Here is a 60,939-nt window from a genome sequence, read left to right as displayed (position 1 = left end):
AACCCACCCTACCATCGGTGGCCGGGTTTTCAGCCTCTCTGCCCCCACTTTTTGAAACTTGATCGCACAATCCTGCATACAGCGCCTCACATTTTCGAGACATCTCAAAGCATTTCACAGAATATATTGCAAAGTGAATTGACTGTATATTTTGTGGGTGAAACGCAGCAGCTAACTGCATACAGCAGTGTCCCACAAACAGTTGTGGATTGAGTGACCAATTTTTTTAAAAAAGTAATTATTAACCCCAGAAAAGTGATCAGCCAATCGACTAACAACCATGGATCCTACTTAGTGCTAGATAAACAGAGGGATGTGGAGTAAGGAAACTTGCCCAACATTTCACCGTGCTGGGAATCAAACCCAGGTCTCTCACTTGCGAGGCGAGTGCTCTAACTCAGAGCGCTTAACAGTGGCGGAGCCTGACCCCGAGCCGGGGGGAGGGAGGAGGTGGAAGAGGAAGGTCTTCAGTTGTGATCTAACAGAGAGGGGGCAAGGCCAAGGGGTTGAAGGAGAAAGTTTGAAAGCTTCGGGGGGTAGTAGCTGAAAGCATGGTCGTTGATGGCGAAGGCGGCATGTGGTGGAGTGGGGACAATGCAGGTCAGAAAGGTAGGGAGGTGTCAGGGCATGAAGGGATTTGTAGATGAGTGAGAGGATCTTGAATTCAAAACATTGCTGCAGGACATCAAACCCTGAATTAGAGTATTACAGAATGCTGCTCTTGCACTGTGGATGACACTGATTTATGTTTCTAGTCACAGACTCCGTAAACTCAGCATTCGTCCCTCACACTGAGCTCCAGGGAATCCCATTTATTCTGATAATTGCCTGAACTTGACCTCTTTTTTTATTTCTCAGCTTTATCGCTTTTGCTCATCATTTCTGAGCCTTCTATCAGCAATAAGGTGTTCAAAGCATCATCAATAACGTATCATCGCTAATCTTATTCAATGTCTTACTATAGATTGCTATCTGTATGCTCCTCCCTCTCCAGTATTTTTAATGTTGAACCAGTACACCATGCAGCCATTGTAGCTGGTTGACACTGTAATTCAGGTACTCTGGCTAATAAGAGTTTATCTCTCTCTCCCGTCAAGGGCAAGAGAGAGAGAAACTTTTGCTAGCCAGAGTATCTAGACACAACTGCTGGGCTTTGAACTGGTTCATCCATTACTAATCAAGATATTGCTTCCAGTCCTTACATACACCCTGTGTATCAAACAATGATTTTAACCATAATCTTACAGTCCTGCATACCTGTTCGGGTAGGTCAATGGGGTCCGGTGAAGAATGAGTTAACCTGGGAGTAAGGATTCAATGCCTTGGGACATCCTTAACACCTTAATACCGAATCTGTTTTAAATATGCAGCCGGTATTTGGAGTTCGACCTGGAGACAAAGACTCTTCTAGGCTGATAAACTGTCACAAATTTGGCACTGATATTAATAATAATCCTTACATTTGATATAGCACCTTATCACATGTTCGAGATGTCTCAAAGCGCTTCACAGAGTATACTATAAAGTTAATTGACTGTGCATTTTGTGGGTGAAACACGCAGACGATTGCTCATAGCAGTATCTTACAAACAGTCATTACTGAGTGACCAAATTATTATTTTTATTTATTTGTTTTATAGGGATTATTACTCCGGAAAGCAATCCACCAATCGACTAACAACAGGGATCCTACTTACTGCTAGGTAAACAGAGGCATGTGGAGTAAGGAAACTTGTTTAAGGTTTCACCCTGCCTGGGAATTGAGCCCAGGTCTTCTCGCTTGCGAGGCAAGTGTTCTAACCGCTACACTACAGGACTCCACATTATACAGACAAAGATCGCTTCCCGGCTGAGAAAGACAGAGGTGTGATGGATGTGGGGCTTTGATATCCAGTCTTTCTGTCTGAGCTACAAAGCTGCTCTTCAGAGGTTCAGTGTTCAGAACACTGCTTGCTTAAGTCCTCCTGACCTATTTAGGCACACGGGCTGAGGACAACAGCCGCCCTGCAAAACTCTTTATATTCACCAAGTGTTTAAAGTTTAATGCAGTAGCACAGCTCGTAGATCCCATCAATATTTAAGCTCCCAGGGCACTCGGTTAGTGCATTACCTCATCCTCTGTTTAGGCACATCAGCAATTTATTCCTCCCCCCCACCTTCCCAGCTCTCCTCATTCTCCCCACCCTGCCGCCTTGACAGTGCCAACAAAAGCTACGTAATCGTCCTGCCCCCCTACCTCACCAAAGCCCCCCACCCCCGAGGACAGGAAGATGCAATCCACAGGAATGAAGGTTTTCAGCCAGGAAGAATTTACAAAGGAAATAACAGATCTGTGATCAATAAATCGATTTGCCCAGCACTGGTGTTAAACACCTCCCGTGGTTCATATATTGACTGAATAAATTGGCTGTCACTAAGCCAGAGTAATTTACAGCACAGAAGGAGGCCATTCAGCCCATTTTGTGCGCCAGCTCTCTATCCCGTTCATCCCAGCTCCTCTGCCTTTTATATTATTATTTTGCAGCTATTTGTCCATTTCCCTTTTCATAGCTACAGTTTTAGTGGTTATTAAAAGAGAATAATTCCCAGCTGGGTCGAACCCTTAGGCAAGTTTCTTTACTCCACACACCGCTGTTTACCTAAATAAGTAAAATAATAATAATAAGTTGGTCACTCGATCCACGGATTAATGTTCCCCGTTTACCTTATTAAAACCTCTCACTATTTTAAACTAACTTGAGGTATCCTCTCAACTCTCAATGCTCCAGTGAAAAGTGATAATATTCACTTCATTTTTAATGTACCTCAACAACAATTTAATAAGAATAGTCCATGTTTGTGGGACACTGCTGTGCACAATTGGCTGCCGCGTTTCGCCTACAAAATACAGTCAATCCACTTTACAATATATCCTGTGAAGCGCTATGAGATATCTCAATGATGTGATAAGACATGCAATGCAAGACAAGTTGTGTCCCACAGTCGTGTGTGTGGGGGAGGAGGGTGTCCTACACTCAGTAACTATCAAGCAACTCCCAGGCCTGGGGGGAAAGATCACTGAGCTCCGTTACTCTGCGTTTGGGGGGAGGGGAACGGATGGCCCCGGCACCAACTGGCTCCTTGGCGTTAATACAGCCATGTTCTGCTCAGTGCCCGTGGGCTCGATGCTCCGTGCCGGCCGGTGAAACGACAGTCTGACCAGCTACCGACTCGTTTCTGGCCTCCTAGCCTCAGTCACTGCCCGTTATAGCGTATAATCATGTCACTGAGACATTGCAAAGTGCTTCATAGAATATACTGTAAAGTGGATTGACTGTGGGCAAATGCAGCAGCCAGGTGCGCACAGTGATGTCCAACAGCCATGGAGTGAGTGACCATCTTTTTTTGTTTTCCTTTCATGCGGGGGAAGCATCTCAAAGGGCTTCACGGACACAAGCGTAGGTGCTTCAGTTAGCTGAGAGATGGGGTAGGGGTGGACAGAGGGTGACCAAAGGCTCGAATTTCTAAAAGATTATTTTTCTATATTCTGATTGCCTTTCCTTGGCCAACCTGGTAAATAGCGCCCTCTGGTGCTCATGTGTGAGAGAACTTCCACCTGGGACCAGATTTACTTTATTAAAGTACTTTATTAAAGTACGTCAACATAGCATTTCAGTGCATTGAGAAATTGGTGCTGCATGCGGCAGCCAGTATTGCACACAGCAATGTTTCATAAACAGCCATGGATTGAATGACCAATTTTATTTTTGGGGATTTGTTGGCCAAGACACCGGGAGAAACTCCCATTCTTGTTGAATAGTGCCATGGGCTCTTTAACGTCCACCTGAACAGGCAGGCGGGGCCTTAGTTTAACGTCTCATCCGAAGGACAAAACCTGTGGCAACGCAACACACCCCTTTGCAGTACATTGGAGTGTCACGTCAATGTGATTCCTAATGTGGGGCTTGATCCAACAGTAGGGTTACCATCTCTAAAATGCAAAACAGCCACCAACTCGAAAAGCACCTCCTCGCCAAGCCCACCGTGGCCACACAGACACAATTTATTTCCTAATTGAGCGCTACCGTACTGTGTGGAATCCCATAGTGGTTAGAGCACTCGCCTCACAAGCGAGAGGACCTGGGCTTGATTCCCGGGCAGGGCAAAACATTAGGCAAGTTTCCTTACTTCACACTCCTCTGTTTACACAGCAGTAAGTAGGAATCCGGTTGTTAGTTGATTGATGGATCACATTTCTGGGGGTAATAATCCCTTCAAAATAATGAAATAAATAACAATAGTAATAATAATCCTTTATATTCCTTGTATTTGCTCCATCTCTTTACTTCTCTGGCTCATTCCTCTCTTTCGAGCAACTTACACTCTACCATCCTTCCAAACATTCCCACAAAATTCTCCTCATTTACCACTCCCCCAAAACAACAACAACTTGCACTTATATAGCGACCTCCGCGCAGGATAGCGTCTCTACCCCCACCTCCGCCACCTTCATCTCTGATGTCTCCACCCTCCTAGCTTCCCTCTGCCTCTGTTCTGAAGGTCTCTTCATCCTCAGCGACTTCAACCTTCACTTCACCCCCGCCTGCTCTATCTCCTCGGACTTCTTCTCTCTCCTCTCCTCTCACAACCTCTCCCTCCATGTCCACTCTGCCACCCATGTTCATTGCCAACCACTCAATCTAGTGATTACCTGGGGCCTCAGTATCTCGGATATCACAATCACAGATAAAGCCATCTCTAATCACCATTTTAATCTCCTTTAACTCCTCAATCTCTCTCCCCACCACCACCCAACCCACTTTCATCTCCTATCACCACTGGAAAAAAATCTCCCCGCAATCCCTCTCTGCTGCCCTGGAGTCATCTGAACTCCTCCCCCTCTGACCTACCTCCTGCGCTGATTTATCCTCCTTGCTCACTCTCCTCCACAACTCCCTCTCCACCACTCTTGATGCCCTCGCACCCCTCACCTCCCGAACCACCTCCTATTCATGAACCTGACCCTGGTACACCAGCCAACTCTGCTCCCTCAAGGGTCAGGTGTGGGCCACCGAACACACCTGGCTCAAATCTGACCTAACCGTCCACCAGCAGATCTGGCTGGACCACACCAAAATGTACCACTCCATCGTCCCTTTTCTTTCCAAGATCCTTGAAAGAGTCTTTGCTTCCCAGCTTCGCTCATTCCACCCCCTTCACAAGCTCCTCCAATCGGGTTTCTGTGCTGCTCATTACACAGAAACTGCTCTGGTCAAAGTGACAAATGACAATTTGTCCATCTGTGACCAAGGCTCCCTCTGCCTCCTCATCCTCCTTGACGTCCCTGCTGCCTTCAAATACTGTGGACCCTCCATCCTCCTCAACCTTCAAGGTTCTGTCCTTGAATGGTTCGGGTCTTATCTCTCACAATGCCTCCAATTTGTCTTGGCCAACAGTTTCTCTTCCAGCCCCTGCACAGTCTTGTGTGATGCTCCTCGGGGCTCTGTCCTCGGTCCCCTCCTCTTCAACCTCTACATGCTCCCACTTGCTGACATCATCCGCAGACATGAGGTCAATTTGCACATGTACGCGGATGACACCCAACTCCATCCCTCTGCCTCCACATTCGATTCCAGGACAATTGACGTCCTGACAGACAGTCTGTCTGACATCAAGTCCTGGATGAGAGCCAACTTTCTACAGTTAAGTGTCAGCAAGACCGAGACTCTCCTGATTGGCTCGCGCCAGCACCTCCACACCTCCATCGACAGCGTCAGCATCCATAGATGCACACTCCACCTCACCAAGCCGGTCAGGAACCTGGGCATCTTGTTCGACCCTCAACTGTCCTTTCTCCCCTATATCCATGTCATGACCCACTCTATCTTCCCCCACCTCCGCAACATTGCCCTCAACCCTCAGGCTACCGAACCCCTCATACATGCCTTCATTACAACCAAGCTTGACTATGCACTGCTTGTTGGCTTCCCAACTCTTCCGTCCACTAGCTGCAGATCATCCAGAACTCAGCAGTTCAGGTCCATTCCCGCACCAGGCTCCGTGATCCCATCACCCCCACCCTTACCTGGCTCCACTGGCTCCCCATCCTTCAGAAGATAGAGTTCAAAATCCTTGTCCTCACTTTCAAGGCCCTCCACGGCTTTGCCCTCTCCTACATTTCTGACCTGCTAGCCCCCTATCAACCTGTCCACTCCCTCCGTTCAACAGGCTCCAGCCTGCTCCATGTCTCTCGCCCGACCCGCCCTACCATCGGCGACCAGGCTTTCAACCTCTCTGCCCCATTCCTTGGAACTCCATCCCACAAGCCTGCATATAGCGCCTTATCATGTTTTCAAGACGTCTCAAAGCATTTCGCAGAATATACTGTAAAGTGAATTGTCTTATATATTTTATGGGCAAAACATGGCAGCCAACTGTCCCACAAACAGTCCCGGATTGAAGTGACCAATTTTAAAAAAAATGGAATTATTGCCTCCAGAAAAGTGATCCGTCAATCGATAACAACCGGGTTCCTACTTACTGCTGGGTAAACAGAGGCATGTGGAGTAAAGGAACTTGCCCAATATTTTACCCTGCTGGGAATCAAACACAGTTCTCTCACTTGCGAGGCGAGTGCTCTAACTTCAATTTGAATCAAAGTGTTCAATTAAAGTTTCATTCAAATTGCTCTCAGCCCCTCCTGTACTTTCCCATCACCTGAAAAAAACAATACATTAAATTTAATAACAATTGATATTAGCACTTAAATTTTGAGGAAGTCTCCAAGAGCTTCACAAAGTTTCTGTGAAACGCTGTAACTTTTTTTTAAGACAAATATTGCTTCTATCTGATGTTTGCCCTGCAAGTTCCCTGAAGATAATATCTCCACTTTAAGAAATGCTCACCAGTGCTCCTTTAAGGACAAATAAGATCCTTTTGCCAGGTCAGTCAGCTGCTTGCCCTTTAATAACTTTAATCCAATTGCAAACAAGTGACATGTGATGTTGTTGGAGCTTTTTATGTTGACCAAGTATAGCAAGGGAGTGTTAACAGCAAACCAGCCAGTCTGTCTCATTGGCAGAATTTGGAAGGGCAGAAGTCATTGGGGCCAAAATGGTTAGGGTGGTCCTAGCTGGAAAGCAGTAGGAATCTTGCAAGGCAGTGCTTTCAATAGCAAATTATGCAGTTTTAGTTGTTTACTCTCCAGCAGTTACCCCAATTCACACTCTGGGATTAGGTAAACAGGGTGTATCCTTACAGGCAGTGAGAATGCACATTCTTCTGCGGTGGCAGGGAAATTTCCATGTGTAGTTGGAACTCACAGTCTGACTGATAATGAGGGTTCGGACAAATAATGACTCATAAAAATTTAAGAGAGAGCAAGGAAAACAAACTATTTTTGAACACAGTTCAAGACAAAAATTGTGCCAAGTTAGAAACACGCGTTTTTTTTAAACAAAATAGATTTCTTATAAAAAACAAGTTGCATATATATAGCACCTCTCATAATAATATAATAATAATCCTTGCATTTGATATAGCCCTTTTCATGTCTTCTAGACGTCTCAAAGCGCTTCACAGAATAGACTGTAAAGTGAATTGACCGTATATTTGTGGGCGAAACACGGCAGCCAATTGCGCACAGCAGCGTCCCACAGTCATAATAATAATAATAATAATCCTTGCATTTGATATAGCGCTTTTCACGTCGGGAGGATGTCCCAAAGCGCTTCACAGAACACACTGTAAAGTGAATTGACTGTATATTTGTGGGCGAAACACGGCAGCCAATTGCGCACAGCAATGTCCCACAAACAGTCGTGGATTGAAATGACCAATTTATTATTGTTTTGGTTTTGGAGGGATTATTATTAGGCTCTGTGTGGAGTAAGGAAACTTGCCCAAGGTTTCGCCCTCTGCCTGGAATTGAACCCAGGTCTCTCGCTTGCAAAGTGAGTGCTTTAACCACTGAGCCACAGGACTCCATGCAGCGTAGTATCCCAGAGCACTTGAGCGCTGTGCAGGAGCACAATGTGGAACTGGGGGGGGGGAGGTGACCGTAGGCATGATCGAATCAGAAGGTCTTCAGGTGTGATCTAAAGATGGGGAAGGAGGGGGCAAGATAGAGGAAAGAGGGTGCCAGAGTTTTGGGGCGCAACGGCTCGAAACGCAGCCACCAATGGTGGAACGGAGGGCACGGGGGACAGACAGGAGGCTGGAGCCAGTTGAGCGGAGGCAGCAGGTTAGGGGGTTACGCAGGTAAAAGAGGTAGGGAGGTGCCAGGGCACAAAGGGGTTTGAGGATGACCATCCCTCACAATTAGATAACCAGATAGCTTTAAGTGCAGAGGCTGGGGAGGGGAGAGGCATTGAGTGCAATGCAGGCTGGGACTTGTAGGCACTGTGTGGGGATGGCTGGAGCCAGAGACTACATTACCCAGTGGGTGAGTGAGTGAGTGAGTGAGAGCGTTGGCTCCAGCTGGAGAGAGGGAGAGAGGCAGTGGGTGGGGGAGGTGCTGCTGCTGCTGCTGTACAGGGGCTGGGCCTGTGGTTGTTCAGGGAGAGAGTGGGGGGTGGCTCAGCAATGTGTCTGGGGCTTCCTGGTGTCAGTGTGGTTTGTGTCAGACACTCCCTGCTCCTCCTGGTTCAGAGAAGGCTGAGCCAAGGCTCTGCTATGGCGCCAGAGACAGAGGCTAAAAAGAGAGCTGCCTACATGGCTGTGGACAAGTATGTGCAAGTAAGCAGTTTTGCTCTTTTTTTTCATGCAATGCAGTGGGTGCCTCAGTGCAAATACCCCCCCTCCACCCCCCCCCCCCCCCACACACACACATAACTTCCTTTTAAAATCATTGCTTCACTTTAACCTGTGGGTTTTGCATCTGCTCTTCAGCCCAGCTCCTTGTGTTCGAGATAATAAGAGCAACCCTAGCATTTGAAATAGCACCTTATCGTGTCTTCCAGGCGTCTCAAAGCGCTTCATGGAATATTATCCCCGGGGTTTCTACTTGTGAACTTTATTCCTCTTTCTCTCTTCTCCACCCCTCCTCCCAGAAACCACTCTCGTCCCTTTATTTAGCGATTCTTTTTAAAAAGGAGAATAATTCAAAGGTTTGCTTGGCAGGTTGCAAATGTTGGTTTCTTGCCGCAAAAATATAATGATAATTTGGTCACTCAGTCCACGGCCGTGGGGACGCTGCTGGCACTGTTGGCTGCCGCGTTTCGCCCACAAAATATACAGTCAATTCACTTTATAGTATATTGTGTGAAGCATTTTGAGACATCTCGAAGGCGCTATATCAAATGCAGGTATTATTATTCTAAGTCCTGAATAAAGCGTTTGGAACATGTTAAAGCACTTCACATGATCTTACTGTAAAGTGCAATGACTGTGCATTTGTAGGCAAACATGGTAGCCAATTTGCACACAGAATGTCTCACAGCCGTGAAGTGAATGACGGATTTTACCTGCGGGACTGTTGGATAGAACACCTGGTGAGCGAAACGCCCTTCTCTTCTCAAATAGTGCCATGGGACCTTTAACGTCTACCTGAACAGGCAGACTGGATCTCGGTTTAATGTCTCATCCATAGGACAGCACATCTAACAGTACAGAGCTCCCTGCGGTACTGTATTGGAATGTCATCTTAGACTGTGAGTTCAACGAAGTAATGTGGGGCTTGAACCCACAGCCTTCTGACTCAGAGAAGAGAGTGCTACCAACCGAGCCAGGCTGACATCTAAAATGCATTTTTTCAAAGAGATAAGAGTATAAATATCGGCACAGACCGGTTCCGTGCTGTACATTCTTTAAATACATCCTTTATAAATAAGGAAATGGGGTTAGGAACTCTGCACTGCTCTCATAAACTGGTGGGGTAGGCTATGGTTTCTTCCTGCTCCTATGCGCCCTGTGGGGGGGAGTGAGAGATTCAGGCTGCAGTAACAGTGAGTAGGGGGAGTGAAACGTGTCGATTTATGAAAGGATTTATTAAGGAATGCGAGAGAAGGGGAGGAGAGAGGGTGGGGGCCACAGTGATCACAAGAAACACATTCTGCAAGGCTGTGTGGGAACCCCTTCCCCCCCCCCACCCCGAAAGGCAGAGTGATATGTTTGCTAACTCTTTACAGGTGTGGGTGTAACTTTGTGGATGTGTGTGCAGTTGTATCGTTATTTTTTGTGCCTGTGTGAGAGACGCTGCCCTGGGTGAAGGGTACTATATCCATGCACATATATGCAAGTTGTTATGATCATTGTACGCATGTATAACAACAACAACTTGCACTTATATAGTGCTCTTCACGCCGGATGGGTAGTATCCATGTAACCCGTGTGTACGTGTAATAACTATAGTTTTTGTATAACTTGTAAGCGTGATGTGTGTAAGCTCGGAGGGGAATGGGTAATGTGTTGGTGCGGAGTGCATAAAATGTGTGTAAGCCTATGTGTGCCATGTGTAAGGTGTGCGTAAGTTGTGCGTTTGCGTCTTGTTCGACCGTCAACTACCCTTTCTACTCCACATCCATGCCATGACCTGCTCTGCCTTCCCCCACCTCCACATTATCACCCGGCTCCGCTACTGCCTCACCCCCCTCAGACCCCCAAAATCCCATCCATGCATTTATCACTGCTAGGCTTTATTACGCCAGCTCCCTGCGCTAGGTCCCCTGCCCGGCCCACCCCACCATCGGCGGTTGGGCTTTCAGCCTCTCTGCCCCCACCCTTTGGAACTCCATCTCACAGCCCCTTCGCCTTGATCCCTCCCTCGCCCTCCTACCCCTACCCTCCCTGTCATCCACCCCTCCTGATCCCAACCCCCAGCTTGGGAGGTCCTCCTGACGTGAAAGGTGCTATGCAAATATAATTTGTTGTTGCTGTTGCAAGCCAAAGTCCTAATGGGTAGGGTCTTAGCTGGACAAATAGCAGGAAAGCTTGCCAGACAGCTGGGATTTCCATGTGTAGGTGGGATGCATGGAATTTTCAGTTTAGTTTGGATGCTCTTAAGCATGGTGATGGTTAGACATCATTACTCATGTGTCAGACACCCGGCTGACCAAAACAAAAGTCCATGTGATGGATGCTAACTAAAATATTTTCTTCCAAGTGTGTTTTCCAATTCTCCTTATCAGAAGTCACATTCCTTGTAAACAAGGTCAAGGACACAGTGTTTTTCAGTACAGTGTTAACATTTTATTCATTTTAACTTTCTTTACACTGTGTAAGGTGTATGTGTAAGCAAGGTGTGGCATGCCATTGTAAAGGTGTCATATTCATGATGTGGATGGCTGTGGACCTTAGTTTGTATTTTCTGTCACAGAATAACCAAGTCCTGGGGATTGGCAGTGGCTCCACAATTGTTCACGCTGTAAAGAGAATAGGTAAGTGTCAGCGAACGAGCGAGATTGTCTGACATGTACCTTCTAGTCAGTACCTTCTACACTGGTCTCAGCTTTCTCCTCATGCTATGACAAATGCATTTGTGGAATCCTGTAGCGTATCAGTTATAGCACTTGCCTCGCCAGCGAGAGGACCCGGGTTTGATTCCCGGGCAGAACGAAATCTTCGGCAAGTTTCCTTAACTCCACGCGTCTCTGATTACCCAGCAGTACGTAGGAACCTGGTTGTTAGTTGATTGGCGGATCGCTTTTCTGGGGATAATAATCACTTCAAAATAATAATAATTTGGTCACTTAATCCACGACTGTTTGTGGGACACTGCTGTGTGAAATTCGCTGTCATGTTTTGCTCACAAAATACAACTAATTCACTTTACAGTATATTCTGTGAACCGCTTTGAGATGTCTCGGAATACATGATAATGAACTGCAAGGATTATTATTAGTATTATTAATTCTAATGATATCGGGAGTATTAAAGCTCTGGGTCAGAAGATTGTGGAATCGAGCTTTATGCACTTCCTGTCTGCTTCGTCCCAGGCCCCTTCCTTGCCCCCCGATTAGACTGTATAACAAAAGCTGTAGTAATAATAATAATAATCCTTGCATTTGATATCAAGCCTTATCAGTCATCTCTTAAGCACTTTGCAGGATTCACTGTAAAGTGGAGTGACTGTGTATTTTGTAGGGGACCATGGCAGCCAATTTACACACAGCAATACCCCACAAACAGCCACAAAGTGAGTGACCAATCTTATTTGGGGGATTGTCGGCCCAGACACCGGGAGAGAGGAACTCCCGTCTCTTTTCGTACAGTGCCACCGGATCGGTAACTCACAATGTTGAGACGTCTCAAAGTGCTTCACAAGATGCACTGTAAAGTGGAGTGACTGTATTTGTGGGCCAATCTGCTCCAGCGACATCCAGTGCCCAACAATGGGCTGAGCAGCTGAATGTTGCTACATTTGGGGGTGAATTTGGTGTGAGACAAAACAGTATAATCAGCAGAAAATCTCATAATTTCAAATACTGTGGGAAAGGGGTTTTGGCAGGACGTGGAGTCAGGGAATCCTCCCACTCAGCTCCTGTTAACCCTACAAACCAAATCCCTAACGGGTAGAGTGGACAAGCTGGATAAGCAGCAACAAGCTTGCCAGATGGTGCTCACTATGCCAAGCTATGTGGTTTTAGCTGGTTAAACTCCAGCTGTTACACCAACTTTTGCCAGCCTAAATACTCCCCACAATTAAATAAGCGTCCCACCATGGACAGAATGTGTGTTCCATGGAAATTTCCATGTGCAGGTGGCATGAAGGGAACTCTGGTTTGGATACTCTTAACTTAATAGTGATGGGCTTGTGTAAGACACCCGGCTGACCGGAAAAAGTTGACTTACACTTTTTCCTTTGTTCACTCTCCCTTTCTCTGTAATTCTCTTTCTCTCTCTTTCCCTCTCTCCCATGCAGCAGATGTGCAAGGCAGTGAGGTTTTTGTGATTTTGTCTGTGTAACATCATGTTTGTGTTCTGTGCAGCTGAGCGGGTGCAAAAGGATGGTCTGAAGGTGGTGTGTGTACCCAGCTCCTTCCAGGTAAGATGATTCTTAAGTATTGGACCAGCGCCTAATACTTTCCGGAATTAGGTAAGCAGAGTGTGTGTCTTCAGGGAGAGAATGTGCATTCCATTCCAGATAGGAGAATTTTCATGTGTTGGTGGGTCGAGTGGATACTCTTTAAGCATGGCAATGGGTTTCCGCATGTGTCAGACACCCGGCTGACCAAAAAACTCCCCCCAATTTTCTGGGTACCTTGGGGTGGCGATTGGAGGGGGGGAACTGGGGAGGGGCTTAGACTGGGGGCAGGGGTGAGGGCTCTTTTCAAGTGGGTATAAAGCTAAAACAACACTTTGAATCTATAGCCAATGCAGTACTAGAGTAACTGGTGTGAATTTCACTGGCGGTGCTAACTAATCGACTGTCACAACGAGACCAAAATTATTATTTTCTGATCATATTTTTATAGTGAACTGAAAGGTCTGAAGAATAATAATCCTTGCATTTGCCTTATCATTCCGTCGGGACATCTCAAACCGCTTCACAAGATATACTGCAAAGTAGTTACTGTGTATTTTGTGGGCAAATGTGTCGGCCNTTTTTTCTCACAGCAAATGTCCCACAAACAGCCATAGAGTGAGTGACCAATTTTATCAGGGGCAAGTGTTGTTCAGGACACTGAGTGAGAGAAACTCCCTTCTCTTTGCGGATAGTTCCTCCCCCTCAGCACTGTGCTGGAATGTCAGCCTAGACTGTGAGCTTCAAAGTCCTGATGTGAAGAAACTAGTGCACTCCTGTAGCATATTGGTTCAAGCTCTCGCCTCACAAGCGGGAGGACCTAGGTGCGATTCCCGGCCAGGGCGAAACCTTAGGCAAGTTTCCTTACTCCACACGCCTCTGTAAGTAGGAACCCTGTTAGTAGTCGATTGGCAGATCGGTTTCTGGGGGTAATGATCACTCCAAAAACTAAACAAATAAATTTGATCATTCAAACCATGACTCTTTGTGGGACACTGCTGTACGCAATTAGCTGCACATTTCACTCATAAAATACAGTCAATTCACTTTATAGTATGTTCTGTGCCGGTGACTAACCCCCGAAATGTTGTCTAACCTCAGAGGCTCCTTTAAACATTCTTGTGAAGATCCTCTGATTGCCCTCAGACCCACCCCTCTCCCTGATTTAAGAAACAATAACTTGCTTGTTGATTAGACTGTGATGTGCAGGGAATGCCCGAGACATGATTTATACTCTGTGCCTCTTTGTGTTCAAAGGCTCGTCAGCTGATCTTGCAGAACAAGCTGCCGCTGAGTGATCTGGACCAATATCCTGAGGTAATATCCCCGTTAGATCTCCAACGCTTGGTCTTTAGTCTGGTTTCTGAGCCAGACAGGTCTGCAATACTTCAGCAAACTGCTGATGACAGCACAGCCCAGCCTGGCTCATCGGCAGGACTTAGAAGGGCAGACTAGTCACTCGGGGCAGGGAATGCTCACACTCAGCTCCTGTTAACCCTGCAAACCAAAGCTCTAAAGGGTAGGGTGGCCCTAGCTGGACAAGCAGCTTTCCAGGCAATGCTATCAATGGCAACCTGTGTAGTTTTAGCTGGTTAGACTCCAGTAGTTACTCCAACGCAAACTCTGGGGTCCCCAAGCTTTGGCTTTTGCCAACCTGCACCTAATATTTTCCGGGATTAGCTAAGCAGGATGTGTTCCTCCAGTGAGAGAGAGCGCATTTCATTCCAACAGTCTATCCCTGGGATTTCCATGTGCACATGTCCATTTCTGACCACGACTATGGTCACCTTCTCCCTGCCCCTGGCTCGGCCTCGGGCTCCGCCATTGTTAAGCGCTCTGAGAATAAATGCAAGTTGTTGTTGGATAGCTCAGTTTGGTTTGGGGACTCTTGAGCACGGTGATGGGTTTGTGTTTTGGGCTGTGTGACTGTCTCACTCTGGCTTTCAGCTAGATTTGGCCATCGATGGTGCAGATGAGGTGGACAATGATCTGAACTTGATCAAAGGCGGAGGGTAAGTTTTACACTGAGCTGTCAGTCATGCTGTGTGTTGGATATGATATAATAATAATAATCCTTAAACGCTTGCGAGGCAAATGCTCTAACCAATACGCTATAGGATTCCACAAAAGCCTATGACACAAAAGCCTGGGAATTAAAGATGTGGGATATATATAAGGGTGGTGGGGCGGAGGGGCTTGTGTCGAGTGTGAGACTGACTGAGTGAGTGACTAGCAGATTGTGTTGTGTGTAAGTTATGACTTGCTGTGTTCATGTGTGCGACTTAACGACCTGTAATGATTCTCAGTCCACAAAACTGTTGTATGAAGTAATTCCTTTATTCTCTGTCACAACACTCCAATATTCCAACCATCAGCCCACACCCCTGGTCCCACTCCCACTGCCCTTTATATCCTGTTTTCTTCTGATAAGCAATTTCTTAATTGCCATTTGCTTCTTGAAGCAAATATCCAAAAGACCGACCAACCGACTGAACAATCACATTGCTGCCCTCTTCTGTCCTCACAGAGGCTGTTTGACTCAGGAGAAGATCGTTGCCAGCTGTGCGAAAAAATTCATTGTCATTGCAGATTACAGGTGAGAGAACCATTTCTTTATCAATATTTATTGTTCTTCCAAATAGATGACTACGCCATCTGTCTGACTACTTACTTAGCTGCCTGTTCCCAACCCACATCTGTCAAAACTGTCAGACCTCTACTGCCAGAATACTCACCTGCTCTAAACTCCATACCCCCATCACACCAGTCCTCTCCAGGCTCCACTGGCTCCCTATCACAGAACAGATGGATTTCAAGATCCTCTCACTCGTCTACAAATCCTTTCATGCCCTGGTACCTCCGTACCTTTCAGACCTGCTTATTCCACACTCCATTACCCGCTGCCTCCGCTTGGCTGACTTTGGCCTCCTGCTTGTCCCTCATCTCCTCCATTCCACCATCTGCAGCAGAGCTTTCAGCCAATACGCCCCAAAGCTTTGGCACTCTCTTCCCCCAATCCCTCCGTCTTGCCCCCTCCATCCCTTTTTCAGATTGTGTCCGAAGACCTTCATCTTTGATCTTGCTTAGCCATCCCCCCCTCTCTCCCTGGCTTGGAGTCATGCTCTGCTACTGTTCAGCGCTCCAGGACTACTCCAAGTGAAGAGTGCTGTGTAAATGCTAATAATTGTTGTACTGTATACAGAAAAATTTCCAAATGCCTTGGAGAGAAATGGAAAAGAGGAATTCCGATCGAAGTCATCCCAAAGGCTTACCTCCCGCTCACCAGGACCATAGCAGCCAGATTTGGAGGTGTGGCGGAGCTGAGAATGGCTGTCAGCAAAGCTGTAAGTGGGGGAGTGATGCGTTTGGAAACTTAGGTGTTTCAGGAACCCGACAAAACTCAGCCAACCTGTGCATGCTGGTTAGCACCCTCGCCTCGCAAGCGAGAGGACCCAGGTTTGTTTCCTGGTCAAGGCGAAACCTTAGGCAAGTTTCCTTACTCTACACACCTCTGATTACCTAGCGGTAAGAAGGACCCCAGTTGTTAGTCGATTGGCGGATCGCTTTCTGAGAGTAATAATCCCTTTTTTTAAAAAAAATTGGTAACTCAATCCACAACTGGGACATTTCTGTGCACAATTAACTGCCGCATTTTGCCCAGAAAATATAGTTAATTCACTTTATAGTATTCCGTGAAGCGCTTTTAGACCTCAATGTCACATTAAGACGCTATATCAAATGCAAGGATTATTATTATTATTGATTGCAGGGCCCGCTGGTGACTGATAATGGGAACTTCATCCTGGACTGGAAGTTTGAGAAAGTGTCTGACTGGAAGACTGTGCACTGCAGCATTAAAATGTTACCAGGTGGGGACCGTCCACTCGGGCCTGAGGCCATGCACTCAGGGTGGTTAGGGCAACGATAACAGCAAATTACATTTGTAATTTCATTTGTAATTTGTAATTTCGCCTTTCGTGTCGGGAGGACGTCCCAAGGCGCTGGACAGTCAGAATTTAAGATCTGGAGGGGTGGAGGGCAGGGCAAAGAGGAAGGTCTTGGAAGGAGGTAACGGAGGGGGTGAGGCGGAGGGACTCTGAGATGGAGTTTGAACTCTATGTTCTGGAGGATGGGGAGCCTGTGGTGCCGGATGGGGGTAATTGAGCTACACATGGCTGGTGGTCGGTGGGGTAGGAGGAGAGGAGGGTAAGGGCTTGGAGGCTGAAATTCTATTCGCCATACACAAAATCCAATTAATACAGAATTTTGTTGCCTGGATACTCACCTGCAAAAAACTCTAGCCACATCACTCCAGTCCTTGCCAGGCTCCACTGGCTCCCAATTACTGAACCAATTTACTGAAATTCACAGGAGTGGTGGAGACGGGTTTATTCATTGACCTGGCGGAGAAGGTGTTTTTTGGGATGGAGGACGGCACGGTGGAGGTTCGAGAGAGACCGTCCCAATGACAGCGAGCACAGGGGAGGGAGAGAGTGAGAGAGGACCAGGATGAGATCGAGAGAAAACGAGAGAGACGACAATGAAACCGAGAGAGATGATACGAGAGACACCACGAAAGAGAACACGAAAGAGAGAGAGAGAGCGTCTCATTCTTGCCTCCTCCTTCACCAGGATCCAAGTTGCCTTGCTTTCCGAGCCTTCAACAAGCCAAATACTATATTCTTTTTACATTTTATATTGTTTTAATTGTACAGATTAAAAACATTTTTTTGATTTTCCAAAAAGAAACATCAGTCACCTAGTTGCTTTATTAAAAACGCCAAGTCCTGCCCCCTCTCCCTCCCTCTTTTCCTTCCACTCCCACTTCGCACCCCCTCCCCACCATTCTGGCCACTTGTCGAATGCCATCAATGGGTCCCTTTGTACAACTGAACTAATAGGAGGTGTTGCGTAAGGGCCCCTGATTCCCATAAGAGATGAGACGTTTCTGCCTGGCTTAATCCCATCTCTGACCGTCCTGAATGGGGAAGGCACCTTTGACACAATCCGAGATATCCTGAACCCAGGGAGAGGTTAAACCAGAAACTCTGCGGAGAGAGAATCTCACCTACAAACAAACACTGTCACCACACCTTCTAGTGATACCTGGGTAGCTATTGTCAATGCGACAAGGCAGGCGCCGTATCAAATGCAAATCCTTTTAAGGATCATTATCTTTGGCAATTGCCTGGGACGACAAATGAACCCTCCAGAGTGACATTTGCTCTGTAAAGTCTTAAATGTGGTTACTGTGCAGGCAAACTCCCTTTCGCCTCTCCTTCCCCCTCCACACCTCCCTTCCTTCTCTCTCCCCCCCACCCCCCACTCCTTCCCCCTCCACTCCCCTTGTCTGCTCACGTGCCTTAGTGTAGGTCAAAGTCTGTGCTCAGTCAGTCCTTTACTGCCTTAAAACGCACAACTCGGGATTCATTGATTGATGCATTTGCTTGGTTCCAAAGTTTATATTATTTATGCTGCTTTTGCCTCCAGCAAGTTTCTGGAGGGAGTGAGGGTTGGGGCAAATGAGCATTTTTGTACCGAGAATTTTATATACTCAATTTATACCTGTATGTTGGTGGATCACTGCTCTACTTTGTACAGGAGTGACTGCTGTGCACTGGATCAATGAACAACATACCCTCCTTAATAAAAAGAATGTGATTGGATTTGCCTGGTCTCTTCAATGCTGCTGATCTACTCCTGTCTCAGTTGGTGGATCAGTGGTGGGGGGAGGAAGAGGAGAAACGAGTGGATATGAGTGGGGGTGGAATAAGTTCGGTCAGCTATTTCACCTGAACAGGCACAGATGGGACCTCGTTTTTTATTGCTGTGCAATTTGCTGCTGCCTTTTGCCCACAAAATATACAATTCATATTCTGTGAAGTGATTTGAGACTAAATATTATTAATGTATCATCCCAAGGACAGTACTGCCTCTCAAGCACTGAAGTGTCAGCTTAGACTAATTTGGAAGAAGTCACCAAGAAACTTCCGCATCTGGCTCAGTCAATAGCCTCTCGTCCCTCGATCAACAAGTTGTGGATTCAAGCCCTACATCGGGACTTTGAGTTCACAGTCATGGGTGTTTGTGGGACATTGCTGTGCGCAAATTGGTTACTGCGTTTACCTACAGATGCACAGTCACTATATTGCATGGTACAGCAGTTCTCTGTGAAGTGCTTGGTGACATTCAATGTTATAAGTGTTGAAACATTGCAAGGTTTATTAAAAGGTGGTCAAAAATTCAAAGCATCAAGAATTGTTTGCACTTTTCACTCATAAAATATACAATCACTTTAGTGTATATCCTGTAAAACGCTTTGAGATGTCTTGAAGACGTGATAGGTGATATATCAACTGCAAAAAGATTATTGTTATTTATGGCTGCAGTGCCTTTAGTTATCAGAGGGTGGCGCTGTTTAGGGACTCCCAAGGCATTGGACAATTTGGACCTGAGCTGAGTGTAGGGGTCGGGGAGGGTGGAGGGCAGTGGAGGGTGAAGGGTGATCGAAAGCATGGTCAAAGAGGAGGGTCTTGTTGATGTTCAACTGAAGAAAGTTCGCTCTCATCCAGGACTTGATGTCTCATAGACATTCTGTCATTACAGCAGTGGTTCTGGAGTCAAGGGTGTGAATTGGGTGTCATCCGCCTCCATGTAGAAGTTGACACCAAATCTGCGGATGAGGTCACCAAGAGAGAGCATATAAATATTGAAGAGGATGGGACCAAGGACAGAGCCCTGAGGAACACCGCACGAGACGCTATGGGGGCTAGAGGAGAAACCGTTTGTGGAGAAGAAGTGGAGGCAGTGTGAGAAGTACAGTCTGAACTATTCGAGGACAGAACCATGAAGGTTGAGGTGAGAGGAGAGGTGGTGGATGAGGATAGAGTCATTAACGGTGTCGAAGGCAGCAGAGAGGTCAAGGAGGATGAGGAGGCAGAGGAAGCCCTGGTCGCAGATGGACAGAATGTCATTTGTCACTTTGACCAGGGTTTTTTTTCTGTGCTGTGGGCGGCATGGAAACCGGATTGGAGGAGTTCGCACTAAGGCAGTGGCGGGAAAGGAAGGAGCAAAGCTGAGAAGCAACAACTCATTCCAGGACCTTGGAAAAGAAGGGGAGGTTGGAGATGGGGGCGCTAATTTGAGTAGAGATGGGTCCAGGGAGGGGTTTTTTAAGGATAGGAGTGATGGTGGCCGTCTTTAAAGGGGTGGGAATGGAACCAGTGGACAGGGAAAGGTTTATGATGTCTATGAGTAGAGGGACAAGGAGGTGGAGCTAGGAGGTAAGGAGAGGGGTAGGGATGGGGTCGAGGGAGCAGGTGGTTGGTTTCATGCGGGTTATAGTGGTGGTGAGAGGAGTGGGAGACAGGTTGAAAGGTGTGGAGGGAGGGATGGGTAGAGACCAGGGTGTGAGGGGGAGATGGGGAGGGCGTAGTAGATGACAGGACAGGCAGCTGAGCGGATCTCCTCGACTTTGGATTCGAGGACGTCCAGCATCGCCTTGCAGTTGGCGTTGGATGAGAGGATGGGCGAGCGATAAGAGTGTGGGCAGAGGAGTCAGTTGGTGATGGAGAAGAGCCTGGGGTTGTCCTTGGCCTTCAAGTTTGTCTTGCAGTAGAACAACGATTTAGCAGAGGCGAGGGCCGAGCAGTAAGATTTGATAAGGTCTAGCCAGGTCTGCCGATGGACCGTTAAGTTTGATTCAAGCCAGATGTGTTCAGTGGCATGCACTTGTGCTTTAAGGGAGCGGAGGTGGCTGGTGTACCATAGTTACTTTCGCGAGTAGGTGTCAGTTTGGGAAGAGAAGGGAGCAAGGGAATCAAGAATGGAGGAGAGGGAGCTGTGGAGGAGGGTGACTAAGGAGGATAGGTCATTGCGGGAAGAAGCCCAGAGTGGGAGGATTTCAGATGACTCCAAGGCAACAGAGAGTGTGGGGGAAATTTTTTTCCAGGGGCAGTAGGAGATGGAGGTGGGTTGGGTGGCAATGGGAAGAGGGATTGAGGAGTTAAGGGAGATGAAGTGATGGTCCGAGATCGCTTTGTTGGTGATGGTGAGGCCCCGAGTGATCACTGGGTCGAGGTGGTGACTGTGGACGGAGAGGTTGAGGGAGGAGATAAGGGAGTAGAAGTCAACAGAGGTAGAGCAGGAGGGGGTGAAGTGAAGGTTGAAGTCCCCTAGGATGAGGAAACGTTTGAAGCAGAGGGAGAGGGAAGATAGGAGGGTGGAAATGTCGGGGAGGAAGGTGGGGGAGAGCTTGGGGGAGTGTGATAGATAACGAGATAGCATGCCATAAGTCTGTAGAGGTTAGAGTCCTGGTTAGAGAACGTGGAGTCCTGTGGCTCAGTGGTTAGTACACTTGCCTCGCAAGCGAGAGACCTGAGTTCGATTCCCGTCAGAGCGAAATGTTGGGCATGTTTCCTTACTCCACACGCCTGTTTACCTAGCAGTAAGTAGGAACCCAGTTGTTAATCGATTGGTAGATCCCTTTTCCGGGGGTAATAATTCCTTAAAAAAAATAATGGTCACTTCAATCCACGAGTTTGTGGGCCACTGCTCTGCGCAATTGGCTGCTGCGTTTCACCCACAAATTATACAGGCAATTCACTTTACAATATATTCTGCGGAGCGCTTTGAGACGTCTAGAAAACATGATAAACCACTATATCAAATGTAAGGATTATTATTGTTATTATAAACACTGTGTGTACACCTTAAACAAACCTGCCATACAGGTGCAATGGGTCATAGCTCATGGACGATAGAAGATCCTTTCAATGCTAGGCTAATCAAAGGGGTTCACTGTTTGATCCGGCAGGTCCTCGAGTTATTGCAAGGTTACCATGTAAATGACATTTGCAGTTTTTACTCCAGAATCAGGATGGCTACTTCATCAGTAGTTGGTGCATTGTACCACTGCTCGTGCTGGCCAGCAGGTGTCTTGCCTGAATGGATGCTTATTCTATATTCATTTTTATAGTCATTTTTTCCATTGCGGGCTTGAAGCTCCTGACGTACGTGTTACTGCTGTGAAGCATGCTTTGCAGATCTAGTATGAGGGCTTTGTTCAACTCCAGAACATTGCTTCCATGCTGCATGACTTGTTCTTCATCGGTTCGTCATGAAGTAATCTGTAAGAATTTTGGCAACTCATTAGGTAATTATTAGCATAATTCTGACTTCTTAATTTCTCTAGTTGCGCCAAAAGGGGTCATCTGGAAGCATAAATTGTATTTCCTAAGGTTTGCTAGAAAATGCTTAGACTTTTCAGGGTTTCAGGTGGCTCTGTGAGTCGCTCTGATTTCAACTGGCCAAGCGAGCAACACATGGAAGGAACTTCTTTTGCCCATTTCATGGCTCCACAATGAGCACATACGGCTCGACATATTCCCAATATGATGGGGGCCATTTTATTTGTAGTCTCTGCCTGGATCACAATTGAGCGCAGTTAAATGGAGTGACCTCTGCTGCTGGGCATCATTTTGCTATGTTTTGCATGCCTTTCTGTGTTGAAGTCCAACTGTGCTGTTATTTTTTCTTCAGTGTCAGTTAATCTGCCTTCTCTCTTTTGCCTAGCGTTTTTAGTTGTCCTTGAAAGGCTTGATCTTCACTCAGGCATCTTTAAGATTAAGAAAATGTGCTATTGAGAGGACTCCTGTTGGGAGGACTGAGTGGGAAGACACAGTGGGAGGACTCCTGTTAGGGGGACTCCTGTGGGAGGACTCGTGCTTGGGAGGACTCCTGTGGGAGGACTCATGATTGGAAGGACTCCTTGTTGGGTGTACTCCTGTGGGAGGACTACTGTTGTCACTTTGTTGCAGAATATATTAGTAGATATATCTCTGTAGAAGGGTGTGTGGTTTTGTACACCATGCATACCTCATATTTGGGGGCTTAAGCTCATCAACATAGGAGATCCTCCCAAAAAATGTGCCTATGATACTCTCCCATGCAAGATCTTTCCAGTGGTATAAATCATGTTTCTACGTCAATGGGTTATTGTGTTCTTGATGGGCAGAGAGACAGACATTTTGTCTTTATTAGTAAAGATGGAGGTGTTTAATCATTGGTCTACTCACAGAATAAACCCTGAGGCAAGTTTCCTTAGTCCACATGACTCTGTTTACCTAACAGTGAGTAGGAAGCTGGTTACTAGTCGATTGGCGGCTCACTTTGCTGGGGTCATAATACCTCAAAAATAAATCTGGTTACTCAATCCACAACTGTTTGTGGGACACTGCTGTGTGCAAATAGCTGTTGTGTTTTGTCCACAAAATACAGTCATTCCACTTTGTTGTATATCGTGTGAAGCGCCTTGAGATGTCTCAACGACGTGATAAAGTACTATATCAAATGCAATGATTGTTATTATTATTATATAATAAAATACATGGTTAATAGCCTTTACTAGCTCCTGCACAAAGCTTTCCCTGGATCCAGTTGTCGGGGGCAAAAGTGAAGCTCCGGCTTCCAGTGCGGGAAAAACTCTTCGTAAAAAAACTCAGGTAAAAACAATAACTTTTGGTTCTGTACGTTAGAGAGTCCAGTCATCTCAAAGCGGTCATTCTCCTACCCCTACGCTCTGGGTCTCCACCTTTCTTGATCGCAACCCCAGCTGGGGTGAGAATAATAATAATAATAATCCTTGCATTTGATATAGCGCTTTTCACGTCGGGAGGACGTCCCAAAGCGCTTCACAGAATACACTGTAAAGTGAATTGACTGTACATTTGTGGGCGAACGCGGCAGCCAATTGCGCACAGCAATGTCCCACAAACAGTCGTAGATTGAAAATGACCAATTTTTATTATTGCTTTTGGTTTGGGGGGAGGGATTGTTATGTGACTGTCCAGCAACTGGTGATGTGCTGCTGATGTGAAAGCCTCTCTGTACACATGTCATCTGCTGTCGTTGTTTCGTTCCTTCTCGGAAACCATGAAAGTGCCATCACTATACAACCCCTCCAGGTCTGCAGCCTGTCTCTGCCCCCCACCCCCCAGTTGCTGCCATGTGACAGGTGCTGCGTGTCTTTGCAGGTGGTTCATGAAGCGCTTGGAACTGATCAGCAAAGCAGTGAAGTCGCCAATGGGAGGGGAAGAGGACAAGGAACTACATCTCCCAGCAGCCAGCGCGGGCAGGACAGGACCGCCCCCCCCCCTCACCTCATTTTGTCCACAAATAAAGCCAGATAAACAACCCAAAGCCTGGAGCGGGGTTTTTTTTTCTTTGATTGAAACATAGACCGACCTTAATCTAATCTTTTCGTTACAAGATTAACCGGCGTATGACTGATTGGGTCGGCGTGGGTGTGTGTGTGAGTGTGTCAGGCGGGGGTGGGGCGCCCTGTCTTGCCGGGGTCCTGGCGCTGTCATTGGGAGCGGCGCTGAGGGGGTGAGGATGTCGCTGCTGCTGCTGAGCCGCCTCCTCCGTGAGTACTGCCCCACACTGCCCCCCCACCCCCACACACACACACACCCACACCCCGGGGAGCAGCGCCCACACACCCCCCCCCACACACACACACCCCGGGGAGCAGCGCCCCCACACTGCCCCCCCACACCCACACACACACCCCGGGGAGCAGCGCCCCCACACCCCCCCACACACACCCCCACACACACACCACCACCACCGCTTCATTTGTTAATAACCCGCATACAAGCCTCACCTCTATAGGCCGCGGGCTCTGCCCCCTCCAGATTACACCCCCCCACACACACACACACTCACTCACCCACAACACCCACACACACCAACCCCCCAACACACACCAACACACACACACACACACCAACAACCACACACACCAACCACCCCCAACACACACCAACCCCCCAACACACCAACCAACACACACCAACACACACACACACACACCAACACACACCAACCCCCCCCAACACACACCAACACACACCACACACAACACACACCCACCCCCAACACACACACAACACACCACACACACACCAACACACACCAACCCCCCAACACACACCAACCCCCCAACACACACCAACCCCCCCAACACCACACCCCCCAACACACACCAACACACACCAACACACACACACACACACCACACACACCCAACACACACCAACCCCCCCAACACACACCAACACACACACACAACCACCCACAACACACACACACACACCAACACACACCAACACACACCAACCCCCCCAACACACACCAACCCCCCACACAACACCAACCCCCCAACACACACCAACACACACCACCCCCCAACACACACCAACCCCCAACACACACCAACCCCCCAACACACACCAACACACACCAACCCCCCCAACACACACCAACCCCCCAACACACCACCAACCCCCCCCCAACACACACCAACACACACACATACTCACCCACACACACACACACACACACCAACACACACCAACACACACCAACCCCCCAACACACACCAACCCCCCAACACACACCAACCCCCCCAACACACACCAACACACACCAACCCCCCAACACACACCAACCCCCCCAACACCACCACCCCCCAACACACACCAAACCCCCCAACACACACCAACACACACCAACCCCCCCAACACACCCCAACACACCCAACACACCCCAACACACCCAACCCCCCAACACACACCCAACCCCCCAACACACACCAACCCCCCCAACACACACCAACACACCCCACACACCAACACACCAACACACCTCCAACACACACCAACCACCCCAACACACCCAACACAACCCCCCCCAACACACCCAACACACAACACACCCCAACACACCCAACACACCCCAACACACACCAACCCCCACACACACCCCAACCCTTCCACACACCAACCCCCCCAACACACACCAACCATCCCCCACACACACCAACCCCCACACACACCACACACCCCCCCCCAACACACACACCCGGGGAGCAGCGCCCACACACTGCCCCCACCCCCCACACACAACACACCCACACCCCGGGGAGCAGCGCCCCACACCCCACACCACACACACACCCCAGGGAGCAGCGCCCACACACCCCCACACACACCCCCACACACCCCACACACACACACACACCCACACACACCCCCACACCCCGGGGAGCAGCGCCCCCACCCCCCCCACACCACACACACACACCCACACACCCCACACCCCGGGGCAGCGCCCCCACACCCCCCACACACACACACACCACACACACCCCCACACCCCGGGGAGCAGCGCCCCCACACCCCCCCACACACACCCCACACCCGGGGAGCAGCGCCCCCACACCCCCCCACACACACACACCCCCACACCCCGGGGAGCAGCGCCCCCACCTGCCCCCCCCCCCACACACACACCCCGGGGAGCAGCGCCCCCACACCCCCCACACACACCCCCACACACACCACCACCACCGCTTCATTTGTTAATAACCCGCATACAAGCCTCACCTCTATAGGCCGCGGGCTCTGCCCCCCTCCAGATTACACCCCCCCACACACACACACACACTCACTCACCCACACACACCAACACACACCAACCCCCCCAACACACACCAACACACACACACACACACCAACACACACCACCCCAACACACACCACCCCAACACACACCAACCCCCCCCACACACACCAACACACACACACACACCAACACACACACACAACCCCCCCAACACACACCAACACACACACACACACCACACACACCAACCCCCCAACACACACCAACACACACACACACACACCAACACACACCAACCCCCCAACACACACCAACCCCCCCCAACACACACCAACCCCCCCAACACACACCAACCCCCCCAACACACACCAACACACACCAACACACACACACACACACTCACACACACACCAACACACACCAACCCCCCCCAACACACACCAACACACACACATACTCACCCACACACACACACACACCAACACACACCAACACACACCAACCCCCCAACACACACCAACCCCCCCCAACACACACCAACCCCCCAACACACACCAACACACACCAACCCCCCCAACACACACCAACCCCCAACACACACCAACCCCCCAACACACACCAACACACACCAACCCCCCCAACACACACCAACCCCCCCAACACACACCAACCCCCCCCCAACACACACCAACACACACCAACTCACCCACACACACACACACACACACCAACACACACCAACACACACCAACCCCCCAACACACACCAACCCCCCAACACACACCAACCCCCCCAACACACACCAACACACCCAACCCCCCCAACACACACCAACCCCCCCAACACACACCAACCCCCCCCAACACACACCAACCCCCCCAACACACACCAACACACACCAACACACCCCAACACACCCCAACACACCCCAACACACCCCAACACACCCCAACACACCCCAACCCCCCCCACACACACCACCCCCCCAACACACACCAACCCCCCCAACACACACCAACACACCCCAACACACACCAACACACCCCAACACACCCCAACACACACCAACCCCCCAACACACACCAACACACCCCAACACACCCCAACACACCCCAACACACACCAACACACCCCAACACACCCCAACACACCCCAACACACACCAACCCCCCCGACACACACCAACCCCCCCGACACACACCAACCCCCCCAACACACCCAACCCCCCAACACACACCAACCCCCCCAACACACACCAACACACACCACCCCCCCAACACACACCAACACACACCAACACACACCAACACGCACCAACCCCCCCCAACACACACCACACACACCCAACACACACCAACCCCCCCCAACACACACCACACACACCAACACACACCAACACGCACCAACCCCCCAACACACAGCAACCCCCCCAACCCCCAACACACACCAACACACACCAACACGCACCAACCCCCCCCCAACACACACCAACACACACCAACCCCCCCCAACACACACCAACACACACCAACACGCACCAACACGCACCAACCCCCCCCAACACGCACCAACCCCCCCAACACACACCAACCCCCCCAACACCCCCAACACACACCACCCCCCCCCAACACACACCAACACACACCAACACACACCAACCCCCCCCCCAACACACACCAACACACACACACCAACACTCATAAAAGACCGGCAGACAGACAGACAGACATAGAGAGAGTGAGAGAGAGAGAGGGACAGACAGAAAACTCTCTGAATCTGTGCAGAACTTAGATGTCAGGTTGAATCCCCAGTTATCCTTCCTCCCCCACATCTGGTCGCTGACCAGCATCGCTTTGTTCCATCTCCACCACATTGCCCGTCTCTATAATAATAATAATAATCCTTGCATTTGATATAGCGCTTTTCACGTCGGGAGGCCGTCCCAAAGCGCTTCACAGAACACACTGTAAAGTAAATTTACTATATTTGTGGGCGAACGCAGCAGCCAATTGCGCACAGCAATGTCCCACAAACAGTCGTGGACTGAAAATGACCAATTTATTATTGTTTTGGGTTTTGGAGGGATTATTATTAGGCTCTGTGTGGAGTAAGGAAACTTGCCCAAGGTTTCGCCCTCTGCCTGGAATTGAACTCAGGTCTCTCACTTGCAAAGCGAGTGCTCTAACCACTGAGCTACAGGACTCTGACAATATCTCACACCAAAAGCTGCTGAAACCCTTTTCCACGCCTTTGTCACCTCTCAGCTGGACTGCTCTAACACCCTCCTCGCCCGTCTCCCCTCCTCCACTATTCACAAAATTCAGCTCATTCAAAACTCCACCGTCCCCATTCTTACCCGCACTAAACTCCACATCCCGATTACCCCAGCCCTTGCCAAACTCCACTGGCTCCCGGTCACAGAGTGGATAGACTTCAAGATCCTCACTCTAGTGTTCAAATCCCTCCATTTCTTGGCACCCCCCTATCTCTCTAACCTCCTCTTTCCCCACAGCAGTACCCGCTGCTTCCACTCTACTGGTTCCGGGTTCCACAGTGTCCCCTGAATCCTCCGCTCCGCCATCGGCGGCCGTACCTTCAGCCACTACGCCCCGAAATTTTGAAACTTCCTCTCTCAAACCCTTCGCTTTGCCCCTTCCTTCCCCATCTCCAGTTCGTCCCTGAAGACCTTCCTCTTCGACTGTGCCTATGGTCACCTTCCCCCTCCCCCGGCTTGGCCTTGGGCTCCGCCATTGTTAAGCGCTCTGAGATGCTGGCCGGCATGGAGGGCGCTGTATAAATGCAAATTGTTGTTGTTGACTGCATATTTGTGGACAAGACACAGCAGCCAATTACGCCCAGCAGTGTCCCACAAACAGTCGTAGATTAAAGTGACCAATTTTATTATTGTTTTTTGTTGTGTCGAGTTTGAAAGGTTTCTTGTAGTAACTGATATGGGCAACTGCAAGCTTCATATGTGTGGTTCTGAGGCTTTATGCCATGTCCTTTTTAGCTCTCTGTCCTATTGGCCTTAAAAAAATTTTTGGAATGTGGTGATTTCACTCCAAAAGGACAAATTTGTAAGTTGTCCTTTTTGCAAACCCATTCTTCTTGACTTGTTGAATCTCTGCCTACACAAGACTTGTCTCTTAATATTACCCCACATGTTACCTAATGCCTGATACATGTTAACCTGGAGCAACAAAATGATATAGCTCATTAAGTTTTAATACAAGCAAAAATGTGTCTTCCAAACTTTGGATCTTTCAATGAATTTTTTGTGTTAGTCAAAGTCAGAAACGATAGCCCATTTGAGATGAAATTGCCTTACGGGTGACTGAGAGGAGAGACGCATCTTGAATGTCTAGAATATGGGGAGTCAGTTAAAAGAAGGTGAAGGTGATTCCCCCCCTTCTCCTGCCAGTTCAAATTCAATTTACTTACACTGAGCGAAAATAAACTCAATTTGCCACAGAAGTTAAGCTGTAGTGAGCGCTGAAAGGGCATTGCAGTTTCATTGTTTTTGCTTTAAGCCAAATGAAGGGGAGAGTTTAGAAGTCCCGTAAATAATAATAATAATCCTTGCATTTGATATAGCGCTTTTCACGTCGGGAGGACGTCCCAAAGTGCTTCACAGAACACACTGTAAAGTGAATTGACTGTATATTTGTGGGCGAACGCGGCAGCCAATTGCGCACAGCAATGTCCCACAAACAGTCGTAGATTGAAAATGAACAATTTATTATTGTTTGGGTTTTGGAGGGATTATTATTAGATGTGTGGAGTAAGGAAACTTGCCCAAGGTTTCGCCCTCTGCCTGGAATTGAACTCAGGTCTCTCACTTGCAAAGCGAGTGCTCTAACCACTGAGCTACAGGACTCCACAATGTAATGTAGTTGTTCGAGAACTCGCCTTGCAAGCAAAAAGATCCAGGTTCGTTTCCACTGCAGGACGAAACTTTAGGCAAGTCTCTTTACTCCGAGGCCTCTGTTTACCTAGCAGTAAGTAGGAACCTGATCTTTCCTAATCCCATTCTTTGTTCGTTCTTCATTGTGCTATGATAGTGTTAGCTCCCTCGTTGGAGATATTTTCTCTCATCGCATTCCCCTATTTCATGTTTAATTCTCCTGCTCTTTCCCCTATACTGTTTAATTATTTTCACCACAAGGATTCATTGCTTGTGGCAAGGCTTTTCACAGATTAAGATTGCTTTTGAGGTTAAAATCTTATGATTATCCAGGTGGGATTCAGTTATCCCTCTATTTTGGCTGAGCGGGATGATCTTTCACAAATCCGCTCATTCGTCTCTCCTGCAGTGCAATGATCATCCCCTCCACTGACTGAAAAACATACAAGTAGTTTGGGAAGGCATTGTATTTCAGATGAAGGCCAGTACAGAAATAGGGACTGAATACAACAGCAGATACTAATACTATTAATAATCCTAATCCATTTGATACAGCAATTCCCTATCAGGAAGATGTCTCAAAGCGTTTTATAGGATTTTGCTGTAAAGTGTAGTGACTTTGTGTTTATAGGTGAATGCTGCAGTCAATTTGGTGGTTAATAATTATGATAATCCTTGACTTTGATAGAGCACCTTAACACGTTGTTGAGATGTCTCAAAGCACTTCACACGATATACAGTATAGTGGATTGACTGTGTATTTTGTGGGTGAAATGTGGCAGTGAATTATGCACAGCAATACCCCACAAATAGCCATGGAGTAAGTAACCAATTTTATTTAGGGGATTGTTGGCCAGGATACTGGGAGAAACTCCCTTCTCGGTTCGAACAGTGCCATGGGATACTTAACGTCTACCTGTAAAGGCAGACGAGACCTCGGTTTAACTTCTCATCTGAAGGACGGCACCTCCGATAATGCAGCGCACCCACAGCACTGCATAGGGGTGTAATCTTAGACTGTGTGATTCCAAGTTGTGACGTGAGGCTTGAACCCGCAACCTTCTGAGTGTGACCACTGCGCAAGGCTGTCACACGTTGGGTTGAGAAGGGGAGGGGTTTGTATGGGGGCGAGAGGTAGGGGAGGGATGTGTGTGGAGGGGGTGTGAAGGAGAGGGTATGTGTGTGTACACACATATGGGGGGAAGGGAGAACCGTGAGGCCTTTGCAGTACGACATTCTTCTGACGCCAGAACATTGAGCCCTGGAGAGCCACGTTTATCAGTCCTGACTGCAGCATTCCAAGGTGACCTCCTCACTGAAAGCTATCGAGCTTGTGTTGCAAAGGAAAGGGGCAATGCTCACATTTACTTAACTCCCCCATTCTCCCTCCCTCCCACACCCACAGCTGTTATTCGTCTCCAGCAGTAAGCCCCTGCTTTAAATAAAATCGCTTCGTTTCAACACTGGCTGTTGTCGCAATGCTGTCGGTGGAAAAACACTGAGATGTGTTTCTTTTTGGTCAGCCGGGCATCTGACGCATGCGGAAACTCATCATTCTTAAGAATATCCAAACCACCGTGTTTTGAGGGGGGATGAGAGAAAGAAGCTTCTTTTTGTCCCGACCCTACCCATTCTCTCCCTCTCTCCATCCTTTCTCAAGGGAATGCTAGTAAACTGTTGTCGTAATTTTAGACAGAAGTCCAGTGTTGTGATTGAGGGATTTTAAATTTATTTTAAAAGCACAAATTAAAATTGTGATGTGATAGAAAAGTGTGGAATTATTTGCCCAGAAATGCGGGGCATTTACCAAATCTTATGGAAATTTTCGGAGGGCTGATTGGTGCCATTGAGAGGCACGTTGTGTGAAACAACCCAGATTAAAACTAGAGGCATACATTTCCTGAAAATGTAGTAATGTTAAAAATACTAAAAGCGTTAATTTGAATAGTACAGCATTTACCAAGAATTGGTCGCAGGAGCTTAGTTTAGGTCGAGTGCCGAGCAAAGCTGATGTCACACTCGCGCCCCTTCCGCAATCCCAACACTCCCCGTACCGCACATGCACGACCGGAGCCGCTCCACACACAGTAGCAGAGTCAAGCAAACAGTGCGCAAAGGCCCAGGGCCTAGCGCCCAGTGTGTACAGGTTTGTAGCAGAAGGGGTTGTTTGTAGTGGATTCTGCGGGAAACGTCCGGATGCACTTTTCTATTGACCCAGGTGATGTCTGGGGGAGGGGAAGGGGGGGGTAGTTGGGATCAGCGAGGGTGGAGGGTAGGAGGGTGGCTGAAGACATGGCAGGCAGTGCAGTTGACGTAGTTTATATGGATTTTCAAAAGGGGTTTGATAAAGTGCCACATAAGAGACTTGTAAGCAAAATAGAAGCCCACGATATTAAAGGGACAGTGGCAGCGGATACAGAACTTGCTGGGAGACAGAAAGCAGAGAGTGGTGGTGAATGGTTGTTTTTCTAACTGGAGGCAAGTGTGCAGTGATGTCCCCCAGGGGTCGGTATGGGGCCACTGCTGCTTTTGATCTATATAAATGACCTGGACTTGGATATAGGGGGTACAATTTCCAAGTTTGCGGATGATACTAAGCTACGTAAAATAGTAAGCAGTGAGGAGGATAGTATCAGACTGCAAGAGGACAGAGACAGACTGGTGAAATGGGCAAACACGTGGCAGATAACGTTTAATGTGAAGAAATGCGAAGTGATGCATTTTGGAAGGAAGAATGAGCAGTCTGGCCGATGAGCTCAAAGTCTTGTTGTGCACCCGCAAGCCTCTGACTCGGAGGCAAGCGTGCTGCTGACTAACTCCTGTTTGTGGCTGGAAGACTCGAAATGTACAAAATTGGCTCAGTGTTTGCCTACAAACACACAATTACTGCAGTGACTGTATTACAAACCCGGTTGATCCTTTCGCTCAGTGGGCACTGGCCTGCTTCAGGCCTCACCATCACTGGACAGACTTTCACCCTATCTGCCCATCTTTCTGATACTCTGTCCTGGAGTCTTTCTGATTCCCTCCCTCACCTTGTCCAAAGTCCATCTCAAATCCTACCTCTTAGATCACGCTTCAGTCAGCTTTCCCCTCATAACCCTTTAGACCCTCAGTTTGGGTGCTAAGCCGGTATTGTTAACAACAGCAACAACTTTCATTTATATAGCACCCTTCACCCGAGATAGAGTCTCAGAGCGCTTAACAGTGGTGGAGTCTGGTGCCGAGGGGAAGGAGGAGGTGACCGTAAGCACAGTCGAAGAGGAAAGTCTTCATGCTAAAAAAAGGGGAAAGACAGAATTCCAAGCTTCAGGAAATAGTGGCTGAAAGCACAGCTGCTGATGGTCAAGCGGAGAGAACGAGGGACAAGTAGGAGGTCAGAGCCAACCGAGTGGGGGCAGCGGGTAGTGGAGTGGGGGAGAAAGTAGATCGGAAAGGTAGGGAGGTACCAGGACGTGAAGGGATTTGTAGACAATTGGTAAGTATCTTGGGACGTCCTCAGGTGCTATATAAGTGTAAATTTGTATTGTAATTAACTGAGAAGTTTTAATGTTATAATAAGCCGTGCTGATTAAGGAGAACTTTACATTTTTTTTAAAAAATGCTTTGTAACACAACTTGTGCTTATTAGTGCCTTTCTCATGGGATGACCATCCTAAAGTGCATAATTAGTATAATGAGGAGCAACTGGCATCAGGCAACACCTTGGAGTGAGTGACCAATTTTTAATTGGGAGATTGTCGGCCAGGACACCAGGAGAAATTGTTTCACTTACAAACACGGGAAGAACAGTGCACATTCCACCTCAATACCAAAATCCCCCAAATGCAGTTGTTGTCTTCTGTTCAGCAACACAGAATGTTTATTGAATTCACAACAATTCTGCTGAGTGGAGTTTCTTCCCTGCCCCGATCAACCCCTAATCTAAAACTGACCTTTGACGCACCCGAGTTACAAGCTAGTAACTGATTACTGAAGGGTTACAAGATAAACTTTCAACATTAACTTTAAAAACCAGCAGTCCTGCTTACATTGCATCTATTCCATTCGTCTCCATTGTCAACATTCCAGCTCCACATCTCCAGCTTTTGGATGAGACATTAAACCGAGGTCCCGTCTACCTGTTCAGGTGGACGTTATAGATATCATAGCACTATTCAGAAAGGGAAGAGAGTTTCTGCCCAACAATGCTTGCAAATAAAAATTGATCATTCATTTCATGGCTGTTTGTGGAGACATTGGGGTGCACAAATTGACTGCAGATTACACTACACATTACAGGAAAATCCTGTGAAGCACTTTGAGATGTCGTGACGAATCAATAAAGTGTTCCTCAACTTATTTTCCTTTAATAATTATTCGAATCCATTCTTAGAACTGTAGAACTACAGAACGGGTTTGATTAGGTTAATCAATAAGGTCAATATAAATGGACTGTTTCCACTGGTTGGGGATCTATAACCGGGTGACACCAAGAGAATTTAGAAGGAACTACTTCATGCAGAGTCGTTAGATTGTGGAACTCACTGTCCGAAGCAGTGGTTGAATCAGCTAATGTAGATGCTTTCAATAGGAAGCAAGACCTTCACATGAGGGAGAGGGGAATAGCAAAGTAGGGGAGGGGATAAGGAATGGGTGAAAACTCATTTGAGAGCAATCTTTTTAGTCCCATTTACCTTCCCTTTTCCCATATAAGTAGTCATGCCCAGTTTCTCACAGTTTCACAGCTTCTGGGCTCTTAAGCAATACCACAAAAACTCTTCTTGAACCACTCCACTTGTTATCGTCTCCCACGCAGGTCTCCTGTTGTGAAGCCAATTCTCGATTCTGCAGGAGAACCCCTGAGTCGTAGTGTAACAGACCCACCTGGAGAACTTAACCAAAGATCTTCTGTAAATTCTATCAAAATCATCATCCATCAGTTAAATTATCTACCGGAATTCCAGTAGGTTAGTAGGTGGAAGTTGTAGACGGCTGTTGCAATACAAATATGAATACAGGAAGAGTTTTAAGGTACTCTCCTGTATTGAGTAATAATAATAATAATAATCCTTGTATTTTTGATATAGCGCTTTTCAGGTCAGGAGGACGTCCCAAAGCGCTTCACAGAACACACTGTAAAGTGAATTGACTGTATATTTGTGGGTGAACGCGGCAGCCAATTGCGCACAGCAATGTCCCACAAACAGTCGTAGATTGAAAATGACCAATTTATTATTGTTTTGTTTTGGAGGGATTATTATTAGGCTCTGTGTGGAGTAAGGAAACTTGCCCGAGGTTTCGCCCTCTGCCTGGAATTGAACTCAGGTCTCTCACTTGCAAAGCGAGTGCTCTAACCACTGAACTACAGGACTCCACAAAGTTGTTAAGTGAGTGAGGACTTGGTGGGCACATTTAGGAAGATTCCATAGTCCACAGTGAATAATAAGTAATAATAGTAATCCTTGCATTTGATATAACATATTGCGAGTACTATTGAAATTCTACCAGTAAAGAAAAAGAAAGGGATGCATCTTGCTATAATTTGACAGCGACTCTGTTAACACTCTTAGAAATGCTTTCACTGCCAGGAGGGCTCAGTGCCAGAGCAACATTCATAGAATTATGGAAATTTACAGAATAGAAAGAGGGTATTTGGGCCATTAAGTCTGACCCACACTCAGAGCAAACTTTTCATTCAATCCCTTTCCCTGCACTATCCCCATACCGCTTGAAGCCATTCAAGCCTCTATCTTGCATATTGTGTTTACCCATAAAATACACAGTCGCACCACTTTACAGTAAAATACGTCTCTTAGGGACATGATAAAGCCTTGTATCAAATCCAAGGATTTTTAAGCATACCTGTCTATTTCCCCCTTGGCACCCTCATTAACGTAAACCCATGTTTGAGCAGTTGTAAGTTATTATTGTAATTGTCAGTGGGATCATATCTTTGCACACACCACAGAAGTCACTGACCATGTCAGTTTTATATCAGATTGGTGCGGGGACAGTGGGGGAATGTATCATTATATTCCAAAATGACTTTTACAGGGACATTTGTTTTTAACAAAGCCGTAGCTTTCATATACAACAGCAAAAACTTATATAGAACTGTAGAGATTTATGGCACAGAAGAAGGCCATTTGGCCCATCGTGTTTGTGCCGGCTTCCTCAAGAGCAATTCTTTCAGTCCCATGATTCAAGTAGGATAACCATCTGACAGAAGTGCACTCACAAAGACAATGGGGGGTATTGAGCTAAGAGGGAGAGGTACTCAAGGTCAAAGTGATGTGTAATATGGATAAGTAGCCAATTGACTTAAATTTGGATGAACCGGGATTGTAAAATGGATAACAACAACAAATTAAATTTGTATAGTGACCTTTTACGTCGGGAGGATATCCCCATATGCTGGATAGTCAGGGATTTGGACCTGAGCAGGAGGTTTGGATCAGGAGGGGTGGAGGGCAGTGGGGGGGTAGGAGGGTGACCAAAGGTGCGATCGAAGAGAAAGGTCTTGAGTCAGGCTTTGAAGGAGGCAAGGGAGGGACCGAGGTGAAGGGACTGCACGGTTAAAAGCATATGTTTAGTAGGTTTTTTTGGGGTCGGAAGAAGGAGAGGGAGTCAGAGGTTTTGGAAGAGGGCAGGGGTGGTGTGGCTGAAGACACAACACTAATGGTAAGCAGAGGGAATGAAGAACGAGTAACAGACCGGATACTGATGAGCAGAGGGTAGTCTCAGGAGCTGCCTGGCCTGCGTGCCGAGGGTGAAATGGCATTAGTAGGTCACAATTAGGAAGGAGCAAGGCCATGAAGGGCTTTGAAAGCGAGGACGAGGATTTTGAACTCGATCCTTTGGGGGATGGGGTTCCAGTGGAGCTGGGTGATGATGGGGGTAATAGGGTCATGGAGCCTAGTGTGGGAGAGGACACGAGCTGCAGAGTTCTGGATGATCTGTTGTGGAGGGAAGAGTTGGGAAGACCGACAAGCAAAGAGTTGGTGTAGTCAAGCTTATATGTAATAATAAAATAATATTCCTTGCGTTTCATATAGCGTCTAATCACATCTTCAAGACGTCTCAAAGCTCTTCACAGGATTTATGGTAAAGTGTAGTGACAGTATACTTTGAGGGCAAAATGCAGCAGCCAATGTGTCCCACAAACAGTGACTATATATATTTTTTAAGGGATTATTAGCCCCAGAACGTGAGCTGCCATTTGACTAACAAGCGGGTTCCCATTTACTGCTAGATAAACAGAGGTGTGTGTGTGGAGTAAGGAAAGTTGCCTAAATGTGTGGAAGCATGGTTGAGGGTTTCGGCGACCTGAGAGGCAGTGGCAGAGTCGGGCAATGTTGTGGAGGTGGGGGAAGGCAGAGCGGGTCATGGCACGGATGTGCAGTAGAAAGGATAGTTGAGGGTCAAACAAGACGCCAAGGTTCTGGACTGGCTCAGTGAGGTGGAGTGTGCAGCCATGGATGGTGATGCTGTCAGCACCTGAGGTGAGGAGACACTGACGGGAGTCGATCAGGAGAGCCTCGGTCTTGTTGACGTTCAACTGAAGAAAGTTCGCTCTCATCCAGGACTTGATGTCTGACCGACATTCTGTCAGGACAGCAGTGGTCCTGGAGTCGATTGAGTCTGCGGATGATGTCACCAAGAGGGAGCATGTAGAACATAACGGAGAAAAGCTTTGTGTTTAAAGCCCACTTAAATAATAATAATAATAATCCTTGCATTTGATATAGCGCTTTTCACGTCTTCTCGACGTCTCAAAGCGCTTCACAGAATAGACTGTAAAGTGAATTGACTGTATATTTGTGGGCGAAACGCAGCAGCCAATTGCGCACAGCAGTGTCCCATAAACAGTCGTGGATTGAAAATTAATTTTATTATTTTGTAATTTATTATTGTTTTGTTTTTTGGAGGGATTACTATTAGGTGTGTGGAATAAGGAAACTTGCCCAAGGTTTCGCCCTCTGCCTGGAATTGAACCCAGGTGTTTGCTTGCAAGGCGAGTGCTTTAACCACTGAGCTACAGGCTTAAAGCCCACCTGAACCAAAAGGCAGATGGGACCTAAATGAATACACTTGTATAATGTTTACACATAGGAGGAGCATCTCAAAGTGTTTCACAGAGAGAAGGGAGTTTCTGCCAGTGTCCTAGCCGACAGTTTCCAATATTAAATTGGTCATTCACGCCGTGGTTGTTTGTAGGACATTGCTGTGCACAAATTGACTGCTGCGCTTGCCCACAAAATACACAGTCACTGCACTTTACAGTCTGTCCTGTGAAGTGCTTTGAGGTGGCTCAACAATGTAATAAGGGGCTATATCAACTGTAAGGATTATTATTATTTCTTTCAAATCCTGCTGCCTCAATCCTGGCTTCACTTGGGGCATGTTCTTCGTTAAAAATTACTGCATCTTTGTACAATGTTCACGTCCTCAATGCCTTTCCCCATTTCCCATCAGAATATATTAAGAAGAAAGCTGCAGTTTGTATAAGCCAGAGATCCGATGCATAATCCCTCTTTACTGTTTCACATCCAATCTGTGTGCTTAATTGATTTGCTTCTATGCTGTATCTGACCTTCATCTGACCACTGCTGTTTCTCCCAGTGCCCTACAATCCTCATATCAAATGGTCATTCACTTCCACATCAGCCTGGCTGTTTGTGAGGCCTTGGTACGTGTCTTTGTCTTGCATGTTCGTCCAACGAAAAAAAGGCACTACCTTGACAGCAAATACTGGGAACCCCCTTGAGATATTTTGACACAAGGTGCTGTGAAACTACAAAGTTCGTTTGATCCGTAAATGTCCCATCTAAAAAAATCATATTAAATAAAAAGTGTCAGAATCAGGGTAATAATAATAATCCTTGTATTTGATACACACCTTATGGCGCCCTTGAGACATTTCAAAACGCTTCACAGGATATACAGAAAATGGATTAACTGATCCACTGTGAAATTTGTGGGAAAAACGCTGAAAGGAAAATGCCACATGATGGTCCAAATGCTCTCCTCCTTTGCTGATAATTTGTTTTAGTTCAGCATGGAACTGTTTAAGAAAGTGGTTCACAAAATAAGAAATGGAGTGTACTTTATTGGTGATTTGATTGAGGTTTAAAATAATGAAAGGTTGAATAGTGCATGATTCTTCATTTTGGTCGATCGATCCCTCGCTCCTGAGGTGTCAGCTTGACTCCTTTGTGTCTGAGTCAGAAACTTGTGGGTTCAAACCCAACTTCAGGGAGTTTGAATTCGCCTAGTCTAGACCGTCCAGTCCACTGCACAGTGTGCTCATTGTCGGAGGGACATCCGCCCGTGAAGGTGGTCGTAAAAGGTCCCGTGGCACTACTTGAAAAGAGAAGGGAGTTGTCTTGAACAACAATCTCTCAGATAAGATTGGTCATTCACTTCATGATTGTTTGTGGAACATTACTTTCTGCAATGTTTTTTAGCTACTGTGTTTATTTACAAAATATAGTCAATACACTTTACAGTAAATCTTATGAAGTGCTTTGAATTGTCTCGATGACATGATAAGGTGCTTTATCAAATAGAAGGATTATTTTTATTAATAAGTTCAGAACCAAGACACTAAGAACTGAGGTCAGGAAGCATTTCTTCACACAGAGGGATGTGAAGATGTGGAACACTCGGGGGTGGGGGTGGTGGAGCTCGGGGTGGGGTGGTGGTCGAGGGCATGGTCAACAAGATAGGTCATCGGTTTTGAAGGGGACGGACATGCCGGACTGAGATTGGTGCAGCATGACTGTAAACTTGACCTGATGATGGGGTGGATTCAGCAGGGGGACATGAAGCAGGTCAGTCTTTGCTGAGGGGAGGGAGTGGCCAAGACATTTGGGGCACAGAGGTAGGGTGGGGGGAGACCATGGACTTTTTTGGGTGTGGCGGGCAGCTCGGTGTCTGACTTTGGCTTGCAGGGTTAATAGAAGCTATGTGGGAGGATTCCCTGCCCCCAGTGATTGGTCTGGGACATTTGAAAATGAGGACAAGGATCTAGAATTCAATCCGTTGGGGAATGGGGAGTCAGTGGAGCCGAGTGAGGATGTGGATCTGAGGATGGAGAGATCTGAATGGTCTGCAGCTTGTGTAGGGAGGTGATAGGCAGTCTGGTGAATAGGTCATTGCAATAATTGACCCTCGACGTGATGGTGTGGTGAGGATCGCAGAAGGGGTGGGGGGGGAGCGGGAAGCAAGTAATGGTGGAGAACGTTACCGCGCTGAGGCAAAGCCCCACGAGTGAGATGTAGGTTTTGAAGGACATTTAGAGGTGAAGCAAGATACCAAGGTTCTGCTCCAGCTCGAAGTTGGAGTAAGTATCTATGCAGATCAATGCATTCAGGGTCTGAGATGAGAAGACAAGCAGGAGAGGCACAGTCTTGTTGACATTGACCTGTAGACACTTAGACCTCAATCAGAACTTGATATCTGATAGCACAATCTAATAGGACTACCCTTGATTCTGGAATCAGGGGTGGAGGCAGAGAGATCAAATAAATGTGGAAGTGGACCCTGTGCCATGGGGGAAGCATATAGACAGTGGAAAGGAGAGGATGAGGATAGAGCACCGATGAACATCGCATGTAACTGTGCAGGGGTGGAAGTGGAAGCCGTCGGAGGAGACTAAGTGAAGACTCTAGGATAAATAAGAGTGAAACAAGGAAGCATACTTAGTTAGTAGAGGTATTAAAGGGCATGGTGAAAGTGTGGAGCAATGGAATTAAAAGTTTTGCCAAGAAATGTTGAAATCAAATCCACCACCTGTGGCAGTCTCTAGTCCGGTTGCTGAGCCAGGCAGGTCCGTAGTGTTCCATGGCACTGCTGATGACATATCAGCCTGCCTACCTGGTCAGATATACCTGAGTCCAAGGATTCAGCAATTGATCATGAAAAGTATTTGCCAGCATTAGAAATTTGCAACTAGACTAATCCCCAGTGTAATGCACAGTAAAGAGACCAGAGACATATCCTTATCATCCCGGCAAAGAAAGTGGTTAAGAGCAATCTAATTTGCATTGATGTTATTCTTTTCTTCTCTTCCCTTGATTCTTAATTCTTAATTCACTTAATTCAGTGGGTGAATATACAGGATGAATCAAAAGTCCTAACTCGTAGGTCTATATGAGATGTTCACACGGCATGTCAAGTAGATGTTTATACATAGCAACTTGGTGACAAAAATTTTCACAAACACAATGAAGGAGCAATAGCTGCACACTCTCGTTGAATGCCTTTTTAAAAAATTAATAATGAACATTTCTATGAGTAAGGACTTCTGATTCACCCTGTATAAAGGGATCCTCTTAATTTGGATGACTTTCCCAATGGATCGCCTTAAGTCAGCGCAGTGCATGACCGATTGATTTGGGACTTGTGTTGTTAAATCTGTTTCGTTAGGTGCAGTGGAGCGGATTGGAGTGAGGCACTGCTACAATGGCTCGAGGCAAAACCTCTACATAGACAAAACAACAAAAGTCATTTGCCAGGGCTTTACTGGGAAGCAGGTGCGTCTTGTTTGGCTGCCTATGAATCTTGTTTTAACATTTAATATCTATTTTTAATTTGTAAAATCATGCCTGACATGTAATGACAATATTACATATTAATATTCATCTTAATAATTCTTGAATTTGATCAGCGCCTTTCAAATCGGGAGGACATCTCAAAGATCTTCCCAGGATTTACTGTAAACAACAACAAGATTACATTTGTATAGCGGCTTCCACGTCGGGGGGACATCTCAAAGGTGGGAAATTTCAGACCTTTTGATTTTTGAAAGGTTGATGAATAAGATCCCATGGCCCTATTCGAAAACAGAAGGGAGTTTCTCCAGGTCTCCTGGCTAACAATCCGCCCTGAGTTAAAACAAATGTTCATTTACTTCATGATCGTTTGGCTGTCTTGTCTACAGAAATACAGTTGCTAAACTCCTGTGAAGCACTTTGAGATGTCCTCTTGATGTGAAAGCCACTGCATCAAGTGCAAAGATTATTATTAGTATAAGGATTCAAGGTCCTAAAGTGCACAGATAAATAATCTGATCCTAACAGTATGGTAATGTGTTCAAAAACAATCCAGACCAAAGAGAGATATACTTCTGCTCAGTGGAGTATAAAGATAACACAAATCACTGCATACCACAGGGGTGTTTTATAGGTTGATGTTGATTTCCTCATTTGCACAGTCTCTGCAGGTTTGGAATAACTAAGCTCCATACAGCTACCTCTGGCTTTACAGGATGAAACAGCCTAAGAACAAAAGAGATGAAACCAGGGAAACCCTGTTAGAACCCTGTTGTTTTGCGATCTATTATTAATATCTATTACATTTTCAACCTGCGTTTTAATAATAATCCTTACATTTGGTATAGCACCTTTCATGTCGGGAGGATGTCCCAAAGTGCTTCACAGGATATACTATAACAACAACAACTCTATCTCTGAGTAAGTGGATGAGATGCTTTGTAGATGACATAGATGTGTGTTCATTGGGAAACTGCTTTGTGAAATACTGCGTGAGATGACGGAGTGTAAAAGAAGCTTTAATACAATGTAAATGCATTGTCTTCTAATGGGAGAGCATAGACCTGACAGGTGAAAAATCACTCAGAGGATTGACGCGTTCTTTGAGTTATTGAGTTATTTCCCATCACAGATTGATTGCTTTTAAGGTGTTCATTACATTTCAAGATCCTCATCCTCACCTACAAGGCCATTCACGGCCTTGCTCCCTCCTACCTCTCTGACCTACTATCCCCCTACCTACCTGCCCGTACCCTCCGTTCCTCTGGCTCCGGTCTGCTCCACATCCTCCGCCCCAACCGCCCTACCATCGGTCCCCCTTACTATCCCCCAGTGCCTTCGCCGCCTCCTCCCTCTCCTCCTTCAAGGCCGGTCTCAAGACCTTTCTCTTTGACCGTGCCTTCAGCTCCCCTCTCGACTCTCTTCCCCCTCCTCGCTCCCTCCCTTCCCTCCCCTCACCATTTCCCCCCTCCTCGCTCCCTCCCTCCCCTCACCCTGACCATTTCTCCACTGCTCGGGTCCTGACCCAACTCCAACTGTACAGCGCCTTGGGACGTCCTCCCGACGTGAAAGGCGCTCTATAAATGGAATCTTGTTGTTGTTGTTTAACGTATTAACTGTTTGACGGTCTGAGTTTTTAAATGGATGAACATTTCCTCCACTTAATATGACCTGTTTTATTTGAGGTCATAACTAAGATCTGTTATGATTGACCTGTTAGTAAAACTGACTGTGTGCAAATGTTCTTCTGCTTCACGTTTTTTAAAGCTGCGTTGACTGACGTTTGTTCCTCCTGTCCTCTTTGTTATCCTTGCAGCTGGAACCTGTGCAGTAACCACACAATGGCTGGTTACTGAAGGTCTCCAGTACTGTTCCTCGAAACAGATACAAACTAAAGCCTCCTGAGGCTGAGGTTCAGTCTCTCTTGTCGTGACAGTCGTGCAGTGCTGGAATACATAACCCTGCATCTCGCTCCCTCTTTATCTGTCTTTAAATCTCAAACTCTGCCACCTGCATACTCACCTGCACCATCACACCAGTTCCAGCCAGGCTCTACTCAACAATGTAAATTGTTGTTGTTAAACCCCTCCCGTACAACCTACCTCTTCAACTGTGCCTTTGGTCCTTCCTTGAAGTCCAACCCATCTTTGTGACACGTTCCAAGACATTATCCTACACGAAGGGCTTTATATAAATGCAAGTTGTTATTGTACATTTGATTCTGCCCTGCAACCTACTGAGTTACCTGTTCATGGTCCTAGTTGGAGTAATTTTCTTCTTTCTAGGGAACATTCCACAGTCAGCAAGCTTTGGAATATGGCACTAACATGGTCGGAGGAGTATCGCCAGGAAAAGGGGGTAAAAGCCACTTGAACTTGCCCGTCTTCAACTCTGTTAAAGAGGTAAGGACTGCAGGTGAATACGAATGCTATTGTTCATTCACTTCATAATAATAATCATTCGTGGAGTCCTGTAGCTCAGTGGTTAGAGCACTCGCTTTGCAAGTGAGAGACCTGAGTTCAATTCCAGGCAGAGGGCGAAACCTTGGGCAAGTTTCCTTACTCCACACACCTAATAATAATCCCTCCAAAACAAAACAAAAACAATAATAAAAATTGGTTATTTTCAATCTATGACTGTTTGTGGGACATTGCTGTGCGCAATTGGCTGCCGCGTTCGCCCACAAATATACAGTCAATTCACTTTACAGTGTGTTCTGTGAAGCGCTTTGGGACTTCCTCCCGACGTGAAAAGCGCTATACCAAATGCAAGGATTATTATTATTATTATTCTTACATTTGGTATAAAGTCAGGAGGATGTCTCAAACCTGGCCGACGATCCCCCAAATAAAATTGACCATTTACTTTGGGGCTGTTTGCGGGACATGGATGAGCACAATTGAGCTGGCGCAATCACCTATGAATACCATCACTACACATTTAACAGTAAATCTTGTGAAGTGCTTTGAGACCTCTTGATGAAATACAAGGATTATCATTATTGCGTGAAAGATGTTACGCAAGTCCAAATTGCTGTTATTAGGTGTGCTAGCCAACAATCCCTGTGATAAAATTGATCATCATGGCTGTTTGGGGTGACAACAACAATAACAAATTGCATTATATAGAGCCTTTCATGTAGGAAGGACATACTAAGGCACTGAAATAACATAGCCATTACAGGGTGCAAAATAGCTGCCACATTCACCTACAGATACAGTCACTACACTTTACAGTGTATCCTGTGAAGCACTTTGAAATAGCCTCCTGGGGTGAAAGGCATTATATCAATAATAACAATCCATACATTTGACATAGCGCCTTATCACATTGTTAAGACGTCTCAAAGCGCTTCACAGTGTATATTGTAAAGTGTAGTGACTGGGCAAAGTACGGCAGCCAATTGCACACAGGATTGTCTCGCAATCATTTGTGGATTGAGTGACCAAATTATTATTTATCATATCAAATGCAAGAATTATTATTCATAAATCTTCTGATGTGTGCTTTCAGGCGAAAGAAGGCACAGGAGTCGATGCGTCTGTTATCTACGTGCCTCCCCCATTTGCTGCTGCGGCCATTATTGAGGCAATCGATGCGGAGGTACCCCTGGTGGTGTGCATCACAGAAGGAATCCCCCAGCAGGACATGGTGCGGGTCAAACACAGACTTGTCCGTCAGAGCAAGACCCGTCTTGTTGGCCCCAACTGTCCAGGAGTGATCAACGTAAGCAGAATAGTCGTTAGTCATGTTGTCACACTCAGTGCTCGAGTGGAGCTGCTTTGAGTTGGGATTCTTGTTTGTACTTCCTCTAAGAGAAAGGAGTTTCTCCTGCTGTTCTGGCCAACAATGCTCCAGTTTGATCTTTCACTTTAGGCTGTTTGTGAGCTATCGCTACGCACAAATTCGCCATCACGATCACCCACAAATACACGGTCACTTTACTTTTACACACGTTTTGCCATCACTTGGCATTGTTCAAATCCCAGGATTATTATTTATCTTATTGCTCCGTGCTTTGTGCTCTGATGAGGGGTCTTGTTCTGTAGACCCTGGCAGTGGTATTCCACTCAAGTGGGCTAGGAGGCTCAGGGCATCACCGCGAATCCCAATTTAAACCTTACCTGACATCCACACATGCACTTTATTGCATGAGTTGGGACTCTGTGATTGGATGCAGGAATGCTGACTGATTTTCTTCCCTCCTGAGTCACGTGTAGTTAGAATTTGTGATTGCTATGTAATTGCTATTGTTGCACTTACTGTGATCCTAGCTAGACAAGCAACTGGAAACATGCCAGATAGTGTTTGTAACGGCAAGCTACGTGGTTTTAGCTGGTTAAACTCATAGAGTCTCGTAGTGCAGTGGTTAGCATGCTCGCCTTGCGAGCGAGAGGACCAGGATTTGATTCTCCAGCAGGGTGAAACCTTAGGTAAGTTTCCTTGCTCCACACACCTCTGTTTACCTAGCAGTATGTAGGAACCCAGTTGTTAGTCGATTGGTAGATCCCTTTCCGGGGATAATCCCCCCTCCCTCCACAAAACATTTGGTCACTCAATCAACGACTGTTTGTGGGACACTGCTGTGCATAATTGACTGCTACAATATATTCTGTTACATATTATTCTGTGAAGTGCTTTGAGACATCTTAACGATGTGATAAGGTGCTATATGAAATGCAAGAATTATTATTAAGAGTAGGCAAAGACTGAATTCCCTGTTGCATGTGGTGTGCTCTCTGCCCTTTTCAATAATGTCCAACATCCGTTTCTCAATAATTTCTTAATACCCTCAGTTTAAACAGCTACCCCATGTGAAGGGCGCTATATAAATGCAAGTAGTTGTTGTTGTTGTGTCCATTGCGTTATTCACTGATTGTTTAATCTTTTTAAGCCAGGGGAGTGTAAAATTGGAATCATGCCTGGACACATCCACAAAAAAGGTCGTATTGGTGAGTGTTGGTTGGGAATTGGCTGTTGGCTTTAGAGGTACCTTTTAATTTCCTGAATTTCAATTCACGACAAAGTAATGCACTTTAATATCGTTTTTATTTTCTGTCTTGATTTTCTGTTTGTGTGTTTTTAAATCTATGAAGTTTATGTAGTAAATGTGAATATACATACATGCATATGCAGCCTCCTTCAACTTTGCTGGCCCGGCTGTTCCCTTTGCTCAGCGAGCTCCGGCCTGCTTCACTTCCCCTGCCTTAACTGCCCCACTATCGGCGGGGGAGCTTTCAGCCATTTTGCCCCTGCTTTCTGGATTTCCATCCCAGAGTACCTCCAACTTGCTCCCTCCCTCACCATGTTCAAAGCATGTCCCAAATTGTACCTCTTTGATCGCGCTTTTGGGAATCTTTTCCATCTCCTCTCCCCTTGTCTCCCACTTATATCCAGCTCAGGTGCCCATCTAGTACTTTGAAGAGTTATAGCAAAATTCTGATAACTCAACCCTGGCTTAACTTGTCACTAACACTTAGTCATTATGTTGTCAGTATCCCGGCTGTATTTATTTATGCATTTATATATCTGCCTAATTCGCCATTCTGGATAAATCGTCACTGAGCCCTGTTCCCTTTCGGTGATGAATTATCAGGCGTTCACGGTATGTAAAGGCGCTATATAAATGTAAATTGTATTGTGTATATATGTTTTATGGACGTTGCTGTGCATGAATTGGCTGTTGCATTTGCCTACAAAGTATAGTCATTACACTTTACAGTAAATCCTGTGAAGCGCTTTGAGACATTTCTATTATGTGGTAGGATGCTATGTTAAATGCAAGGATTATAAAATACTTACCCTTGCTTTTGATATAGCGGCTTATCATGTCATTGAAACTTCTCAAAGCAGTTCACAGAATATATTGTAAAGTGAATTGACTATGTATTTTGTGGGTGGAAAGTGACAGCCAATTGCCAATTTAGTTTTATTGTTTTTAATAAATTTTATTATTAGCAATATTGCATCCTGAACCAGGAAAGCTGTGCTCTGCACTAGCTGTTGAGCTACAATAATCGTATTTGGAAATCTGTGAGGCGGAATAGTGCGCAAAATTTCTCTCTTAATTGATTTTATTATGTTAAACAGTCTTTTTTTAATAGGGATTGTGTCAAGGTCCGGCACTTTAACATATGAAGCTGTTCATCAGACAACGCAAGTTGGCCTGGGCCAGTCTCTCTGTATCGGTAAGTCACTCCAGTGCATACAGGAATAACTGGTGACTATCCTCCTTGGGGGTGGGGGGTAAGCAGGTTCTCCTTGGAGCTGAACTGGCTCCAAGGTGACATGCCTGGCAATGGTACGTCATAATCAAGCCAGCCTTCTATGACCGTCTCTAGTCCGGTTCCTGAGCCAGGAAGGTCCGCAGTATTCCAGGGTGCTGCTGATGGCAGCACAGCCCAGGCTGGCTCATCGGCAGGACTTGGAACAGACCAGTCACTTAACTTTAGGGTGGTCCTAGCTCGACAAGCAGTGGGTAAGCTTACCAGATGGCACACGAGACACGTAAGCTATATATATATATATATATATCATACACCAACAGCAGTCTGCATGCAGTATAGAGTCTGGGAGGGCTGCACAGTGGCGGGGTTGGATGCCGAGCAAGGGGGAGGAATGACTACAGGTGTGTTTGAAGAGGTAGGTCTTAAGATGGGATTTAAATATTGATAAAGAAGTGAGGAGGTGAAGGGATAGCGGTAGGGGGTTCCAGAGGTTAGGGAATAGTGACTGAAGGCATGGCAACTGATGGTCAGAGGGGTCGGGAAACATGCAGCAGGCCTGTATTAGCCAAGCGGTGAGGGTCGGAGGGGGGGCGGGGGGGCGAGGAGGGGGATATGAGCAAGGGTACTGTAGGTACTTGTTCCTCTTTTCTGTGGTTTTGACTTGTTTCCCAACCCTCAAGTCAAGAGCAAATTTGCTCAGCAAAATAGATTGAGCTTTCCCTGAAACATTGCTCTGAAAACGCCAAACACTAGTGACTGGTGTAAAACAACAACTTGCATTTATATAGTGCCCTTCATGCAGAGCAGCATCCCAGAGTGCTTGTAGGACCAGGCTGAGCTCTTGACACACAGAGGCATCAGAAATCTCATCAACAACTTGCTCACACCCAACTCCTCTATCCTCCCCCTTCGTTCAACTGGCTGTGGCCTCTTGCACGTCCCTCGCCCTTCCAGTCCACCTCTCCCGATCCCAACCCCCAGTTCAGGTCCTAATGCTTGACTGTCCTGCGTCTTGACTGCCCTGCACCTTTCCGACGTGAAAGGCACAAAACAAATGTAATTTGTTGTCCTTCAGGCTGAGGATTTGTCTGACAAGAGATGAGTTTGACGTTACGGAGACGGAGACCTGTTAATTTTGATTTCTCTGAATTCCTAGGTATCGGCGGCGATCCTTTCAACGGGACTAATTTTATCGACTGTCTAGATGTCTTTCTGAAGGATCCGAGGACGGAGGGCATCATCCTGATCGGAGAAATCGGAGGCAGTGCTGAAGAGGATGCAGCTGAGTTTTTAGAACAGAATAATTCGGTGTGTGCTTGAAGAGGGTTTATGCCAACACTTGTATAGCACCTTTCACGTAGGGCTGCATCTCAAACCCCTTCGCATAACAGGTTCCCCTGACTGCTAAATGCAGGCTATGCAGTTTCCTCACTGCTCATATCAGCTAAGATCAGGAGAGCTTCACTTTGTTCTTTAGACTGAATCAGGGTCAGTTGCTAACCTTTCGGCTTGAGTCAGAAGGTAGTCAGTTCAAGGCCCTCATCTGGATATTGAGCTCCCATCTAGGCTGATGCTGCATTGTCGGAGGTGCCGTTCTATAGTTGAGACATTAAACAGATGTCCTGACTGCTGTTCAGGTGGATGTTAAAAATCCTACTGCACTATTCAAAAAGAGAAAGGAATTTCTCTCGGTGTCCCGGCCAGATAAAATACTTTCTGGTATTAAGTAAGTAGAATGTATTCCTCCAGGGAGAGAGTGCGCATTGCGGTCCAGACACACCTTGTGTGGGTTGCATATGTGGAACTCTGGTTTGGATACTCTTTAAGCATAGTGATGGGTTTATGCACGTGTCAGACACCCAGCTGACCCCCCAAACAAGTTCTCTTACCCGTGTTATTTTGGTCAACTGAGTGTCTTGAGAGTTCCAACATGTGCACGTGACCTACTCATGAAAAATTCCCTGTGTTAGGAATGGAACCTACTCTCTAGAGAGACCGCCAAGCTCCCCTAATCCCAGAAAGATTAGCCGCCAGTTGGTGAGAGCTTTAGTTTAGGGACCCCAGTGATTTGGCGGTGTCAAGTATCTTTTTTCAAAAGGTCTTGTTTCATGCACTTGTTGTCTTTTGCGACTTTTTGCCTGGTTTCTCGGGAAGAAGTGGGCCTGAGGAGGAACTAGTATTCAAAATGAAATGATAGATGGAATTTTTGAGAACAAAAATTTAAGAGGGTGGAAGTTCGTGTGGAGTATAACCTTCCTGCCCCGCGTGCTGTAAAGCTCTATGCGATCGATCATTCACAACTGGTGATCATTCACTTCATGGCTGTTTGTAAAACGTTGCTGTGCGCAAATTGGCTGCCGTGTTCACCTGTAAGCAAAAGTCACTACACTTTACAGTAAAATTCTGTGTAGCGCAATGGGAGATCTTGTCATGAGGGGCTATATCAAATGCAAGGATTATTATTAATTCTATGTAGCCTGCACCTAAGTTGCGTCTTTCAGGTAAGATAATGTACCGAGATGATTTTAAACCTGAAAGGATAGTTTGATTCATATTTTGCCTGTGAGTGTTTTTTTGTCTACAAAATGTGTGATCGCTAAACTACTCAATCCACAACTGTTTGTGGGACACTGCTGTGATGCAGTTGGCTGCCACGTTTCGCCCACAAGATACCCAATTCACTTTATAGTATATTCTGTGACTCCCTTTGAGATATCCTCCTGATGTTTTGAGCACTCTGTTAAATATAAGGGTTATTTATTTTCCTGAAGATGTGTTTGCAAACAACAGGTGCAGTGTTGTGTGTTGCACAGCGATGTTTTGGACAAGGCATCACAGGAGAAATCATTGTTTGGGCACGAGGGCCAGATGGCAGCCCCGGCGTTAACATTCATCTCACTTACTGCTCTCTGCGGACTCGCGGTTGAATGTGGTCCAAAGGAGCGTGACGTTATTGGTCTCCTTTCTTTCTCCAGCAGCTGTTGAGGGCCACAAGGAGATTGACTCCAGTCACTGCCAGCATGGCAATCCGTGTTAGCTAGGAATACACAATCAGAGGTTCAGAGCTGGAGATGTCCCTTCGAGGAGACTCTGTTCTGCTTCGGTTTTTCTTAAATTTCCTGCTTGATTGATATGCATGTTGATTTTTGTAAGAGATTTGATTTGGAGGCTGTTTCTCTGCAGCTTGAAACTGACTAACTCCAGAGCTTATTGACTGCAGACTGGGACTTAACAATGATAATAATTATGAAAATAATAATCATGATAACAATAATTTGTGGAGTCCTGTAGCTCAGTGGTTAGAGCACTCGCTTTGCAAGCGAGAGACCTGAGTTCAATTCCAGGCAGAGGGCGAAACCTTGGGCAAGTTTCCTTACTCCACACAGAGCCTAATAATAATCCCTCCAAAAAAAACAAAAACAATAATAAATTGGTCATTTTCAATCTACGACTGTTTGTGGGACATTGCTGTGCGCAATTGGCTGCCGCGTTCGCCCACAAATGTACAGTCAATTCATTTTACAGTGTGTTCTATGAAGCGCTTTGGGACGTCCTCCCGACGTGAAAAGCGCTATATGAAATGCAAGGATTATTATTATTATTAATCCTTGCATTTGGTACATTGGAACAGGAGTAGGCCATTCAGCCCCTCGAACCTGTTCCTCCATTGTATTCGATCGTGGCTGATCTGATCCTCAACTACAATTACCCGTCCTTGTCCCATATCCCTTAATACCTGACCTAACAAAAATCTACCTCAGTCTTGAAAATGTGAATGGATTCAGCATCCACAGCCTTTTGGGGGAGAGAGTTCCAGATTTCCACTACCCTTTGGGTGAAAAACTGCCTCCTGATTTCACTCCTAAATGGCCGAGCTCTTAATTTAAGATTATGCCCTTTGTTCTGGATTCTCCACCAGAGAAAATAGTTTCTCTGTAACTACCCTATCAAATCTCTTCAGCGACTTGGGATGTCCTCCCAACATGAACGGTGCTATACAAATGCAATTTTGTTGTTATCATTTTAAACACCTCAACCAGATCACCCCTCAACCTTCTACAGACCACGTTTATAACCATGGCCTTATAATTTAGCCCTTTAAGCCCTGATATCATTTTGTGAATCTGCTCTGGACCCCCTCCAGGGCCTTTTTATATATGTACAGCGCCTTATCACGTCATTGTGATGTCTTAAAGCCCTTCACAACATTTACTGTAAGGTGTAGTGACTGTGTGTTTTGCAGACGAACACAGCAGCCAATTTGAGCACAGCAGTGTCCCACAAACAGTTGTGAAATGAATGACCAGTTTTATCTGGAGATTGATCAACAGGACACCAGGAGGGAGAAACTCCCTTCTCTTTAACCTAGTATATCGTTGGCTTGTCGATTCTCTCCCCCTCTGACTTTGGCTTGCTGCCTCCACTTGAGCCTTAACAATTCTGCCACGTTCCGTGACTTTAATAGTAATAACAATATTAATAATCCTTGCAGTTGATATAGCGCCTTACTTTGTTGATATGTCTCAAAGTGCTTCATAGAATATATTACAAAGTGAATTGACTATATTTTGTGGGCGAACCACACCAGCCAGTTGCGCACACAATGTCCCACAAACAGTCGTGCAGAGTGAACAATTTTTTTTTTTTTTGGAGGGATTATTACCCTCGAAACGTGATCTGCCAATTGAATAAGGGTTCCCACTTACTGCTAAATAAACAGAGGCAAACAAAGGGAAACTTACTCCACACGCCTCTGTTTATTTAGAGTGCTCTAACCGCTGCGCTACAGGACTCCACTGGCTGTCTGCACAAGGTCAAGGTGGCTGGGGGTAGAAATTTGGCATTCAACCACAAGTATATGGGAGCTCTGTGAGCCCTTTGTGTCAAGGGATCTTTAACGCCCTCCTAAACAGTCAGTTGGGGCCTCGGTTTAACGTCTCATCTGAAGGAAGTCACCTCCGACAATGCAGCTCTCCCCCCAGCACTTAACTGGAGTGTCAGCCCAGCCGTCACCTCTCAGGTTTCTCTTTACAACTGAAACCTCTTGTCCCTGTTGACATCCTAGGGAATCTTTAGTCCTCGTTACTCAGTCTTTAACTGGTTTTGTGCTCTTTTTGTTTCTCACAGGGACCCAACGCTAAACCAGTGGTGTCGTTCATCGCTGGTCTGACTGCCCCACCGGGTCGCAGGATGGGTCACGCCGGTGCTATCATTGCCGGGGGGCAGGGAGGAGCCAAAGAGAAGATCTCTGCCCTGCAGCGCGCTGGCGTGGTGGTCAGCATGTCACCCGCACAGCTTGGCAGCACCATACACAAGGTAAAACGCATTTCCTTTGGTCCTGGGTCCGTGCAACAACAGCAACTTGCATTTCTATAGCGCCTTTCACCTGTGCTCTCTTTGACCGAGCCTTCAGCTCCCCTCTCGACTCTCTTCCCCCTCCTCGCTCCCTTCCTTCCCTCCCCTCCCCCTGACCATTTCCCCCCTCCTTGCTCCCTCCCTTCCCTCACCCTGACCATTTCCCCCTGCTCTGGTCCTGACCCAACTGTGCAGCGCCTTGGGACGTCCTCCTGACGTGAAAGGCGCTTTATAAATGGAATCTTGTTGTTGTTGTTGTTGTGCAGACCTGAATGTTGCTTTCTCTCTGACCAATGACTTTTGTCCTGCAATGTATCAGCCTGGAGCAGCGGTAGATCTCTTATCTCCGAGTCAGAAAGTTGTGGATTCAAGCCAGTGCTGGGGGTCCACTGCGCTGTCAGAGGTGCTGACCTTTGGATTTGGATGAGACGTCAAACAGAGGTCCTGTTTGCCTGTTCAGTGGATGTTAAAGATTTTGTAGCACTGTTCCAAAAGAGAATTCTTCCAGAGTCCTGGCCAACAACCCCCCCCCAAAAAAAAATTGGGTACTCACTTTATGGCTGCACGCAGTTTCACAATACTGTCCAAATTGAGCTCCCCAGATTGTTTAGCTTCAGATTGATGGGCTTGTAAGCAAGTACAATGCTGCTGCTTTTATAGCTCCTCAGTGAGGTCCTTTGATTAGAAATTGTGCAAATTGCCTGTCACTTTGTTTCAGACACAGTGATATTGCTGCAAAGAAATATGGTTTGTGGGGGGAAGAGGGGAACACTTGTGGGTAGCTAGAACCAAAGCTCATGATGTTTGTGCAGCTGAATTGAGGACCAAACTGAGTTGGTTGCACTCTTGCCTTCGAGTCAGAAGGTTGTGAGCTCACAGTCTGTGCTGCTGCTCCCAATACAGGGAGAGCTGCATTGTCGGAGATGCTGTCCTTTAGATCACAAGATCACATAATTGGCCTGGATTAAGAAGGCCCTTTGGCCCATCCAAACTCATCTCTCCAGAATCCACTCTGCCACCTCCCATTACTGCATCAAGATACTTTTTAAATGAATCCAAGTGTCCAGACCTCAGCCTCAGTTCATGGCAACCCTGTTCAAGTCATTAATTATCATCTGTGTAAAGAAACCTTCCTGGTGACTATCCTGAAGTTGGCTTTACAAGTATGTCCTCTTGTTCTATTGTCATGGTACACCCTAAAGTATTGTTCTGGGTTTACTTTTTTCAGTCGCATTTAACATTCAATACACCTCTATTAGGTCCGCTCTGAGGCATCTTCTCCCCAGCTGTCTATGCTCACAGCTCATTCCTCTAACACTGGGGATCATCCTCATTGCTCTCTGCATCACCTCAGCCCCCTTATGTCGTGGTAACCAGAATGTTTGCAGTATTCAAGGTGTGGCCTGACCAGAGCACTGCATACTGAGCCTGAGAATGACGTCTGGGAATCTAAACTCAACTAATTTAACAATATGGTCCAACAACAGCAGCAAATTACATTTGTATAGCGCCTTTCACAGCATCCTGTTCGCAGTTACTGTCTGCCTGTTCAGGTGAACATAAAATTCTTGTGGCACTGCTCGAAAAGAGAAGGGAGTCTTTCCCCATGTTGTGGCCAAGAATCCTGCAAGTGTCTATACACCTTGGCTGTTGTGAGAGATTTCCTCTCTGATTTTGTATAGTGCCACAGGATGTTTAACATCAACCTGAACAGTCAGACAGGTCCTCGATTTAACGTCTCATCTGAAGGACAGCACCTCCGACAATGCACCCCGCCCACCCCCTCAGCACTGCACTAGAGTGTCAGCCTAGACTGAGTTCAAAATCCCTAAGTGGGGCTTGAACCCACAATTTAACACTGTTCAAACACTGGGTGTAATTCTCTTTGTTACCACCAAGTGGCAGCAAAATACTGTTCACCTCAGTTGCTGGTGCCTTCGGCTGTGGTGGATGTTCTGAAGCCACAAGGTTAAAGTAAGAACAAATCTTGATTTTCACAACTGCACTGCAATGCTTTGTTTCAGATTGAAAAATAAAACTGGTCATTGACTTCAATTTTTTTTAAAAAATAGTAATTTAGTCACTCAATCCACCACTGTTTGTGGAACACTGCTGTGCACAATTGACTGCCACGTTTCACCACAAAGTATATAATGATAATCCTTACATTTGATATAGTGATTTTCACGTCTTCTAGACGTCTCAAAGCGTTTCACAACATGTACTGTATAGTGAATTGACTGTATGTTTGTGGGTGAAACGAGGCAGCCAATTGCGTGCAGCAGTGTCCCACAAACAGTCGTGGATTGAGTGACCAGTTTATTGTTTTTTTTGAAGGATTATTATCCCCAGAAAAGTGATCCACCAATCGACTAATAACCGGGTTCCTTCTCACGCTAGGTAAACAGATGTGTGTGGAGTAAGGAAACTTGCCCAACATTTCACAATGTTTCAAAGACGTGATAAGGCGCTATATCAAATGCAAGAATTATTATTTGCACTGTGTGTAAATGGATACAAAATACAGTCACCACACTTCATGGAAACTCTGTAAAGTGCTTCGGAAGTTGTGGACCTGCTAAGATGCTCTGTTACAGATTTAGCTGTTGGGTATAGGAGTAGGTGGAGGCTTATGCTGAGCATTAACACTGGTGTGGACGAGTTGGGCTTAATGACTTGTTTCCAGGGTGTAACATGGAACAAGTAACTCCAGCAGAGACTGTCGCAAAGCACAGCAGTGTGTACCCAGCAAAAACACCATTTTCTTTAAGATAAAGGCCCTTACCTCTGCAACTTCCTCTCGCTTCACCCTAAAATGCCACCTTAAAATCTACCTCTTCTACAATAGCTGAGTTCATCTCCCCCTTCTCCCACCCACCTTGCTTAGCATCTGACTCCAGCACTGTAAAGAGCTCCAAGATGTTATCCTATATGAAGGAACGTAGGAACAGAAGTAGGCCATTCAACAACAACAACTTGAATTTATATAGCATCCTTCACGCGATGCAGTGTCCAGGAGCTCCCCGATGTGAAAGGTGTGATACAAATGTTGTTGTTGTTGTTGAGCCTCTCGCTTGAGCCCGAAGCGCTCAGCCCCATGAGCCTATTCTGCTGTTCTATAAGATCATGGCTGATCTGTACCTCAACTCCAGTCTGTACTCGCCCTTGCCCCATATCCCTTGATACTCTGACCTAGCAAATATTTGTCCACCTCAGTCTTGAACATTTGAATGGATCCAGCATCACAGCCTTTTGGATAAATGCAAGGCTAAAGGTCACTGTATGAAACAACCCTTTTTTAATAATAATAATTCTTGCATTTGATATTGAGCCTTATCACGTCTCTGAAATGTCTCAAAGCGCTTCACAGAATATACTGTAAAGTGGATTGACTGTATTTTTCGAGCGAAACGCACACATTTTTAATATATTTAATAAAAGATATTTTAATTAGTATAATTTAATAAAAAAGAGTTTTAATGGGGATATCAGCAAGCGGTATTGCTGCGAGGAGAAGCCACTGTGTATTAGCATTCAGGTAACGCTTGGTTGAAGAAACACATGCATTTCACCAATTATCTCAATTCATTCAATAACTTTGAAGAAGGCATCTTAACTTCTGTTCCTTATTTGTTGTAAATAAATCACAATAACAGTGTTAAGATGAGCAGTTAAGGAGGTCACTGATGCAACATGGCTTTTTTGCAATCGTTACAGAGTAATCTACATTCGCCCACAAAACACACTGTCACTACACTTTAGCCTCATCTCGTGAGACATTCTCCCAAGCGAGAAAGGCGCATATTATTATTTCTATCATATTTAAACTTGTTGGCTAGTTATGTGAGGAGGAAAGCTGTGTATTTTCCTGTTTTACTCTGGGACCAGCCAGAAGGACCACAATGGTCTTTTCCGTTCCCGCACATTCGTTCCTCAACCTTCCCAGGTTCAGAGCTCCAATAATAATAATAATCCTTGCATTTGATATAGCTCTTTTCATGTCGGGAGGACGTTCCAAAGTGCTTCACAGGATATACTGTAAAGTGAATTGACTGTATATTTGTGGGCGAACGCGGCAGCCAATTGCGCACAGCAATGTCCCACAAACAGTCGTAGATTGAAAATGACCAATTTATTATTGTTTTGGGTTTTGGAGGGATTATTATTAGGCTCTGTGTGGAGTAAGGAAACTTGCCCAAGGTTTCGCCCTCTGCCTGGAATTGAACTCGGGTCTCTCGCTTGCAAAGCGAGTGCTCTAACCACTGAGCTACAGGACTCCACATATATTCCTCCAAGACGCTGTCCTACCTGAAGGGCACTACATAAATGCAAGTTGTTGCTGTTATTAATTCAGGACTGTCACTTTTCCCACCCAGTTATTTCTATGACTGTGTGGCCGCCATTTAAACAAAAGATTAGACAGGAGGAGAGCCAGAATCAGTTATTTTAACACAGGATCCCAAATTGGCGTCTGGGGATTTGCGAGATTGTTTCCTCGCTGCGGAGCTGGGAGACTGAGTGGGAGGTCCTCAGTCAGGGTACTTAATGTCCTCGGGCAGGGGCTGGGGGGATGGGTGTCTTGAGCTCTTTTGAAGGGGTTTGGGAACTCCTTCAAAAGCAACTTAGATTTATTTTAGAAAATAATATTGTGGGATACAGTATATAGTTTGTGACATGACATGTGCATGTGAATGCCAGGATGGTGGAAGGTGAACTGGATGGACCTTGGTCTTCTTATGTTCTTATGTAACCCCTGATTTAACACAGGATGTGGCCATATGGCCTGTGAGGTCCATGCTGTGATGTTTCTCCCCACCCCGTACATTTCTCAGAGGCTCACCACCTTGGTTTGGAATTGAAGTCCCGTGAGTCTGTGTGACCTGAAGAAATTCGCTGGAGAAAATAGTTAGAAATACCGTGTTTTATAATAATAATAATCTTCGCATTTGATCCAATGCCTTATCAAGTTGTCAAAACGTCTCAAAGCGTTTCACAGAATTTACTGTGAAGTATAGCGTGAGCTTGTTAAACTCCAGCAGTTACCCCCAACATGGAATACCGAAGCTTTAGCTCTGCACCTAATACTCTAGGATTAGGTAAGTAAGCAGGATGTGTCCCTCCAGCAAGAGAGTTTGCGCATTCCATTACAGATGCGGGAAATTTCCACATTTACGTGGTATACAACAACAACAACTTGCACTTAAATAGCGCCCTCCAGGCAGGGTAGCGTCTCAGAGCGCTTAACAGTGGCAGAGCCTGACTTCGAGCTGGGGTGTCGGGGCGGAGGTGGCCATAAGCACGGTTGAAAAGGAAAGTTTTCAGGCGGGACTTGAAAGAGGGGAGAGATGGGGCAAGGCAGAGGGATTGAGGGAGAGTGTTCCAGAGTTTTGGAGCGTAGTGGCTAACAGCACGACCTCCAGTAGTGGGGCGGAGGGTGCGAGGGACAAGCAGGAGGCCGGTGCCAGTTGAGCAGAGACGCCGGGTGGTGGATTGGGGAGTGAGGAGATCCGAGAAGTAGGGAGGTGCCAGGGAGTGAATGGATTTGAACCAAGGAATCAAATGAGGATATAAATGTAGAACTCTGTCTGGTTTGGATACTACTAAGTTTGCCGACGGGTTTTCGTGGGACACCCGCTGACCAAAAAAAATGACCTTCACCCTCCACTCCCTCCTTCCTTGTCTCGCCACCACCAGCTCTGTCCACTGTCTACTCTGTGAAGTGCTTTAAGATGAACTCCTGATGTGAAAGGCGCTGTATAGATATAAGATTATTGTTGTGGCGAGTGCATTTCTGGACAAACAGTTTAGCAGTCATTGCAGGGCTGTCACCCTATCATCCCCACCTTCGCCCGGCTCCACAGGTTCCCCATCCTCCAAAAGATAGAGTTCAAAATCCTCGTCCTTGCCTTCAAAGCCCTCCACAGACTTGCTCCTTCCTACCTCTGTGACCCATTACCTCATAGACCTGTCTGCTCCCTCCGATCAACAGACTCAGGCCTGCTCCATGTCCCTCGCACAGCCCATCAACTGTGGTAGGACCTCCTTAGGTCCATCCCACAGTCTCTTCGCCTCGCTCCCTCCTATGCCTCCTTCAAAGCCCGTCTCAAGACCCTCCTCTTCGACTGCCTTTTGGTCACCCTCCTTCCCCCACCCTCCCTGCCTCCACCCCTCCTGATCCCATCCCCCTGCTTAAATCCAAATCTAATTGTCTAGAGACTTAGGACGTCCTCCCGACGTGAAAAGCACTTTACACATGTAATTTGTTGTTGTTTGAAGGCCATTGGGTCTGAGTTAGACTGAGCTGAACTCTCTTCTCTCTGCAGGAGTTTGAAAAGAGGAAGATGCTGTGATCCTCCCGCAGGAAAGGCACCAAAAAAAAACGTCTGAAAGTCCCGTCACCGAGTCAGCCCTGCTCGTTCGTCTGTCTTACTATTCACTTCTCTGAATGAAATGAGTGAAGAAAGCACATCTAACAACTAAGCCATAGACGTATTGTGTTTTGTTCGGATTTGTACAATAGACAAAGGAACTCACAGAGAAAATAAATACATTTAAAATTGTCTTCTAATTTTAGCTGTTTGTATATTGGGTTTCCACTTTACAGGACGATGAAGAATGCCTCATCATCTAACTCCCCCCCCCCCCCCGTCTCTTCCACTCGTTTGGCTGCTTTCGGCAAGTAATAATAAGTAAATGATAATAATGCTTGCATTTGATACAGAGCTTTTCACATCTTCTAGACGTCTCAAAGCGCATCACAGAATGTACTGTAAAGTGAATTGACTGTATATTTGTGGGCGAAACGTGGCAGCCAATTGCGCACAGCAGTGTCCCACAAACAGCGTGGATTGAGTGACCAAATTAGTATTTTTTTTTTTTCTTGAGGGTTTATTATCAGATGTGTGGAGTAAGGAAACTTGCCCAAAGTTTTGCCCTTCCAGGAATCGAACCCAGGTCTCTCGCTTGCGAGGCGCGTGCTCTAACCACTGAGCTACAGGATTCCCCAAAGTACAGTGTTTCTCTAAGTGATTATTGTGGAATCCTGTAGTGGTTAGAGCACTCGCCTCGCAAGCAAGAGGTCTCAGGCAGGACGAAGCAGTAGGCAAGGTTCTTTACTCCATACCCCTCTGTTAACCTAGCAGTAAGTAGGAACCTGGTTATTAGTCAATTGGCAGACTCTTTCTGGGGTAATAATCCCTTCAATTGGCTGCCACAGTTCGCCCACAAAATACACAGTCAATTCACTTTACAGTATAGTCTGTGAACTGCTTTGAGAAGTTTCAACAACGTGATGAGGCACTATTTCAAATGCAAGGATTATTATTGACTGGGTATCATTCACCCGAACCCAGAAACCAGCCTTACTTAATTACACCCTTGTGAAATCCGAATTTAATTCTGAGCAGCAATTCAAGGCAACCTATGTGGTCTATTTCACCTTCAGCTCAATATTTCCAACCCCCACCCACACCACCCATTCCCCTCCATCCCCTCCACTTTGTCCAAAAA

The 60,939-nt window shown here is 46.5% G+C and overlaps 2 protein-coding genes across 2 annotated transcripts; both read left to right on the top strand.

Moving 5' to 3' along the window:
- Positions 1–8,465: 8,465 nt before the first annotated feature.
- On the top strand, positions 8,466–18,256 carry rpia (ribose 5-phosphate isomerase A (ribose 5-phosphate epimerase)). Its single transcript, XM_007898036.2, has 9 exons — positions 8,466–8,715; positions 11,294–11,354; positions 12,906–12,961; positions 14,198–14,257; positions 14,888–14,952; positions 15,468–15,536; positions 16,143–16,284; positions 16,710–16,809; positions 17,312–18,256. Exons 1-9 carry the CDS (start codon positions 8,563–8,565, stop codon positions 17,407–17,409), a joined length of 804 nt encoding a protein of 267 aa, XP_007896227.2. The 5' UTR covers positions 8,466–8,562; the 3' UTR covers positions 17,410–18,256.
- Positions 18,257–24,307: 6,051 nt separating this feature from the next.
- suclg1 (succinate-CoA ligase GDP/ADP-forming subunit alph) lies at positions 24,308–59,991 on the top strand. The gene is made up of 9 exons (NM_001292808.1): positions 24,308–24,365; positions 41,724–41,830; positions 44,134–44,250; positions 45,362–45,574; positions 46,743–46,800; positions 47,953–48,036; positions 49,232–49,383; positions 53,203–53,391; positions 59,754–59,991. The coding sequence occupies exons 1-9, from the start codon at positions 24,335–24,337 to the stop codon at positions 59,778–59,780; spliced, it is 978 nt and encodes a 325-aa protein (NP_001279737.1). The 5' UTR covers positions 24,308–24,334; the 3' UTR covers positions 59,781–59,991.
- Positions 59,992–60,939: the final 948 nt, after the last annotated feature.

Source organism: Callorhinchus milii, unplaced genomic scaffold (genome assembly GCF_018977255.1).
Source record: "Callorhinchus milii isolate IMCB2004 unplaced genomic scaffold, IMCB_Cmil_1.0 Scaffold1, whole genome shotgun sequence".
In the NCBI taxonomy this organism is placed as follows: Eukaryota; Metazoa; Chordata; class Chondrichthyes; order Chimaeriformes; family Callorhinchidae; genus Callorhinchus; species Callorhinchus milii.
Note: the sequence above shows the minus strand (reverse complement) of the source record. Positions and strands in the feature narration are given on the sequence as shown.

What these genes read in the sequence shown, in the direction of transcription:
- rpia (XM_007898036.2), top strand. Translation starts at nt 8,563, where the DNA reads ATGTGTCTGGGGCTTCCTGGTGTCAGTGTGGTTTGTGTCAGACACTCC. An exon ending in GTGTACCCAGCTCCTTCCAG is followed by an intron (nt 12,962 to 14,197) that starts GTAAGATGATTC and finishes TTGTGTTCAAAG; the next exon opens with GCTCGTCAGCTGATCTTGCA. An exon ending in ATTGTCATTGCAGATTACAG is followed by an intron (nt 15,537 to 16,142) that starts GTGAGAGAACCA and finishes TACTGTATACAG; the next exon opens with AAAAATTTCCAAATGCCTTG.
- suclg1 (NM_001292808.1), top strand. Translation starts at nt 24,335, where the DNA reads ATGTCGCTGCTGCTGCTGAGCCGCCTCCTCC. An exon ending in GCTGCTGAGCCGCCTCCTCC is followed by an intron (nt 24,366 to 41,723) that starts GTGAGTACTGCC and finishes CTGTTTCGTTAG; the next exon opens with GTGCAGTGGAGCGGATTGGA. An exon ending in ACTGTCCAGGAGTGATCAAC is followed by an intron (nt 45,575 to 46,742) that starts GTAAGCAGAATA and finishes AATCTTTTTAAG; the next exon opens with CCAGGGGAGTGTAAAATTGG.